The following is a 60,948-nucleotide window of genomic DNA, read 5'->3' as shown; positions in this document are numbered from 1 at the left end:
ATCCCAGGACTCCAGGATCATGACCTGAGCCGAAGGCAGTTGCTTAACTAACTGAGCCACCCAGGCGCCCTCACTCATTCATTTCAATTGAAACTTCTTATTGCCCCTTAAAGATAATTCATATGTAAAAGTTAATATTAACACAAGCCCCACTCAAGCATTCTTGAAAGGACATTCTTAGAGTAATTTAGAGTGTATCTAAGAGTTTATGTGAAATCAAGCTCAAAACCACTCATTCATTTCAAACAAATCTTATAAGCTTCGTAAGTTCTTTGTAAATTTACCCCTGCAAACAAACTCAGAAGCACGTTCATCTCAGAATTTCCTGCTGCTCTCACTCGCTAGGGGGAGCTCTTCAGGTCTGGCATAAAGGCCCCTCGTTTCCCCAGACAGAAGCAGTTTTGATTGAGACCACCAGCACCTAGGTCCCTGCTTCCCCCCTCCAGAGACTGAGTCCAGATTTCAGCTTCAGAAGCTAAGTCCCCATCTCCCGTTTGAGGAGCGAAGATCCCACTCCCCACACCAGAGGCTAAGACCCTACTTTTCCATACAGAGGCAAAGACTGCACCACATGCCCTGCTGGCTAGGTCCACATTTCCCCTTTCAGAGTCTGAGTCTCAATTTGGACTGTAAGAAGTGTAACTGGGCCAAACAATTTCCGAATGGGGGCAGCCCCAGCGTGCATTCTCACGGTTTATTTGAGCGTGGGGATGAGTTCAGCCAGGGTCAGATAGCAAACATCCCCCGTGGTGGGGTGGAGGTGAGGCTTGGGCCCTAAAGGCCCAGGTGTGTTTGGGAGAGGGAGCATTTCCTTGGGTCTTCAGCTCGGTGAGTTGTGGAAACCCAGGACTGATCGTGAATGTCAACTTTTGGGTTGGTTGCTTTTGGTGGGGCTTACTATTCCGGGCCCGTAATCGGGGTGTGTGCGGAGCATCTCAGGCTCCCCTGTGCCTTGGTTTGTTGGGGGTTGGGTGGAGGTGAGCTTGGTGTGGGTGATATACACTTAGGAGGTTATGGGGGAGCGTCTGGAGTCCCTGGGGGCTTTTAGGGGGTGGGGGAGGTTTTGGCCTGGGACGAACATCCTCCAGTGATGGTGCACTGCACTGCCGGGACTTGGCATCTAAGCAGTTTTTGGAGTGGGGGCAGGTCTGCTTCTCTGGGACCCGTTGTCCCAAGGTTTGTCTTGGCATGCTGCCTCGTGGCAAAGATCTCGGGTTTGGTTGTAATGTGAGTGGCCATTTTGGCCGATTTCCCCTTTTCTGCTTTCCCCTTGTGTGTCGGGGGTCAAACCACTGGTGTGGGACTTAGTGGGATTAGGTAGGGCAGGGACCTTTGAGGGCTGTTGGCCGACCATCCGAATCACTTCTGGCATCTGATTGGGTTCAGGTGTCAGGACTTTAATTTTATTTTAGTTTTTTTGGTAAGGACAAATTGTAAACCTACCGGTAGAACAATGAACCCCTGTGGACCTATCATTATATTCAACATCTATTAATTGGCAGCCAGTCTTGTTTCATAGACATCCCCTCAACCCTGTGTGTGGATAACACTTGTTACAGCCCACAGGGCTGGACCGCTGCTGACATTACCCCTGACCCAAATGGCTTGGCACTCTACAGCTAGAGTTCAGATCTAGGAACTTTCTAGCTTTGTCAACTTGAGCAAGATTTATAACTGCCTCAATGTATCACAAGACCTAGCTTATGGGGTCTTCAAGAGGTGAAATTTGTATGGTGCCTGGAATTGTCTCTGGTATATAGTAAGAGTTTAGTGAATAGTAACTATACCTGATAATGTTACAACTTGAGGCCAAGAGGCGTTAAAAAAGATTAATTCCCTATTTAATTGGAGCATATCAGGGCAGGTTGTAGTCTGATGCCCACAGCTGACTATGTCCCTTAGAAGCTATTTACGTTCTTCTCTGAGAGATCTGAGCCTTTCTTTTTGCTTTAAAGGAAGAGAAGCATCCCTCATTTAAACTTGGGGATTTCTAGCCTGGTATCTGGGGGCCAGGAGACGGTCCTGAAGCTCACGCTGCCTCTTTCATCCTCACCACCTGCTTATATATCCCTGTTTGCACAGAGAGGACTGGGTGGAGAAAGAGAAGACTTCTGGGCTCCTGACAGCTCACCTTCAGGTGCAGACCACCCACCTTTTGCATTCCTACAGTGCTTTCTGAGCTCCAAACCACGGGCGGATTTCCTTTGCTTATTCTGACATCTTGTGTCCTGCAATGTCCCATTTGAGACTCAGAGGCCTTGCTTGGTTCCCTAGGATCCCAGGACTGATATAAGGGCAGGGCCTTTACGGAGAATACTACCCCAGACCAGGTTGCCACCATCCTTGCCCCAGCAACATTTCTCTGTAAGTTTATTCCTATGCATCTGTGTTCTTGATGCTTTGGGAAATGCTTTTTAAATGTAAGTTTCCAGGGGCATCTGGGTGCCTCAGTTGGTTAAGTTTATCTGACTCTTGATTTTGGCATAGGTCATGATCTCTGGGGATGTGAGATCGAGCCCCGAATCAGTCTCCATGCTTAGCACGGAGTCTGCTTGGGATTCTCTCCCTTTTCCTCCGCCCTTCCCCCAACTCGTGTGTGCACGTGCGCTTTCTCAAATAAATAAAATCTTTAAAAAAATAAATGTAAGTTTCCGATTGTTTCTACCAGTATTTGTAAGCATAATTGATGTTTGTAGGTTGACCCTTTATATCCTTCCACCCTGCTAAATTTAAATTCATTTTTTCAAGTTTTGTTTTGGTTTTTTGGATTCTAGGACACATTCATGCCAATGTAAATAAAGACAGGTTTATTTCCCATAGATAATCAGTTTTATTAATTTTCTATGTATCCTTCCTGTATTTTTTTTTTTTTAAAGATTTTATTTATTTATTTGACAGAGAGAGACACAGCGAGAGAGGGAACACAAGCAGGGGGAGTGGGAGAGGGAGAAGCAGGCTTCCCGCCGAGCAGGGAGCCCGATGTGGGACTCGATCCCAGGACCCTGGGATCATGACCTGAGCCGAAGGCAGACGCTTAACGACTGAGCCACCCAGGCGCCCCCTGTATTTTGTTTTTATGAAAAGACTCAAAGATTAAACACATACATACATGTTTATGCCACCCCACCTCTCCTAAAGGTGTCTTTGGTTAAACTGAAGTATTTAATCGATATGTAGTAAGATTTATCCACTTCTTCCTTAATGGCTTCTGGATTTTATATATATATGTTTTTTCTTTCTGAAGATCTTCTGTCTTTCCCCAAGGTCCTCCGTATATTCTCTTATATGTTTCTAAATGTTCATATTTTTTTGTTTCTAATCTTTAGCTTTTACACTGCTTGGAATTTATTTTTATGTAAGGCATGAGCTAGGAATCTAACTTCCAATCAGATAGCAGCTTGTCTCCACTCTTTGGGACGAGGCTGTCCTTTCCTGGCTCTGTTGAGATGCTGCGTTCACCATACATTAACCCCCAAAGACACATGGACTCTCTGTTCTGTTCCATTTACTGTCTGTTGCTGCTCTGACACCACAGTTTTATTTTTTGTGCCATTATATGTTTTCTTTTTGATTATAAAACGCAACACAGGAAACAAAGCCACACAAAAGAGTATAGAATGAGAAGAAAGTGAACACCCAGGTCAAAAAGGAGAACTTTGTTGGTCTCCCCAGATGTTCCTCCCATTTGTTGCATTCCAATCACAACTTTGTCCCTTCCTTCCAAAAGTAACCTCTTCCTGAGTTTCACTAAGGTCAGTCACCTAAGTATGCATCTCTAAACCTTATGGTTCAGCTTTTTTATCTTAAAAAAAAAATGACCTAATTATGATTTTTTTAAAGTGTCTTTTATTTATTTATTTGAGAGAGAGTGCGAGAGAGCACCAGCCGGGGGAGGGGCAGAGGGAGAGGGAGAAGCAGGCTCCCCGCTGAGCAGGGAGCCCCACAACTCGGCTGGATCCTAGGACCCTGAGATCGTGACCTGAGTGGAAACCGAGAGTTAGACGCTGAACTGACTGAGCTACTCAGGTGCCCCCAAATGTTTGTATTTTTATAAGGAAATAGATTTGTCACAGTGGGCTTGGCAAACAGAAAAGGAGAGTGAAATGAATCTGGATGTATCATATATAAATTGTATCATTTGCCATCTCTGAGACACCTATTAACAATCAAATGGCACTGCCCGAGGATCCTGTCCGTGTGGTGGTGTTGAGATGTAGGATTTTGTGACACAAGTTGTGCCTACAAATGTTTGTTTTCTGCAGATTTCATGTTATATTGTCTTTATAGCCATAGATAGATTCTCATTCCTGAGGTCTCTTACAATGGAGTAAGAGATTTATTTACTGTTGGGAAAATAAGACAGTGAAAATAATTAAATTGATTTCTCTGGGAAATAGCAATAGGCAGATTGAAGTTGGTTTTTTACACTCATTTATATATATTGTAAATATTTAAGTCTTTTTGGATCCTATCTTTTCCCCAACATTTTCTTATGACATTTTACATGCATGTGGAGAAGTTGAAAGGTTTGCTACACCGAGTATCCGTGTACCCTCCTATGTGGATGGATGGATGTGATGAAGCCAGTCCGGCAAAATGTTAACAGTTGGGTCACATGTGAATAAGGAGATTCTCAGGTAGAAATATTTTACTATAGGTTTATACATATATTTCGGCACAAATACACACACACACACACACACACACAATCAGTTTACTAAAAGAAGACTAAAGTTATCTTCACACAGTAGATTTTCTGATGTTAAACCATCTTGTCCATTCCTGGGATAAAGTCTACTTGGTAATGATGTATTATTATTTCTTTAAGGTACAGCTGGATTCAGTTTGCTCATGTTTATTTAGGATTTTTGCACCTAGTTTTTTTTTTTTTAAAGATTTTATTTATTTATTTGACAGAGAGAGACACAGCAAGAGAGAGAACACAAGCAGGGGGAGTGGGAGAGGGAGAAGCAGGCTCCCTGTGGAGCAGGGAGCCCGATGCAGGGCTCGATCCTAGAACCCTGGGATCATGACCTGAGCCGAAGGCAGACGCTTAACGACTGTGCCACCCAGGCGCCCCTGCACCTAGTTTTATTTATTTTTATTTTTTATTTTTTTAAAGATTTTATTTATTTATTTGACAGAGAGAGACACAGCGAGAGAGGGAACACAAGCAGGGGGAGGGGGAGAGGGAGAAGCAGGCCTCCCGCCCAGCAGGGAGCCCGATGTGGGGCTCGATCCCAGGACCCTGGGATCATGACCTCAGCCTAAGGCAGACGCCCAACGACTAAGCCACCCAGGTGCCCCCCTGCACCTAGGTTTATAAGTAGAATTGATCCCTGGTTTTTTTTTTCTGTAGTGCCCTTGCTTACTTTTGGCGTCCTTGATGAATGACTTAGGAAGCATGTTTTAATGCTTTGGGGCTCTTAATCTTTATTACAGAGTGACCTGTTCCTCAAAGTTTTGCTAGAGTTGCCCAGTTTAATTGTCTGAGGCCAATGCCTTTGGGAGAGGTCTTTGTCTTTTCGTTTTCTTTTTTGGTTAACAATTTTTCCTTTTTTTTTTTTTTTACTTGATTTTAGGCTATTTCTATTCATCTAGGAAATCACCCATTTCTTCTGGTCTTTTCTGTCTCTCCTTCTCCCCCCTCCCTCCCTCTCTCACTTGATCGCACTGTCCCCTCTGCCTACAGTGTTGCTTCTTGGCTGGATGGTCAGACTTCACCTTAGGCTCTGAAGAGCGGCATTGTCTTCATTGCTTTAGATCTCCCATGATAGAGTCTTGGTCTTTCTATGCTGAGTTAGGTTTTTCTTGGTCAGTATCGCTGCTTGTTCTTAATGGTGTGGCAGGTGTAGGGACCGGCACATGCCCTTTAGTTTTATGTCCTGGGCACAGCCCCAGATCCTAGCGCACTGAAGTCCCAATCGACAGCAGGGACTGGGGCTGGGGGAGAGTCAGTTTATGGCCTTTTGACCTTGTAGTAGTGTCATTTGGTCATTGGCTATCCTAGCATCCCTCCTGTGTGGCCTCTCCCTATAAGTATGTGCCCCTACCCTATTGAACTCAGAAGTGACCATGTAACTTGATTTGTTAATGAGCTGTGGTCTAAGGTATCATTTTGGGTCAAATTTGTAAGTATGATTCTCCATCTTTCATTTTCCTCTATCACTCCTCCTGACCATGTTCCAAACAGAGGCTGCAGGAGCAGCCTTGGTCCCGGAGTGAAGACGGCTTTGAGCACAGTTACAGATGACACATGATGGACAGGGAGCTGGAGTGAGAAAGAAACTTTCGTTACTTTAAGCTACGGAGATTGTGGGGGGAGTATTCATCATTACAGAAGAACTTGACCCATCCTGACTGATACAGACCTCCCCTCCCCTTCACTGTGAGGGTCCTGTCTTCTTCAGGGTGAACTCTGAACCCTGTGGACATCTGCTTACTCTTGGCATTTTCATTTAGTCCTTTGTTTGCTGGGCATTATTGTAGACCATGGTGAAGGGGATGGGCTTTGGAACGAGAATTCTGGATTCAGGCTTGGCTCCAACACTTCATAGCTACAATCTTAAGGACACGTCAACCAACCTCTTAGTGTCTTAGTTTCCCTCTCTGTGAGATGGAAAGAATAGCAGTGTCTACCCCTTGGCTGTGTTGTGAAGATTCATGAACTCTGGACAATACTCGTTTTATAGATGTTAGTATTACTAGGAGCAGAGATTTATAGAGATTTATTAGCTTAGGCCAAGTTGTCCTGCCGTAACACATGACCCCCCCCCCCCCAACTCCCAGACCCCCCCCCACCAAGCCAACTTTAACCCCCGGCTTTTTTTTTTTTTTTAATAGATTTTATTTATTTATTTGACAGAGAGAGACACAGCAAGAGAGGGAACACAAGCAGGGGGAGTGGGAGAGGGAGAAGCAGACTTCCCGCGGAGCAGGGAGCCCGATGTGGGGCTCGATCCCAGGACCCTGGGATCATGACCTGAGCTGAAGGCAGACGCTTAACGACTGAGCCAACCAGGCGCCCCTTAACCCCAGTCTTATTCCTCCTCCTTTGTAAGTTGCTTTGTAGCTCTGCACTGTGACCTTTTACAGTAGACCAACGCCCCTCTTGGGGACATGCTTCTCTCAGAACAAGATAGCTGGTGGAATCATGTAGTGCTTAGAAGTGGCACTGTCCCTTTCAGTCACATACCACCACCCAAGGCAAGTCACAAGACCAAGCCTGATATCAGGGGCAGGGAAGTATAGTCCTTTTATAGAGAAATAAATAATTGGGAACAATGGTAAAATCTACCACAAAGGCCTACTCATTAGGATTAGCAAAATGACTGAGATGTATTTCTTCTTACCAGAAGCTCTTAATCTAGTAAAGATAGACAAATAAAGAGAAAAATTGCAACATAGCATGAGTAAGGTGAGATGCCCGGGTTGGATCTGTCTGAGGGAGTGACCATCTCTGCCTGCAGAACTAAGGGATGAACCTAGTGAGCCTCCAAAGGGTACCTGGCAACAGTATGACTGCAGTCCTTGGGGCTGAGATCTTGGACAGGGTGTTTGAGGTGCTTCTCAGGGTGGTTCAGCTCCAACACCACCTGCCTCCTTTGGGGCCACATGGGTGGAAGACTCTCACTTGGGTTCATCTGGAGACACCAATGCACAGTTCTGATAAGGCCATGTGGGTAGGAAGGTCGGGGTTACCTTCACAGAATCCTCGTGAGGCCTGGAGCCTGACCTAAAGGAAGAAGGACTCTGTTGAGACCCCAGGTCCTCAGAGTACAGGGACACGGGGTGGAACACAGCTGGAACCTAGGGCCAGGGGAGTCAGGAGCTGGGTTCTGCATGCCCAGATTGGTCTGGAAGGAGACATTCTGAGCCTCTTTCTCCACAGTCGTTACGCCATGTCTTCACTCTGACTCAGGCTCCACCATAAGACATGTGGCGTTTGAATCTGAGGGTGAGGGTGGGAAGTAATTGTACATTTCGACAGATAAGGAAGAGTGGCAGGGGACAGATTTGAGGGTATACAGGCTGGAAAGGGATGACGGAAAGAAATCCAAGGAGGCCCTGGAGCTCGAGGCGCCATGTTGAATGAGGAGGTGTGAGAGGACAGGGCCCCTTCGGAGGAGGCATGGGCTCAGGGGCCACAGTAAAGCTCCTGGCAATGAATAGCTTCTCAATTGCACACGTCCTGGCTTCACGGAAGCAAGATGGGCTTTCACAAGTAAGGCTCCAAAAAGTCCCCCCAGGCGGCAGAAGTTGATCTTGAGGTGAAGTAACTTACACCTGGCCCTCTAGCAGAAAGTCACTGCAGACACCGGGCTGACTCTGGGGCCATAACATTGCCTGATCCTTCTGCCCGCTGAGAGCAGGGCTGGGGGCAGGTTTTGCCTCTGGAGGGAAGATGGGCAAGACGCAGAGACCAGAAGGACCGGACTTAAAATCACCCAGCAGAAGGTGAGAGTTGGTCTGGGTCTGGAGAGGCACCGGGGCTGGGGGCAGGGGCTTGGGTTCAGTGAACACGGCTGTGCCCAGGCGCCCCTTCCTCCCCACCAGGCCTAGAGGAGCTGCTCGGGGAGCAGCCTGGGTGGCCCGGCCCCTCAGAGCTGCTGCTTCTTCCCCCAGGTTTGCCTTCTCGCCCTACTGACTGGCTCCAAGGAATGGAGGACCAGTCCCAAATGCTGGTGAGCTGGGTTACTTTTACTTTCTTTTCCCCCCTGAAACACTGGCTTGTGTCCCAGAGAATAAGCGGATATTCTCTTTCTTGAAAAGGGGAAAGGCAGTCGTTCATGTCTGTGTCAGGACTGTCTTGGTCATCTGTGTGTTGGGTTTTCTTTGCTCAAAAATATACCCGAGATTAATATGAAGAGTCCAGGAAACTCTTTTTTTTTTTTTTTTTTTTTTTTTTTTTATTTATTTTTTTTTTTAAATATTTTATTTATTTATTTGAGACAGAGAGAATGAGAGAGACAGAGCACATGAGAGGGGGGAGGGTCAGAGGGAGAAGCAGGCTCCCTGCCGAGCAGGGAGCCCGATGCGGGACTCGATCCAGGGACTCCAGGATCATGACCTGAGCCGAAGGCAGTCGCTTAACCAACTGAGCCACCCAGCGCCCGAGTCCAGGAAACTCTTGAACATAAGTGGTATTTTTGAAAAACAGATTATTAAAAATTTTAAGTGTACTATTAAGTTTTACTCCGTATCTGCCCTAGCTAAGGATACTGTGCACTGGACATCTTGTTACCTTTTTATCACTGAATTTTTTTTTTAAGTTTTATTTCAGTTCTAGTTAGTTAACATACAGTACGATATTGGTTTCAGAAGTAGGATTCAGTGACTCATCAGTCGCATATAACACCCAGGGCTCATCACAAGTGCCCTCCTTAATGCCCATTTACCCAATTACCTCACCTCCCCCATCCACCTCCCCTCCAGCAGCCCTTAGTTTGTTCTCTATAGTTAAGCATCTCTCTTTTTTTTCTTTTAAAGATTTTATTTATTTATTTATTTGAAAGAGAGCATGAGGGGCACCTGGGGTGGCTCAGTCACTAAGCGTCTGCCTTCGGCTCAGGTCATGATCCCGGGGTTCTGGGATCGAGCCCCACGTTGGGCTCTCTGCTCAGTGGGAAGCCTGCTTTTCCCTCTCCCACTCCCCCTACTTGTGTTCCCTCTCTTGCTGTGTCTCTCTCTGTCAAATAAATAAATAAATAATCTTAAAAAAAAACTGGTTGTTTAAAAAAAAAATGAAAGAGAGCATGAGTGAGAGAGTGCAGGTGGGGGGAGGCACGGAGGGAGAAGGAGAAGTGGACTCTCCGCGGAGCAGGGAGCCTGCCACGAGGCTTGATCCCAGGACCCCGAGATCATGACCTGAGCCAAAGGCAGACGTCTGCTTAACGGACTGAGCCACCCAGGCACCCCATATAGTTAAGAGTCCATTATGGTTTGTTTCCCTCTCTCCTTTTCCCCCTCTCCCCTATGTTCTTCTGTTTTGTTTCTTAAATTCCACATATGAGTGAGATCATATGATACTTGTCTTTCTCTGACTGACTTATTTCGCTCAGCATAATACTCTCTAGCTCCATCCATGTCGTTGCAAATGGTAAGATTTCATTGTTTTTGATGGCTGGGTAATACTCCATTGTGTATATATACACCACGTCTTCTTTTTTTTTTTTTTTTTTAAAGATTTTGTTTATTTATTTGACAGAGAGAGAGGTAGCGAGAGCAGGAACACAAGCAGGGGGAGCGGGAGAGGGAGAAGCAGGCCTCCCGCCGAGCAGGGAGCCCGTTGTGGGACTCGATCCCAGGACCCTGGGATCATGACCTGAGCCGAAGGCAGACGCTTAACAACTGAGCCACCCAGGCGCCCAATACACCACATCTTCTTTATCCATTCACCTATCACTGGAAATTTGGAACATATAGAGAAGTAGCGAGCAGAGTAATAACAGGCCCTTAGGTCCCATCATCCAGCTTCAATAATCCCCGACAATGGCCAGTCTTATGTCATTTCTACCCCTCACTTCCCTCACTGGATTATTTTAGACAAGTCTCAGACACGATAGCATTTCCTCCATAATTCTCGACAACAGCTGTAAGAGGGTGCTGCTGGTGGTGGTGAGACCATTTGTTTCAGAGGGAGGAAGTCCGGCCCAGAGGGGTGTGTGATTTGTGCATGGCCACACTGGTCTTCCACATGGTGGAGCCAGGAGTTCGACGGCTCTGCCTCTCCAGCTCCTGCACCTTCTAATGTATTGAATTGCCTTCTTCTTTAAAAAAAAAAAAAAAGATTTTATTTATTTATTTGAAAGAGAGAGAGAGAGCTCCTGAGCAGAGGGAGAGGGAGAAGCAGGCTCCCCACTGAGTTGGGAGCCCAACATGGGGCTCGATCTCAGGACCTGAGGATCATGACCCAAGCCGAAGGCAGCTGCTTAACCTACTGAGCCACCCAGGTGCCCCTTGAATAGCCTTCTTGCTCTTACATAAATCCCCATCTAAAAATGTGGGAGCATATTTTCCAGCCCTCCGAGCCCTCCGGTCTCGATCCCATTATCATTCATCATTATTTGATGGATGACTCCTATAGAATGCTGTCTCTAGATACAGTGTTTCACCCCTGATCCAAACCCCCAGTCGTCTCTTCTCCACCAGAAATGTAATGCATTCTTTCACACGGATGGGGATGAGATTCTGCAAGCCTAACCAACAGGTTGATAAATATACCATCCTTGTTCTCGAGCCTCCGAGTTCTTTGGAAAAATGTGTAAAGACAAGAAATGATGGCAGTAACAGTGATTTTTATTGTCGTGGTTGAAATGGTTCCATCATGGTAATAGTAAGAGTGGAGGCAAAGTGCTAGCCTCCAGCTTTCTAACCAGTGGCCAGCCCCTGGCAGTGGACTGACAGTCAGACTCCTAGGACACAGGAGAAGCACTTCTTTTTTTTTTAAGATTTATTTATTTATTTATTTGAGAGAAAGAGCACAAGCAGGGGTAGCATCAGGCAGAGGGAGAGTGAGAAGCAGGCTCCCCGCTGAACGAGGAGCCCGATGCGGGGCTCGATCCCAGGACCCTGGGATCACGACCTGAGCTGAAGGCAGACGCTTAACGACTGAGCCACCCAGGCGCCCCAAAGGAAAAGCACGTCTGGAATGGTGGTGTGAGGTTCTTAGTGGACCCTCTCCCCAGCAAAACATCCAAAATGACAAGAAGCATAACCATGTAAAGTCTGGAAATTGTCCTAAGGACATAGAGCAAGCGGAGAAACATTTATTCAAGGAAATCTCCTAAGTCTCAGTAAGAAAAGCAAGTGTCTATGGTATTTGTCCCCCTGCCTGCTCCCTCCTGTTCCACCTCCAGCTCGGTATCGTGGAGGCTCTCTACTCCAGTGGGTGCAGCCAAAAAGATGGGCTCTCTCCCCCCCAGTTCTCAGTCTGGGACCTCATGTGTCGTCCCCACCCCCCCACCCCCACCCCCACCCCCGGCAGGGACAGGCCACCAGCAATTCTCAATGTTGCAGGCAAGTGTGGCCAAGCCGTCTGGGGTCTTCTTCCTCCACCGGCCCCTCATTGTAGGATAGAAGCTCCGTCCTGGGCATAGGAGGTCAAGAATCTGGAGGGGCCTGTTGCCTTTTCTGCAGTTTGCTCCTAGGGCAGGGATCCCAGGCCGGGAGGGGCAAGCTGAGGAAAAAAAAAAAAAACGGGCTGTTTGGTACCCCTCTCTTGGAGCAGGAGTGTTACTGAGAGCAGGGGCCGCTGATCTTGCCCCCAGCTCCGGAGTGCCTGGGACGTCCTGCCCTGGGGGAGCGGCAGACCTAAGAACTGAGCTGGCCTGGTGCTCCCTCAGGGGCCTGGCTTTGTTTGCAACACAGCGTAGGGAAGTTGAAGCCTCAGTGTGCTATGGAAAACAATGGAAATTTCGGTGGTGAGCAGTTAAGAGGAGGCTGGCAGGTCCATTAGACCAACTGGGCTTTTTCAGGAAATTAGATACCCAAAAGAAAGGCCAGTTGCCCTAGTATGACAGTTAAAATACACTTGCAGTTGAGGGAGCCCAGGCCAATGTGTGATCACAGAGCACCACTGCTTAGGTTATAAGAAATAACTTTAGGGGGGCGCCTGGGTGGCTCAGTCGTTGAGCATCTGCCTTCGGCTCAGGTCATGATCCCAGGGTCCTGGGATCGAGCCCCGCATCGGGCTCCCTGCTCCACGGGAAGCCTGCTTCTTCCTCTCCCACTCCCCCTGCTTGTGTTCCCTCTCTCGCTGTGTCTCTCTCTGTCAAATGAATAAATAAAATCTTAAAAAAAAAAAAAAGAAGTAACTTTATGGAGAATTAAAATTGTGGAGTCTTTGTACTGCTCTGAGTTTCAGGAGGGGTACACATTGCAAACCCCTCATTCCTCTTACGCCTGCCTCCGTCTGTAATATCTGTGGTAAGTGGTAACGTGCTGTGTGTGGCCCTCAAACGTCACTGTCGCTGTCAGGCCCTGTGTCAGGAACATTCGGTACGAAAAACATTCTTGTCGAATGTGTCTCCAGTATTTTAAAGTGAAATACCTACTGAATTTCTTGTTACAAAAATCTAAATTGTGGATACTTAGTTTATGGAGTATTTAAGTATGTGGATCACATCATTTCCCCCTTTTGCACATTGACCTGCTGCCACTATTCTCGAGATTGGGCATAAGCTAAAAGTGCCCTCGTTGTGCACCACTGCTTATGGGCAGACATTGCAAAGCCTAAGTAGTTTTCTGGGTAAGAAGCACTTTTTTTTTTTTTTAAGATTTTATTTATTTATTTGACAGAGAGAGAGAGGGAACACAAGCAGGGGGAGTGGGAGAGGGAGAAGCAGGCTTCCCGCGGAGCAGGGAGCCCGATGCGGGGCTCGATCCCAGGACCCTGAGATCATGACCTGAGCTGCAGGCAGACGCTTAACGACTGAGCCACCCAGGCGCCCCCTGTTTGGCTTCTTTTGATCAACATTATGTCTGGGATTCATTTATGGTACTATTTGTACTTCATTTTTCATCATGGTTTGTTTTTATATGCAAAGGCCCCCAAGTCGCCAAGGTCTTCTTGAAGAAGAACAAAGCTGGGGAAATTGTATTATCAGATATCAAGATCTCTTGGGGTGCCGCGGTCATTAAGACAGTGGGGTATTGGTGTTAAGGACAGACAGGTGGACCAGTGGAGCAGAAGAGAATCCAGAAATAGGCCCACACGTAGACAGTGGCCTTACTTATAGCAAAGGGGACTGCTTGAGGTTTGCAGATGGATTCGCAGATCATTTCTCCAGTGAAATCCCTAGTGTCCGAGGGCCAGGAATGGGTTTTATGTGTCAGCTGTGCGCTCCTCAGATTTTAACACAAAGCCTAGGGGAGCCCAGAAGAACTTGATACAGAGAATGGTGTATTCTGAAAAGAACGAGTTCAACTTCTCACATATCCAGGCTCTTCAGGGCTACTTACATCGGTTGTTTAAAACTGGATTGGTAAACACTTTCAATTGGGACATTACTCTGGATCAGGAGTTGGCCAGCTTTTTCTATGAAGGGCCACATGGCAAGTGTTTTAGGTTTTGTGGGGCTGTATGGTCTCTCTGTAACTGCTCTGGGGTTGGCCCTTCACGTGCTAAATTGCCAGAGACAACATGTAAACGAATGAGCGAGGCTATGTTCCAATAAGACTTGATTTGTGGACCCTGGATTTTGAATTCCACATAATATTTTTTTAAAGATTTATTTATTTATTTATTTGTCAGAGAGAGAGAGCACAAGCAGGCGGAGCAGCAAGCAGAGGGAGAAGCAGGTTCCCCACCTGCTTCCTGGAGCAAGGAGCCTGATGTGGGGCTCGATCCCAGGACCCCGGGATCATGACCTGAACCGAAGGCAAACGCTTAACTGACTGAGCCACCCAGGTGTCCCTGATTCCACATAATTTTTATGTATCACAAAATATCCTTATTCTTTTGACTTTTTTTCCAACTATTTAAAAATTCAAAAATCATTCTGAAGTTGTGGACTGTACAAAAACAGAGGGCCCCGTTGTTCTAGATCAGTGCTGTCCAGTAAGAATAGCCTATGATCCAGGTGGGGAATTTTAAATTTCCTAGTAACCGCATTCTACAAAGTAAAAATAAATGGATGCAATTAATTTTAATAACATTTTCTTTAACCCAGTATGTAAAAAATCTTATCGTTTCAACATGTAATCAATATAGAAAAGTTAATTAGATTTTTTTGGTACTGAGTCTTGAAAATCTGGTGTGTATTTTACACTGAGTATGTGAAGAATGAGAGGAAAAAAGGCTGATTTTTGGAAGAAAAACACTATGATCTCAATGTGCTATGAGAGCACATCTTTTTTTTTTTTCTTTTAAAGATTTCATTTATTTATTTGACAGAGAGAGACATATCAAGAGAGGAAACACAAGCAGGGGGAGTGGGAGAGGGAGAAGCAGGCCTCCCACTGAGCAGGGAGCCCGATGCGGGGCTCAATCCCAGGACCCTGAGATCATGACCTGAGCCGAAGGCAGACACTTAATGACTGAGCCACCCAGGCACCCCGAGAGCACATCTTCGTTCAGACTAGCCACCTTTCAGGTAAACCCGTGTGACTAGTGGCTACGGTATTAGAGAGTGCCGTTCTACATATTCCTAAATTTCTAGATAAAGTATGTAGAGAAGGGTCACATTTTTGGAGACACAAACTAGTTTCAGGCAGAAGTTTCTTCAGCAGTTTCCTTCAAATGGCATAGCTATTTCCCTTATATGAATTAATCACATTTTCTTTGTTTCATTTCCATCTTGTCCCATGTGTTTTGATCTGATTCCATCTATTTTGAGTTCCATCTAACTAAGGACGGGTTCGTCCATTTCAGTCTGGTTCTGTGTGTTTTGATTTGGCCTTAGCTAGTCAGCCTCACTAGATTGTGTTTTTATTTTTAGTTTCCTCTTGTCCTATTATTCTCTTCCTCTATGTTAATGCATTTAATGGGTTCAGAGGAAAATGTTAAAATGACCTGGTTTAGATTATTCTCAATACTGAAAGCCTTGATTATTTTGCTCAACACATAATATTCTACAGTTCTCCAGCCTCTTATGGGCTCTTTTGGGCTTTTCTCTTATTTCTTTCTCCTTTCTTGGGCTGATCTAGAGGACTGGTGTCACATACTTTTTTTTTCTGTGTCTCTATTCACACCCTTAAACAATTTGTGAACTTTAATGATTTTGCACATCACATACAACAAACCCATTTTCTCTGTCACCTCTGCTTTATCTTTATATTTCTATTAGGTTACACAGCACAAATTAAGTTATATTTCTGTTAGGTTAAGATGGCACAAGTTTATTCTCAGACTTGTCAAAAATTGAGATCATAGTGTTTTTGTCCCAAAATCAGCTTTTTTTCCCTCTCATTCTTCACATACTCATGATGTCTCCTCTTCCTGGGTATTGTTAGACATAAGTGGGCCAATTTCCACTGAAATAATCTTTAAAGCTTTCCTAGGGGGAGTTTTTGAGTTAGCTTAGACTAGGTAATTCTGTGATAACAAATCACCTCAGACTTTGGTGGTTTGTCATAGCAAATGTTCCTTTCTCACTTATACTGCTTGTTGTCTAAGTTCAGCTGTGGCTCAGCTTTTTTTGCTTCTGGAATTCAGACAAAAGGAACAGGCTCATCTGAGTCATGGGGTTCTTAAAGAAGAGGGGAAAAAAGCAATGATAGGACCATGTGGTGCCTCTTTTTTTTTTTTTTAAGATTTTATTTATTTGTTTGAGAGAGAGCACAAGAGGGGCAAAGGGCAGAGGGAGAAGGAGAAGCAGACTCCCTGCTGAGTGCAGAGCCTGATGCAGGGCTCAATCCCAGGACTCTGAGATCATGACCTGAGCTGAAGTCAGATGCTTAACTGACTGAGCCACCCAGGTACCCACATGGTGCCTCTTAAATCTTGTTTGAAAGTAGCACTAGCTTTTCAGTAATCATTGGCCGAAGCAAATCCTATAGCCAATCTGATGTCCTTGTGATGGGATTGGTTTGGACATAAGGTGCTGGAATCCTGAAATCATGGACCGTATTTTTCTTGTCTACTGCTGAGTCCACAGTGCTTGACAGAGAACCTAGCACTTAGACATTTCTAACAAGTATTTGTATGTAGATGGGAAACCTGACATTCAGTTTTATTTCATATACGATCTCTTTAACCACTGATTCATATACCGTTTCCTACATTTGGAAGCCCTCCAGACCAAGTGGCTTTTTATGTCTATCAGTCTCGTTTTGTAATAAGAAAAGACACGCAGGTGATTTCCACATAGATCACAGAGACTGTTACGTCCAAGTAGAACTGAGTTGTGGACAGTATGTATCGCTGGGACTGTCGATGACTTAGGTCATTTAGTAGAAGGGGAAGGCTAAGGTGATTGAAGCGGTTTATAGCACACAGCGCTTACTTGAAAGGCTCCTGTCTCCCATGTAGAAGATAGTTTTGTTATGGATTTTGTGGATCGCAGTAGAAGATGGAATGTGCAGAAATGAATGTAAAGGAATTATTGGTGAAAACAAATTGTGTTGTACATGTATAGTTAGTTATAGATGTCCTAGGACAAGGTGGAGCTGCCCAGCGGCCCCACGTAGGACTTCTCTAACTGAAAACTCTCTCTCTCCAGCAGAACCAAAGCCAGAAATCTAGCCCTGTGCCTCCTGCCTTCTGGCCTTCTCCTGTCAGCAAGTCCTCAGCCAACATGTGCTTCAGATCTTCCTGGGCTTATGTGTAGAGAATCACTTCCATCCAGGGGATTCCGGGCCGGGGCATCAGGAGCAGCAGTATTCTGCTCAGAGCTGCTGGAGTGGAAACACAGAAGGTCACCGGAGGGAAGGTGGCTCCCAACCCTTGTGTGTGAGGACGGGGGAGACAGAGACCTCAGGCACATTCCCCAGCCTCCCCCGAGGACAGTCAGCAAGAACTAGAGAAGGCACCATGGTGGTAGAAACAGAGCCCATCTCAGCCCAAAGGCTAAAAAAACCCTGGGCAAACAGAGAGGGGAGTGAGAGAAGCCTCAAGATCGGGAGTGGTCAACCGTACGGAACACGAACTAGATTGTAGCCTGAAATCAGACTTTGTTACAAAGCAGACGACCCACTTACAGGAGAAACCCTATGTTTGCAGGGAGTGCAGGAGAGGCTTTAAAGTGAAGTCAGCTCTCATCAGACACCATCGGACACACTCAGAGGGGAAGCCTTATGTGTGTGGTGAGTGTGGCCGAGGCTCCAGCCAGATGTTGATCCTTATTAATCATCGGAGGGCACACTCGGGGGACAAGCCATATGTGTGCAAGGGGTGTGGCCGAGGCTTTAGCCAGAAGTCCAACCTCAACAGACACCTGAGAACACATTCAGAAGAGAAGCTTTATTTGTGCAGGGAGTGTGGACAGAGCTTGAGAAATAAGTCGATCCTCATTAGACATCAGTGGACTCACTCTGTGGGGAAGCCTCATGTCTGCAGTGAGTGTGGGCGAGGCTTCAGTGAGAAGTCACACTTCATCAGACACCAGAGGGCACACTCGGGGGAGAAATCCTATGTGTGCCTGGAGTGTGGATGAGCCTTTAGTGATAAGTCAGCCCTCAGAAAACACCAGAGGACACACTCAGACGAGAAGCCTTATATTTGTGGGGAGTGTGGCCAAGGCTTTTGCGATAAGTCAGCCCTCAGCATAGACGACAGGACACACTCGGGGGAGAAGCCTTACTTGTGCGGTGAGTGTGGCCATGCCTTGAGCCAGAAATCACTCCTCATTGTTCACCAGAGGACACACTCCGGGGAGAAGTATTATGCTTTCAGGGAGTGTGGGTGAAGCTTTAGCTGTAAGGCAAATCTTATCGGACACCAGAGGATACAGTAAGAAGGGGCAAGACTTGAGCAGTCAGTCAAACCTCATCCTGCACCAGAGAGCCAGATGGGGAGGAGTCCCTCTCCGTGCATGGAGTGTGAGTAGTGCTTCAGAGACGTGTTGGGCCTCGTCAGGCTTCGAGGCACGTTCAGGAGAGGAGCATCATCTGTGCGGAACGTGGGCGACTCGGTAGCCATAAGTCAGCCCTCACTGCACAAAAAGGATGCACTTAGGTGGGAAGCGCTGTGTGTGAGGCAGGGACTGTGGGTGGGGCTTTAGCAATCAATCCACATTTCCCGAACAACCGGTGGCCGACTTGGGAGAGGTGTCGTGGGTTCAGAGGGTACTGGTGGACCTCAGTGAGCAGAAGAACAGGCAGGCAGGCAGGCACGACGTGGCGCCCTCAGGGAGGGCTGGCTGCTTGCTGGGAGTGTGGGCGAGACTCTTGTGCTCAGTCAGCCTTCTTCACACACCATAAGGACAATCCGTATGCGGACACCCCGGGGAGCTCTGCCCCCATAACCTCTTCAGGGCCGGCACCCCTGCCGCTCCAGATGACTCTTACTGGTGGCTTCACAGAGGCCTTCCTCACTAGGACTTGTTGTAGCCATGGGCAACTGCCCCTTCCCAACCGGTGGCTCCTGGTCAATGACCGATTGATCTGGGGAGAACAAAATCGCAACGCTTGACTCAGCCGGGACAACTCCAAAGGGTCATTCCAGATCCAGAGGTCCCCACCGGACTGAATGACATCTTGGTTGCGGACATGTTGCAGGTGGGCTTCTTCCTCAGCCCGGTCCTGCCCTCATTCCCCGATAGACCACTCAACTCTCCATTTCATTGTCTCCGGGGAATCCGTTCTGAGATAGCTTAGGTGTGCAAGGGGATGTGGACAGGGTTTTGGCCATAAGTCACCCCTCAAGAAACCCCAGAGTATACAGAACAGAAGCTCTGCGTGTACGGGGAGGATGGGCCAGGGCTTAGGAAAAACGTGTCTCAGTATCCATCGGGAAACAGCTTTTTTGGGAGAAGCTTTCCAAGGGCAGGGAGGGAGGCTTTAGCAGGATGTGAAGCCTCATCTTGCACCAGAGGACACACTCAGGGAGGGCTCATGGGTGCAGCTTTCTCCTGCTGTCTTCTTGACAGCCTCCAGGGGGCAGACTTGCTGCCACGGACCGCTACCTCATTCACCCCTGAGGGGCCTTCAGAAGTCGTGACGAGTGGGAAGATGGCACTCTCAGCTACAGAGACCCGGTTTTCCCCTTTTTTGTAATCAGATGGAGTAAAAATGTAGAAGGCTTTACTTAAGTAATCCAGGAATGGTCTAGTTGTTTCATTTTCATACACCGATTCTTTCCCAGTTTCTCTTGTCCTTTTGTGCTAGTAAAATCTTTTTTGATAAGCGCAGGCTCTGTACCTTAGTCTCTCACCTGTCTGGAAAGGAATTCAAATCCACAACCTGGATTTCCTACATGCATTCAACCCTCGAGAAACAAGAAGTCCCAAATCAATCTAATAGATTTACAGGGGAATCGGAGCCTCTTCGGGGGGAGGACGATCTAGGTTCTGGAGACATGCCAGCTGAAGAGAGGGCCTTCCCACATCCCCGGGCACCATAGGGCTGTCGCCTCTCCTAACTGATCTCCCTTTGGCTTCTGGGAAAGCTTTCCCAGGGTTTCCTTCTTTCCAGTCTCTCTTCAGGTCTCTGCTGAATCCCTCTCTACCCTCTGGAAGCACTGCTGTTCCTTGGCGGTCTGTTCACGTCCTCTGGTTCCAGGGACCCTTTAGCCGCACTCCCTGTGCGGCCTTCCAGATTCCAGGATTGGGTCCTTTAACCACGCCCAAACTGTTCTCCAGCCAGAAATCACTGTTTTGGGCTTCTTAGCTATTCCCCGTGTCAGTTCATAGGTCTAAAGGCCCCTAAACGTGGCTCCGATACCATGTCCCCTCAGCCCTCCATTCCTCGGGTCCAGTCCTGCTAAGTAACCCCCTCTATCATCCCTCTACTCAGTGGTCCAAGACAACCTAGCCGTACACCTGCCCTTGTTCGTCAGCAATGAGATTCCTAGCATAATCTTTTTCCTAATGGAAATGTAACAGAATACCGTGCTATGCTATTTTTATTTTCTCCTAATATACATGATATGTATAAAGGATAAAAGTCCATGTTCTCCTTATATAAAATGATTTTTGTCTAGCCCTGTACCCTATTCATTAATTTTAGTCTAGAAATTGTTTTGGAGAATAGCCAAACATGCACTTACTCTTAAATTAAAGAGAAGTTTGGCACAGGTTGCAATATGACATTCTAGAATCCTAAAAAGAAAAAAACAAACCAGATTCCTAGAGTTCCATCCACCAATGTTCTAAAGGATAAAAGCATTCCCTCTCTGTCTGAATGTTGGGGCAACAGCTGAGGATCGGAAGATCTCGCAAAGTCAGGTTATACACAGGGACAGGCTTTGCTCTGCTGATGTAGATCACCAGGGCAGTCCCAGCTTACCCTGCTGACCAGGCTCCGAGGCAGAGCTGACTTCATAAAACCCTTGCTGCTGCTACTCATCAGTTCTTTTTCCAACTTCCCGCTTCCTCTGGGAACTAGAAAGCTCCTCGGCCAGTGTACTTTCCTCCCATGCTAAGGGAGGAAGCTGCAGGACACAGCTTTCTCCAATCGATTGGCCACCATGTTTTCTCTGGCTCTCCACTCAGGCAGTGGTGACTTAATCGGGAGCCCAAATAGCACAGGTCTGTGGCCCAGCCCAGGTCGCTTCCCCTGTACCCTCCATTCAGCCCTATGGACACGCACCCTAGGGCCCCACTGGGCTGGCTGGCTGGCAGGCAGATCACTTGACCTTCATCCTGTGCAGCTGGTTGCTGGTTGCTGCTCTCCAGACCCTCTCCTTAGTTCTGCATATATGGGCCACTGGGGCCCCAAGAGCCACCCCTAGCTGCCCTAGCTCAAGTTGTGCACAGAGCACTAGGTGCTTGCCGTGCTCCACCCTCCATTTCCAACGGCACCTACGGCAGTACCTTGGCCTCTGCTCACCAGCTCATCAGTCTCCACTCACTTGTGCCCCGGAGTCTGTTTGCTGCAGCCCTTCAGATGCAGACACTATGTGTCCACATCACCCTGGCTCCCTGGGCACATCCAGCTCCCTCTGTGACCCTGCCTCCCAGCTTTGGCCTGCCTGATGACCATAGACCGGCTCTGGCCCGTGCAAAAGCCTCCCCCTGCAACTTCTCCACCATCCCGTGGACTGGAACCACATCTTCTCCCGTGAGGGTTGAACCCCAGCCTTGGGGAGGCGGCCCTCCTTCCACGTTTATCCTTCTGAGTACTCTCCCCCAGCTGTGGGTTTTCTCTCAATATTTACAGTTACTCTCCTACCACTGCATACTAATTGTTCATGTTAAGTTTCCCATTGAAATTACTGTCTGGTTTCTGCCTCCTCTTTGGACCCAGATTGATACAGATGGGAATGTGTGTGTGTATAGCTTTTGTACAAAGGCAAAGACATGAACTTCGTACTTGCATTTATTCAGTGAATCCAGTGATAAGCCAAAGGAACAGTGTAAGTCAAAGTTATTATTAATACTAGCTGGGGCTATGGCCCTGAACCCAGACACAGAAATACAATGGTTTGGACCCTGGGATGGCAAACTACAGGCCTGAAGGCCAAATTTGGCCTGCCCCCTGTTTTGGTAAGGCTTGTGAAGTAAGAATGATTTTTATATTTTAAATGGTTGAAAAAGAACCAAAAGAAGAATAGTATTTGTAAAGTTTTATTGTGACAGCCATATATTTGTGACGTTGTCTCTAGCTGCTTTCATCCTATCATGGTTGAATTGAGTCATTGCAACAGAGACCATGTGGCCCACAAACCCTAAAGTACTATCTGATCTGACCCTTAACAGGAAAAGTTTGCCAGGCCCTGATCTAGACCAAACCTTAGGAACACTTTACCAAACAAAGGCCAGATGAATTCATGACCTTCCTTTTCTTTTTTCTTTTCTTTTTTTTTTTTTTAAGATTTTATATATTTATTTGACAGAGAGACACAGCAAGAGAGGGAACACAAGCAGAGGGGAGGGGTAGAGGCAGAAGCAAGCTTCCCGCTGAGCAGGGAGCCCGATGCGGGGCTCGATCCCAGGACCCTGGGATCACGACCCTAGCCAAAGGGAGACGCTTAAGGACTGAGCCACCCAGGTGCCCCACCTCCTTTTTCTTGTTTGTGGAAACTGACAAGCTGATGGTGGCTAGGAGGATGGTAGCAATGGAGCAGGTGACAACAGTCAGATTCAAGACACTTTGTAGGTGAGGTGCTCACGATTTGCTGATGGATGAATTATGAGATGGGAGAGGAAGAGAGGACTCAAGGATGCTTCCAAGTTTGTCATTTTGCTTTTTTGTTTTTTAACTAGAGAAACTCCTGAGATGGGGAACACTGGTAAGAAGTGGGTTTAGGAAGAACAGTGACTACAATCAAGAATCCAATTTTCGGGGCACCTGGGTGGCTCAGCGGCTCAGTGGTTAAGCGTCTGCCTTCGGCTCAGGTCACGATCCCAGGGTCCTGGGATCGAGCCCCGCATCGGGCCCCCTGCTCAGCCAGGAGCCTGCTTCTCCCTCTCCTGCTCCCCTTGCTTGTATTCCCTCTCTAGCTGTCTCTCTCTCTGTGTCAAATAAATAAAATCTTAAAAAAAAAAAAAAAGAATCCAATTTTCATCATGTTAAATTTATTATATCTATTAGACTTCCAGGTCAAGCAGGCAGCTGGAGATAAAAGGCCATGAGTTAAATGAAGAGCCCAGGGTTAGAGGAATAAATTTGAAATTCCTGAGCATTTAGGTAGTATTCACAAGTCCGAGGACTAGATGGGATTGGTTGATTGACTCATTCATTCATTCAAATATGTTTTGAACCCTTGTTTTGTGTTCAGCAGTATTCTAGGCATTGCAGTAACGAAAAATACACAAAGGAAAATTTATATCCTCAGAATTTCCATTCTAATGGGGAGGAATAAGAAAATAACAGAAATACATAGTATATTAGGGATCGATGTTAAGGAGAAAGATTAAAGCAGGGATGGGTGGGAAGGTTGCAGTTTTAATCGGGATGGCCAGCGTAGTCCTCGGTGGGGAAATGAGCTTAAGTCTTGAAGGAAGTGAGGGCATGAGTCGTGCACACGGCCGGACGATTAGCATCCCAGGCGGAGGAAACAGCAAATGCAAAGGTGCTAAAGCAGGGGCACGGCAAGCTAGTTCGCGGAAAAGCTAGGGCAGTGGCTGCAAGAGAGCCGGCGGAGAGTGGTGGGAGATGATGACCTAGACGTAATGGGCCGGGGCGGGAGGGAAGGCGTGGAGGAGCAGCTCAGGAACGCGCTGCAACTAGGCAGGTGACCAAACATCTCCGGCAAGTTCAGTTGGACGTTAGCCCCGCCCCAAGCCCCCGCGGTCTTTACGCTCCCAGCTCCGCGTTTTGGCCGGAACTCAAGAGCTGAGGCCGGGCCGGAAGTAGCTTTTACCCGACCCCATTTTATTCCCGGCCGCACTTCCGGTAGCGGCGGCGGGAAGCGGACTAGTGGCGGGCGTCTAGGCCTCTGCCGAAGGGAATCCTGCGGGAATCGGAGCCATCAGAATCGCCACCATGGTGAGGAGGCACAGGCTGGCGGCGCGGGAACTTCCGAGTCTGTCGTGGAGTGCGGACCGCGACTGATTGGGGGAGGTCGTGGGTTGGCCGCTCATGGCGGTGAAGGCCCGGGCCGCGGCCGCCCCGTCTGGGCAGCGGAGAGCCGGACCTTGGCCGTTCGGCGGGGGGGGGGAGGGGAAGGCTGGAACCAGGGGACGGGGGCAGGGCTCGCTCGGTGGTGGCGAGGTTAGAACCGCGGCTCTCCACGCCGCCGTAGCCACAGTGCTTGGGATCCTACAGGCGCTAAGTAAACTTTTGCAGAATAAATGCGTGTCTGGGGGTTCGGAGCAGGCATTAGAGGGCTTGTGAAACGGGGTGAGGGTCTGAGAAGGAGTTGCGGAAAGAGGTGGGAGGACTCGTGGCCGAAACCAGGCAGCGTGCTTGGGTCCAGTAGGTGGGTGGAGGAGAATGTTTGGAGGAAGAGTTCAACTCATTTGTTGAGCATGGCTGTGTGTTTGAGTATGTCTGACTTTTCAGGCACTGGGGCTACGTAATGAAATGCTTCCTTCCTTCACCCAGTTCACTTTCTGGTGGGGGACACGGATACCATAATCCAGAGTGGTAATTAAGCATTACGTAAAAGTAACGGCGAGGGAGGGGCGGGGCGAGAACGCTTTGTGGAGTAGATGATTACTGAGCAGAGTCCTAAAAGATTGTTAGAGGTGTCTTCCCAGCGAAGATGGAAGGGAGTATTATAGATGGGAAGGACTGCAACAGCAAAGCATGAAGGGTGGCACTGTTGAAAGTTCCCGGAGGGGGAAGGGAGGAAGGGGTGGAAAGGAGACAGGGGAGGAATTGGCAGGAACCTGGTTTTTAAAGGCTTTACATGCTACCTAGCCCTGTTGGTGATGAGGCGTGCTACTGAAGGATTTAGCCAGCAAAATGACATGAACTTAGTTGTGTTTAGAAAGAGCACTCTGTTCTGTAGCTGGTACGTGTTGGGTGAACTGAAAGCAGGGAATTGTTTGTGGGATTGGTTGGAAGAGTAGGCACTGGATTCAGTCTGTCCAGGTTCCAACCCAGCTTCCTGGCTGTGAGACAGGGCAAGCTATTAACCTCTCCTGGCCTCAGTGGCTACATCGGTAAAATAGGAATAATAATTAGCCTGATTTCTAGAATTAAATGAGCTCTGTAGTGCTCGTCATGGTGCCTGTTACACAGGGAGCACCCTGGAAGACTTAGCTATTACAAGGCGGATGGACCGGTAACTGTTGCCATAAAGGGTCACACATCTGTGTGGCTAGAAGCTGTGTGATTACAAGCCGGTTAACATGGTCATTTGAGGGAGAGTGGACCACATAACCTGCGTCTCCAGGGTGTCAGTCAAGGTTCTGATCCACACATTAGTAGGTTCAAAAACCCGTTCTTGTCCAAGCTCACAGAGATAACGGCAAGCACAGTGCCCGGCGCAGAGAAGGCGCTTGGATGAGTTATGCCTGGCCCACACCAGTCACACCGACGGGAGGCTGATAGACAAATCAAATGCCAGGTGATTTATTTCTAGAGAGATATAATGCCAAAGGCACCTGACAAATTGCGTTGTGAGATGTATTTAGTCTCCCTTTTAGCAAAGCTACATTGGAAGCCAGGCTACAAAGCAGAAAAGGTTGTTGGATTGATAAATAAGTATAGCAAGTTATGTATGTTCTTAAAGACCATTGTGTGTTCAAACTGATGAGCACCCTGATCGCCAGAAAGTTTCCCTCCCAAAGGTAGTCTTGGAGGCACACTAACATTTATGATTTAGGGATTCCATTCTCCTTGGCTCCAAGCCGATCACCTCCTTTCTGTTGACAAATTTTCATTGATTGGCTCTTCAGTGCCAATCATTCCAGCTCCTCTTTCACTCGGTCTTTTAAATGGGCTGTGGGTGTCACCTATAATCTGCACAGTGGCAGGTGGCTCATCTGGTATGGGGGGGATTGGATTAGTTTGGAGACACTTCACACCCTCACCCCTGAAACTGACACAGCACAGACACAGGCAATTGTAATGTGAAAAAGACAACTTTAAGGGAAGGGGAATCACAGTTGTAGGCAGAGGTCAGGGCTGAACGCAGGGCGGTGGGGGAGAATTCCTGGGGAAGGGCTGTGGCGGGAAGACAGAGCTGAGAACCTACTGAGAAAGATAGATAGCCTTGTGGAGAAGGAGGCCACAGCTGGTCTTTAGGAAGGACCAGGGATACAGAGGTCCAGAAGAGCTGCACTCATCCTGCTGATTTCTCCTTGCAGACTGTGGGCAAGAGCAGCAAGATGCTGCAGCACATCGACTACAGGATGAGGTGCATCCTGCAAGACGGCCGCATCTTCATTGGCACCTTCAAGGCTTTTGACAAGCATATGAATTTGATCCTCTGTGACTGTGATGAGTTCAGGAAGATCAAGTGAGAAGTGGGCTGCGTGGGGGTGGGATGTGAGTTGCGAGGGCAGTGGATTGGGTGGGTGGGCCCAGCGACAGGTGGTGATGTAGCTAGCTGGTTCCTTGGTTTGCTCTCCTGTGTTAGAGGGCAGATTTAAAGGGGGACACCGGACTCTAAGAAATCTCCTTCCTTACTAGCCCTTACTAGCCTTGCTCTCTAGTCCTAGCTGAGTACAAGTTGTAAGGAGGGCTGGTAGGCTTTTTGTTTCTCTGACTTTTGTGTGCCCCTGGGTACTGGGGTAAAGGGCTCTCATGTTCTCCCCACAGGTATGTAAGGGGGGAGAGCTTGATTTTCTGGCCTCATTGCCTATTTGTTTTTTTTTTGTTGTTTTTTTTTTTAAAGATTTTATTTATTCATTTGACAGAGAGATACACAGCGAGAGAGGGAACACAAGCAGGGGGAGTAGGAGAGGGAGAAGCAGGCCTCCCGCTGAGCAGGGAGCCCGATGCGGGGCTCGATCCCAGGACCCTGGGGTCACGACCCGAGCCGAAGGCAGACGCCCAACCATCTGAGCCACCCAGGCGCCCCTCATTGCCTATTTGTAAAGCTGTAGCCTAAAGGGCTCTCCCAATGCAGCCTGGTCTGAAACTGCTTTAAGAAGCCTCTGACCCTCTTCAGGGTAAGTGCTCAGCTTCCCGTGTGGGTTTGGGGCTAGTGATTTTTGTTAGCATTTATAGACACAATTGGAGATATTTTCTACTTTTCTACAATTCCATATGTAATTGGATAACTCCCTTGTCTTAAGACTCACAGATCTTAAGCTTCTGGCCTATTAAAAAATGTGGGCTATAGCTTTTTGTGCATATTACATTCAAGGCATCCTGAGGCCCAAAGAGGTTATGTGACTTCAGCGATCATTCAGCTCTCTTTTGCCACATGCACTGGTCCATGTTGTGTTGTTGGCGGCTGTGAATTCCTTCTGATTCCCTTTAGGACTGTTGTTTTGTTTTTGTGGCAAGAGGTCAAGAAGTACAGGACACAATGTGGTAGGGATGGCTGAGTGCCAGGGACACATTAAAGAGGGGCCAGCAGATCAGCGTAGAACTATTCCAAATGGTTCTCCCCTGTTGTTTTTTTAAATGAAACTATTCTGATAACTTAAGAATGTTTATTGGGAAATATATTTTAAAAATACATAAAAGTATATGAAGAAAGATTTCAGTACCCAGAAGGGTTTTTGAGTGTGTGTGTGTGGGTTTTTTGGTTTGTGTTTTTTTGCTTTGTTTTGTTTGTTTGCTTTGTTTTTTATGAAAGAGCAATACATGCTTTTATTTAAAAAAATATAGATAAGGAAAAAGGAAGAAATGTCCACCCATAGAAACCTTCTTGTTAATTTATTATAAAAAATACCATTAAAAGGAAACCTTTAAGTTTTTAAAAATCAGCATTTTGTCTTTCCTTTATTTTTAGGATATTGGTTTTGACTTTTTCTTCCCTTCCCCTATCTTGCTGCAGTTATTTATTTCCCAGTTTACATTTACAGTTGACCCTCAAGCAACCCAGGGGTTGGGGCACTGACCCCACGCAGTCGAAAATCCACGTATAACTTTCGACTCCCTCCAGACTGAATTGCTAATGGCTTACTGTTGTCCGGAGGCCTTACCAATGACCTAAACAGATGAACATGTATTTTGTATGTTACCTGTATTATATACCGTATTCTTACAATAAAGTAAGGTAGAGAAAAGTTATTAAAATCACAAGGAAGAGAAAATACATTTGCAGTACCATATCAAGAAATTCCCACACAAGTGGCCCTGCACAGTTCAAACCCATGTTGTTCAAGGGTCAACTACATATTTCGTTCCTCCTTTTCTGGTAGTTGCATTGGGAATGTCTGTTTTTGTGCTTTGAGGACAGAGGTGTAATTACTATGTAGTTAATTCTCTTCTTTTATTGCTTCTATTTCCGAGGTGAGGTGAGGGCTGTGGTGAATCATTCTGCGGGGCTGACTTGGTAGTGGAAGGGTGCTGCGTGCAAGAGGGCTGAGTGGGGTTCGGTGGACCTGAGTTGTTCAGGCTGCCTCCTCAGACTGACAAGGCCTTAAGCTGAAGGGAGGGAGTAGGGTAATGTCAAAGAAGACTGGACTGAGGAAAGGCCTTCCCGATGGTTAAGGAATTACATTTGAGCCAGGACTGGGCTTTCTTAATTCTCATCCTGTCTCTTGGTCGGCACATCCCCTTGGCGTGGGAGACAACCACTAAGGGGTGAGGAGTTCAGGCTGTGAAGACTATCCAGAGGAGCTGTCTTAAAGTTTTTGTACCGTTAGTTGGGAGATAACAGTGTAGAACAAATCTTGGAGGCCCCTAGACAGGTGAATGGGAGCTTTACCCTTTTTCTAATGCTTGCTTTTTTATTTCTTTTCCTAAACCCGTCCTCAGGCCAAAGAACTCAAAACAAGCAGAAAGAGAAGAGAAGCGAGTCCTTGGTCTGGTGCTGCTTCGGGGGGAGAACCTGGTCTCAATGACAGTAGAGGGACCTCCTCCCAAAGATGTAAGTCAGTGCAGAGGGCCAGTATAAGGCGGGGGAGCCCTACTGTGATGTGAGCCAGGCTCTGTGTTAGGTTCTCTGCATTTCACTGCATTACTCACAGGCATCCTCTGATTTTTGTCCCCCTTTCACTGATAATAGAAGCTCAAAGAGGTTACCCCACAAGTAGGAAGTAGAGATGGGGAACCAGGATGGGAGGGTTTCCAACTTTAAAGCCCTCCCTTCTTCCTCCACTGATGTACACAGTGAGTCAGGAGAAAAGGCACTTAAGGCCATCTGGTCACTTCTTAATGTGATGGCGTTCTAGCTGGACTTTAAAAAGTCTTAAGTCCAAGGAGCGCCTGGGCGGCTCAGTTGGTCAAGTGTCCGACTCTTGATTTCAGCTCAGGTCATGAACTCATGGTTGTTAGATTGAGCCCCGCATCAGGCTCCACGTACAGCGGGGAGTCTGAGATTCCTGCCACCCCTGCGTGCCCACCCCTGCATTGCCCTCCCCCCCCCTTGTGCTCATTTGCGCACTCTCTCTCTCAAATAAAATCAATCTTTATAAAAGGAGTGGGGGAGCTCTGTTAAGAGGGGATAAAGAAACCAAAGGGCTCATGAACATTAATTTAAAATGCTGGATTGCGGGGTGGTGCCTGGGTGGCTCAGTCGATTGAGCTGCCGACTCTTGATTTTGGCTCAGGTCATGATCTCTGGGTCCTGGGATCCCACCCTGTGTTGGGCTCCACGCTTGTTGGGGAATCTGCTTGAGGATTCTCTCTCTTCCCCTCTCACTCATGAGTGCTCTGTCTCTCAAATTAAAAAAAAAAAAAAAAAAAGTCCTAAATCCAAGCAACAGAATGTATATATTTTACACCGTTAGAGAATAATAGTTAACATTTATTAAGCATCTGCTGTGTGCCAAGCACTTTAATCTTTTAGTTACTCCTTATAAACAGTTTTTTGAGATAAATTATTCGCACTTAACAGATTAAAAAAACTGGCGTTTAGTAACATCCCTGAGTGTCCAGCTATTACGTGGTGGGGCTGGCATTTGACTGGGCAGTCTTGGTTCTATAAACACCAGCCTACACTTAGAACAGACTTTAGAGCGTCTAAGCAGGTTTTTCCATTTTCATCTTAAGACATTGTCATCAAAGCGCTAATCTTCCTTATTTTTGCTTTTTTTCACATATATGTCTGTTTTTTGGTGTTTAACGCATGATATGTATGTAATGCTTTATTCGGCTTTTTCACTTAACATTGTAAACATTTTTCCCGTTTTCGTATACTTTTTAAAAGTCATGTTAAAAATATTCTTTTAAGTGAGGATGGAGTAATTATCCTAGTCATTTCCTTCTTTTTGGACTTGTACATTGAAGCCTTTCCAATGATAAATGTTTGCAAGGGATTTACCACATTTTTTGGTTAAAGCATATATATGTCTATATTCATAACTCTTGGATCTACTTCTAGTAGAAGTCGCTACTCTTACATAGATCATCGTAAGGCTTCATGACCACACCTGGTTTTGTCATAACCCCATCATTTACAGATGAGGAAACAGTCCCAGAACTGTGGGATTACTTGCCCACTGTCACCCACCGGTGAGAATCAGAGCTGGGACTGGACCTCATTTCTCTTTGATGCCAGGTCAAGTGCTCTTGTCCTCTATACACTTCTGAACAGAGCCCTGGCCCTTCATTGGTTTAATTTTCATAGGAATGCATATAGGTTGAGATGTGGTTTGTTATCTCTAGACTTCCTCTTAGCCTGCTGTAGGGGTGACAGCTAGACGCATAATCTTGGGTGGAAGAGGAATGGTATTAACACAGATGGGTGGCTGGGTAGTGTTTTTAAGCTGTTTTGATGCCCCATAAATCTTAGAGGCTCTCTTGGCAATGGTATTCCAAAGGGTACTTCTGCCTCTCTAGGCCCCCAGCATTTTAGCGTATTTCTTTATTTTTTAGACTGGCATTGCCCGAGTGCCGCTTGCTGGAGCTGCCGGGGGCCCAGGGATTGGCAGGGCTGCTGGCAGGGGAATCCCAGCTGGTGTTCCGATGCCCCAGGCTCCCGCAGGACTGGCGGGGCCAGTCCGAGGGGTTGGTGGGCCATCCCAACAGGTAAGGAGCTGGGGAAGGGCACCAACTTCTGGTTAAAATGAAGGATAGAGAGAGGGCCCACAGTTGGGGAAGAGTCCAGAAGGAGTGACCTCTGACTGTCAGGCTGTCAGTATTTCGTTGTGCTCTCTATGTAGTCCCAGAATCAAGTGAGAAGGAAAACTTAGCATTGTAAATTATCTTGTTGCTGTTGAAGTAAAGAGATGCATAGGAGGTGTTTCGGCCGAGCATGTTGGGGCAGAATGTTTCTGTGACAGCGTAGGAGCTGTGCTCTCTCAGAGCCTGTTAGCAGTTACAGTGACAGTTGCAGGGGCTGTCTCATTTGGACTGGGCCTCCCTAATGCGGGCCTGGAAGATGGGAATGAGCATTCAGGCTTGGTCTTCTCTGGCAGGTGGTTTCACATAGCCTGATGCTGCGAGTTGTAGCTTAGGGGGTGGGGTGTCTGCTCGGTCTTAACCGAGTTGGGAGAGTGGGATACTGCGTCACCCCACGCTGTCCTGCCTGACTCGGCTCCTGTGTCCTCGTAGGTGATGACCCCGCAAGGAAGAGGGACTGTGGCCGCTGCTGCAGCTGCTGCCACGGCCAGCATCGCGGGGGCCCCGACCCAGTACCCGCCCGGCCGTGGGGGTCCTCCCCCACCTATGGGCCGGGGGGCACCACCTCCAGGTGAGGAGCCCGTAAGGAGACCACGGCCACCTAATGGGAGATGCCTGAGCTGGATTCATGATGAGACATAACGTTGACGGAAACCGATGATGAGTTTGTGTAATTAAGCAGGATTACTCTGAGATCCAGCCTGGCTGACTGACCGTGGAACTAGCTGGACAAGAGCCATAGGGAGCCCCACCTCTTTGGCTCAAGGCCCAGTTTCTTAGGAGAGACTGGGAGGGTGGAATGGTCCATCTGTCTCAGAACTTGGTGGACAGCTTTGTTATGTTTCCTGCTGCCTTTTCAAGACAGACACTTGAGCTGTATTCTTGGGGATTTTCTCTTGTAGGCATGATGGGCCCACCACCTGGCATGAGGCCTCCCATGGGTCCCCCAATGGGGATCCCCCCTGGACGAGGAACTCCGATGGGCATGCCCCCACCAGGGATGCGGCCCCCTCCCCCGGGCATGCGAGGTAAGTGCCAACAGCAGTGACTTGACTTCCTTAGAGCATGTTGGGATGGGAAATGGAGGGAAGGTTGGATTTTGACTATACCCTCTGGGCTTCTAGGCCTTAAGCCTAGGGAAGTGAACTCAGAGGCAACTTTGTCCACAAAGGAAAGAGGGAAAAAGCATTTCTTAAGATCAGCCTTCCCCCCCCCTTAGAGCAGTTAGAGTGGTCCTATACCCAGAGAACTTCTCAGTGTCCAAGGCAGTGTTCTCAGGGCACTGCGAAATAATACATTCTGAGAGTCCCCAGCAAAGTCCCTAGGATTGTCTTATGCCCTAGGGTTTGATAATGTCTAGTAATTAAGAGGGCTCTGGGCTTTGCTGTACTATTTATTTATATATATCTGTTTAACTCTAGTTTGAGAAATGCTGATGTAGATTAGCCCTCATTTGTAGATAAGGAAACGGGCCCCGAGAGCTTAGTGTTCTGCCTCCCAGATTGGTGTTCTTTGAACCAAGCCATAGTGGGTGACCCCTGCGTCTCTAGTTAGTTTGGGTTTTTTGTTTATGGGTTTTATAAGCATAGGAACCCATATGTACCAGAGAAGTTCCTAGTTAGCATATATGTTAAGTACGTCCCTCTGATCACTTGGTGACTGCGGGCTGTGGGAGGCTGGGGCTGGGGCGGGGGCTGGGGCTGGGGTGGGGGTGGGGGCTGGGGCTGGGGCTGGGGATTTGAGTTGCATTATCAGGCACTGACTAAACTTACTCTTACTTCAGGCCTTCTTTGACCCTTGGCCACAGAGTTATGGAAGTAGCTCCACAGAGGCGTGGGCCCGATTACCACAGACCTGTTCGTTTGTTATGCCGTTGTTCTCGGAGTCTCACGGGATTGTCTGGTTTCCCTTTCAGGGCCCCCTCCCCCGGGAATGCGCCCACCAAGGCCCTAGACTCATCTTGGCCCTCCTCAGATCCCTGCCTGTTTCCCGTAAGGCTGTACATAGTCCTTTTACTTCCTTGTGGCCTGTGAAACTAGTTTATAATAAACTCTTAAGAATATTTAAGTGTATCTGGTATGTCTGTTTAATTTTAGAAAATGGGGTGCTTAATAGAGTCAAGAAAGGTTCCTTGGAAAAGCTAGTGCTAATCTCAGCTGCTTCCCTTATAAAATATTTTACTACACATTTGCAGAGATGCACAGCATACTGAGAATTCACACAATTGAACTATGAGACATTTTCACATATCAAACTGGCAAAGATTAGTTTGTTGAAGTAAATACTCATGCAGTGTTGGTAATAGTTGTGAATTGGCAGATCTTCTTTGGAAGGCACTCATCTTGATAGCCTCTTGTGCAGTACTTGAGATTATATTCATTTTCATATGATAAAGTAGGAGGCAGATAACTAAAAATGAAAACCAATTCCACTGGGAGAGGAACAATTTGGTATAACATTCTCCCAGCATCTCACACATGCATATGACCTAACTTTTGAGTTGTGGATCTCCATGATTTCTTCCACCTAAAGTCTACATTCCGTTGATCACTGAGCAGTACTTGAGTACTTAGTACATCAATATTCAAGGGTACAGAAATATGAAGTGGACAGTATTCTGAAGTTACTGTCTGGGGGAAGACATTTCTAAATGCAAAGGAGACCTTGAAAAAGTGATGTACTACTGGGGTGTTAGGAGTTTCTCCAGGAGTGTAAGGGTGGTTCAACATTATGGAATACACATTAATGGAAGGAAAAAGCCACACGATCGTTTCAATAGATGCAGAGAAAACATTTGATGAAATTGTGACACCCTTTCATGATAAAAACATGAGTAGAAAGGAACTTTGTAAACATGACCAACAGGTTAATTTGAAAAACCTACAGCAAACGTAATAGAGGTGTCCCCTTTAACCACTGCTATTAACCCTCGTACTGGAAGTTGTAGCCACAGCAATTAGGTAAGTATACAAAATTAAAGATACACAAGTTAGAAAAGAAGTAAAACTTGACCAATACCCCATGTAGAGAAAATCCCGAAGAACCCATTAGAAAACTAGAGCTGATAAATTCAGCAGAGTTGCAGGGTCCAAGATCACACAGAAATCAATTGTGTATCTATACCAGCAACAATGTGGAATGGAGATTTAAATAATTCCATTTATAGTAGCATTCCAAAGAATAAAATACCTAGAAATCCGTTTAACCAAGGAGGTGAAAGATTTGTATACTGAAACTAAAACATCTTGAAAGAAAACCTAAATAAATGGAAAGACCACTCATGTTCATGGGTTGGAAGACAATATTGTTAAAATGGCAATACTCTCCAAAATGAACTATAGATTGAGTGTAATCTCTGTCAAAATTCCAATGGCTTTTTTTTTTTTTTCCAGAAACAGGTGGATCCTCCAAATCCCTATGAAGCTGTTAGACGCCCAAATTAGCAAAACCGATCTTGAAAAATGTTCAAAGTTGGATGTTTCACACTTCTGCTTTCAAAACCTAGTACAAAGCTTCAGTAATCAAAGCAGTGTGGTGTAGACATACAGACCAGTGGAATAGAATTAAGAATCCAGAAATAAACTCTTGCTTATATGGCTGATTTTTGATAAGGGCTAAAACTTTTTATTGGAATAAGTCTCTTCAACAAACAGTGCTGGGACAATTGATTAATGTGGAAGAATGGAGTTGGACCTCTGCCTTGCGCTGTACGTCACTCGTTAAAATGGATCGACATTCTAAATATAAGAGCTAAAACTATAAACCTACTGGAGGAAAACAGGTAAATCTTGACCTGGGGTCCAGTGATGAATTCTTATATTTGACACCAAAAGCACAAGCAAAACAACTTTTGTGCATCAAAGGATGTTATCAAGAATCTGAAAAGGCAGCCTACAGAATGGGAGAAAATATTTGCAAATCCTGTATCTGATTTGGGTTTAATATCCAGACTATATAAGGAACTTTTACAACTCAACAGTAAAAAGATAAATAGCCCAATTTAAAAGCCAAGGAATGGAATAGACATTTCTTCAAACAAGATCTACAAATAGATAACAAGCATATGAAAAAGATGATCAGCATCACTGGTTTAAAGAGATGCAAATTAAAACCACAATGAGATACCACTTTATACCCACTAGGATGGCTTTCATGGAAAAAAGGGGCGGGGTGGGGGGGCTAACTGCTGGCGAGGATATACGGAAATAGGACCCCTTGTGTGCTGCTGGCAAGAATATAAAATGGTGCAGCCAGAAGGGAAGACTGTTTGGCAGTTCATCAAAAAGTTAAGCAGAAATAGCATATGATCCAACAATTCCACTCCTAAGTATATACCCAAAGAGAAATGAAAATCTATGTCTACACAGAAACTTGTATGTGAATGTTTCTAGTACATTAATCATAAAAGCCACACAGTGGAAACAACTCAGCTGTCCATCAGTGGATGAATGCATACACAAAACTGTGGGATATTACATTCAATAAAATATTATTCAGCCATAAAAGAAATGAAATATTGATACATGCTGCCATTTAGATGAACCTCGAAAACATTGCGCTAAGGGAAAGAAGCCAGACACAGAAGGCCACATCATAGGATTCCTTTTATTTGAAATGTCCAGAATAGGTAAGATCATAGAGACAGCAGATTAGAAGTTACCGGGGCATGGGGATGGGGCCAAGGGGAATGGAGATGGATTACTTAGTGGATTTTTATGTAGTGATGAAAAACTTCTGCAACTAGAGATGGCTGGCTGGCTATTGTGTAACATAGTGAATACAACTAAATACAGTTGAGTTCTAATGGTCAAATTAAAGTGGTTAATTATATGTTAAGTGAATTTCACCTGAATTAAAAAAGGAAGAAGGGAAAAAGAGAGTTTCTTCATGGAAAGAGTTTACCAAGGCTTTTTATTGTGGGAAGGATATTTCAGCAGAGGAAAAGGCCGAGGAGTAAGGACATCAGGGAGGTGAGCTTGGCGGCAGCTTTTGGCAGAAGATTCAATGGCTAGCTCAGACAATGTCATAGGAACATTATGCCCCGAGTGAGCAGCAACAAACGGCAAAGCAGGGCTGAGACATCCCCCTGGGGAGCCTCCCATTTGCCTGTCAGGCGTGACCCAAAAGGGTTTGGTACTCTTAGCGTGAGCTGAAAGGCACCGACTCTTCTTTGATCACACAAATAATAAATATTTTCCTCAACGGAGGAAAAATGTAGAGTCACGCATTGCCTAGTGATGAGCAAAGTAAAAATACTGTCTGCTCAAAACTATTCTTGAAAATCCATTAAAACCTTCTTGAAGTATGGTCTACATGGTTCTGTGTATACAACCCTATGCAGAAAAATCCTAGGCACACTTGCTTTTGGGAACCATTGACTAAACAGGGAGAAAGAACAAAAGGAAAAGTCTGTGGTCAGACATCTGGGCATTCCAACTATTTTATCTTGAAGATAATTCCTACGTCCCCGGTGGTGCAAGAGGTTTGGGTAGAGGATTGAACGTGCATTTTGACCTGCCTGTAGGCTTTTCTCTACTCTGGTTTTCATATTAAGCCTCTAGAATGTTAGTTCAGTAGGTCAATTGGTCTGTGGCTGTGAACACTGAACAAGATAAGAGTTCAAGCGTCAGGTTTGCTATGGGTTTAAATCCAAATTCTGCTTGGTCAGACCCACATGCAAACTCTTCTGTAGTTTATGTATTCTGCTTGTTTCTTTCAAAAATACTTTATTATATAATGCTCATTAAAGAATGACTTTAGAAAAAATGCTCAGAGTCCCAACACCCTGAACATTCAATGTTGAACATTTGCCTACTTGTTGGGTTTTGTGATCTTGCTATATCCTCAACTTCCTCTTTCTTTCTTTCTTTCTTTTTTTTTTTTTTTTAAGATTTTATTTATTTATTTGACAGAGAGAGACACACACAGTGAGAGAGGGAACACAAGCAGGGGGAGTGGAGAGGGAGAAGCAGGCTCTCCGCTGAGCAGAGAGCCCGATGTGGGGCTGGATCCCAGGACCCCAGGATCATGACCTGAGCCGAAGGCAGATGCTTAATGACTGAGCCACCCAGGCGCCCCCCTATTTCTTTTAACATCAAAAACATCCCCCAAATCTTTGCAAACATAATGACTTTAGTGTTTCATTAAGTGAACATTGTACCTACCACTATTAACCAGATCTCTGTAGTTGGACATTCAGCTTTTTCACTTACAAATAATGTGATGATCCTATTTTTGCATAAAGATCATTCTATATTTAGGTAATTCAAAATGAATTTCTGAGTTAAAGGTTGCAAATGTTTTCATTAACTTCATTAAAACTTGCATTGATTTGCCCTGTTCCAAAACACACGGCTACACTTTTTACAACATGCTCCTCAAAATTGATAATTGTCATCAAGAAGAAATACACTTGGGGTGTCTGGGTGGCTCAGTCAGCTAAGTGTCTGCTTTCGGCTCAGGTCATGATCCTGGGGTCCTGGAATCGAGCCCCGCATCGGGCTCCTTGCTCAGCGGAGAGCCTGCTTCTCCCTCTCCCTCTGCCTGCCACTCTGCCTACTTGTGCTCTCTATCTCTCTGTCAAATAAATAAATAAAATCTTAAAAAAAAAAGAAAAAGAAGAAATACACTTTCCTAGTTTGGCTGCTGCAAATGATATGTCATTGTTATATCATTGTGTTCTTTTTATTTCCAAGGAGGGGATTTGTTTTTATTCTTAAGTTATCACTTTCCTCTTTTGCTGTTGTCTTTAAAGAAACTTTTGTGACAGACATTTCCCCGTATTATTATTTAAGTCTTGATAATGATTACAGGTGGATATATATATAACCTGCTCATTCTTCTCATTTTGGGAATTCATATCTGATTTTTCATGACTACAACCAGGCAGTAATGAATATTTCGTGTAGAAATATTTTTTCTTTGAATTTTGTAAGTTTTTAGGAGAGCGATTCATGATTCAAAAGCAGGCACCAGACAGAAGCTCCCATTTCCTCAATGCAGGTGTATGCGTACACGATTTGTGGAGGTCTGTGTACAGGGATTGGCCAGTTTGCTGGCCTGTGGGGAAAGGAATCTAGTTTGAAGGGAACAGGAAAGGAAGGAAGTTCCCACTGTATACCATTTAGAACTTTTAAACTATGAACCATGTGAGTGCATTCCCTAGTTAAGAAAATTCAGTACATTTTAAAAAATTTTCATCAATCTGTAATTTTTTAAAAAATTTTTTATTAACATATAATGCATTATTTGTTTCAGGGGTACAGGTCTGTGATTCATGAGTCTTACACGATTCACAGCACTCACCATAGCACATACCCTCCCCAATGTCCATCACCCAGCCACCCCATCCCTCCCACGCCCCTCCTGAATGTACTTAAAAAAAAAAAAAACCACCAGGAGGCAGCATTGCTCCGTGGTATATGAGCTCAGTCTGGCCCGGGTGCTGGGATTGTCGGTTGGATTTTTGATGCCTCATTTTCTGTATTGTTCTAACTTTCTACGAAGACCCATACAGAAATAAAATACACTTTATTTAAGGAAAGAAGGAAGTGTCAAGCCCTGCCCCTCTTTGGCTGTGGGACCATACCTCTGTATGATGTGTATAAATTCCTAAAAGAACAAACTGAGGGTTCTGGGGGGTGGGAGGATGGGTTAGCCCTGCGATGGGTACTAAAGAGGCGCAAACAATGAATCATGGAACACTACATCAAAAACTAATGATGTAATGTATGGTGATTAACATAACAATGAAATAAAATTAAAAAGAAAAGAAAAGAATTACTGAGGAAGAGGAGGGATATTTAAAATGTTGCTAAATACGCCAAGTAAATAGTCCTCCAACTGTATTATCTTGCAGCATCTGTAACAGGGTAGGCAGGCGTCTGTTTCTCACGTCCTTGCTAACTCGGTGTATGTTCCATTGTTAGGTCTTATTCGATATGATAAGTTAAAACAAATATCTCTTGTTTTAATTAGTAAATACTTAGTTATAAGAGAGGCTGGTGATGTTTTCATATATTTAAAAGCAGCTTATGTTTATTTTTCTGTGAGCCACTTCCCCCACTTTGATGAGGGCAGGAAATTCCCCTCTAGTTTCCCCATGGCTCTGTGCGCTCAGCACATATTGTTGAATGAATGGATGGGAAATAACTTTTCTAGGCTCCGGTTTCCTCATCTATAAAATGCAAGTGTTGTCCTGTTGGGATGTTGACCCCCCCCCCACAAATTTGGTTGGATAGCGGGGGCTGATGACCCTACACATGCATCAAGGGGCAACACAAAAGATTTATTATTGACATAAAGTGGCTTTGGGGACAGAGCAGGCAGGCTCCTAAGCAGGTCTGAAAATGGCTTGAGAGAGCAGGGAGAGGTGACTGGCCCATTTGATTGTGCTTAGGGGGTGGGGCTGTGGTGAGGGGCCCTTGAGAGGGACCACAGATGCCAAGGGAGGGAGCCCACAGGCTTTCTCATGGGCTTGAAACTGTCCAGCAGTCGAACATAAATAAATGAAGTTGGGGGTGCCTGGGTGGCTCAGTTGGTTAAGCAACTGCCTTCGGCTCAGGTCATGATCCTGGAGCCCCTGGATCAAGTCCCGCATTGGGCTCCCTGCTTGGCAGGGAGTCTGCATCTCCCTCTGATCCTCCCCCCTCTCATGTGCTTGCTCTCTCTCATTCTCTCTCTCTCAAATAAATAAAATCTTTAAAAAATTAAAAAAAAATAAACGAAGCTGGCGGGCGCCTGGGTGGCTCAGTCTTTAAGCGTCTGCCTTCGGCTCAGGTCATGATCCCAGGGTCCTGGGATCGATCCCTGCATCGGGCTCCCTGCTCAGCGGGGAGCCTGCTTCTCCCTCTCCCACTCCCCCTGCTTCTGTTCCTGCTCTCCCTATCTCTCTTTCTGTCAAATAAATAAATAAAATCTTAAAAAAAAATAAATGAAGTTGGGCTTTGTATTACAGGGTGATAGAACAGTGCCTCATTGAAGATTAGATGATGTTATATACCTAATAAGGTTAGCACAAAGGAAGTAGACAGTGAATATTTGCCATTATTATGGTTCTTGAGTCTTTCAATCCTAACTTTGTAAAGAGAGAGTTTTTTCTTTTAAATATAACCTTAGAATATTTTTTTTCAGGAGTGAGATCTATATAATTACAGGGTTTGGCCACTCTTACTTATGATATGGCTTGTTTGTCTGTCTCATCCCAGTGGACCAGCTACAGTGCTTTGCATGGAATCAAAGAAAGAATGTGCTCATTTCCAGAATGCCTTATATTGAGGACCTTGCATGGTGCTGGGCACTTCACATGTGGTACGTCAGGGAAGGCTAGTTGACATGAATGAAAGAGAATATCCCTGGGGCGTGGGGCGGGGAGGTTGGCTGGTGAAGCTGAGCATACGCATGTTCTGTGATCCAGCATTTCCACTCCTAGATGTATCCCCAACAGAAATGCTGACATCTGTTCACAAAAAGACATATACGAGAGTGTATATAGCCACTCTATCTGTAATAGCCCAAACTGGAAACTACCTACATATCCATCAACAGGAAAATGGATAAACTGTAGTATACAGTTTGAAAGATATGAAAGATAAATTGTAGTATACTCACACAGTAGAATATAGCAGATCAAAGAATATGAAAGATCTACAATAACTCCCAGCAATATAGACGAATCTTCTGTATAAAATGTCAAGTGGCAGCTCTGTGGAATTCCATTCACATGAAGCACAAACACTAATCTTTGCTTCTATAATTTAGGATTATGGTTACCCTGAAAGGGGGCCCAAAGGGAGCTTCTAGGGTGTTGGTAATGTTCTATTTCTTGATCTGGGTGCTGGTTACCTGAGTGAGTTCAGTTTGAGAATTCAGCAAGCTGCACACTTTTTAAAAAAATTGTATTTTATTTAAATTCAATTAATTAACATGTAGTGTATTATTAGTTTCAGAGGTGGAGTTCAGTGATTCCTCAGTTGCATAAAACACCCAGTGCTCATTACATGGCTGCACACTTTTGATATGAATATATTTCTGTATGCATGTTCAGCCCCTATAAAAATGGAAATGAAATTTTCATTGGAGAAAATCTCAAAGGAAACTTACCATTATGCTGACTGTGGTGGTATCTAGGTGAGAAGACTTTGGCTGGTGTTTCCCCTTCAATTTCTGTATGTTTCTAACTTACTATCATTCCTTCATTCCATAAATATTTATTACATGCCTACTGTGTATTAGGCACTGTTCTATTCAACTCTGCTGGGTATAAGAATGAACAAAATAGAATTCTCTGTACTTGATGAACTTCATTCTAGAAGGAGGAGATGGACAGTAAATAATACTCATGTAAATACATTATGTCAAATGGTGACAAATGCTATGGAGGAAAGTAAATCAGGAAGGGAAATGTGAAGTGCTGTGAGCTTGGCGCTATTTAATTAGGGCGGTCAGAGACGGTCCTACTGATAAAGAACAGTCTGAGCAGAAACCTGTTGGAGTAAGAGAGCAAGCCTGGCAGGTGTGGTTGGGGATGGACAAAAAGGATTCCAGGTAGGGGGTACAGCAACCGCAAAGGCACTGAGATGGGAGCGCTCTTTATTTTTCACAAAATATCAACAAGGTCTCCATGCCAGTTACCAATTTATTGCATCTCCGCTCCAAACCCACCCCTTTGGTCAGGGGCGCGATGTTACGGGTTGTCAGTAGAGGGCGCCGGAGAGACACGGCGGGATGAGAGGGCTTGCTTTCCGCTTCTGGTGTGTTCTCAGCCGGCTCCTGCAGCTTGCACTGCTTCCCCGGGGCCCGGCTCCCACATCCCGGGTGGTGTCGGCAGCACGAGCTTCTGCACAGAAGACGGCTTTGTCAGCACCGGCTCCTGTGATGCACCGGCCAGCAGCACCCCATGGCCAGCAGCGTCCTGGGCACCTGTCTCAGGTTTTGTAAGCGCGCCCCCAGGGAGATAACCTCACCATGAATGGCTTTCCCTTGCATCTGAGAGGGCAGATTTCCAGCAACTTCCAGTAGTGAGGCACACAGCTCACTTTTCCACCAATGTGCTCAACATAGCATGTCCTCTACAGCAAACGTGATCTCAACCTTGGTGGGGGGCGGGAGTGGGCTCTTCCTGGGGGCTCTCTCCGCCGCAGGGCTAGTAGCAGCTCGTTAAATATGAAATCTCTAAATTCTTTGGCGTGCTCCTTATTTCTTATTAGCTAATCCCTTATTACTCCAACCCCCATTATAGTCAATAATTCTTTTTTTTTTTTTTTTTTTTTTGAGAGAGAGAAAGGGGTGGGGGAGAGGAGGGGCAGAGGGAGAGAGAGAATCTTAAGCAGGCTCTATGCCCAGTGCAGAGGCCGTGGCAGGGCTTGATCTCACCACCCTGAGATCGTGACCCTAGCAGAAATCAAGAGTTGGACGCTTAACCGACTGCGCCACCATCCCCCCCCCGCCCCCGCGCCTCTCAATAATTCTTTATATTAAACTTTCCCCATACAGATTACTGCATGGAAGATCCTGACTGATACAGTCCCTCTGGCTCTTGAGGAGTGGGTAAGTAAGAGAGTGATAGAGGAGAGGCCAGAGAGCAGCCAGGGGGCCCCCGGAGGACCCTTGCTTTCACTCTGAGTGAGATGGGGCGCCCATGGAGGGGATTTGAGCAAAGGAATGACATGATGTGACTTACATTTGGAAGGCTCCCCTGGTTGCCTCAAGGAGAAAGGAGAGAAGGGGAGCAGGAGCAGGGGGAGGGAGACCAGCAGGGAGGCTACTGCAGTATTCTAGGCAAAAGATGGTGGTGCCTGGTATCCAAGCGGGCTTGGTGGTGGTGCCAAGAGGCAGATGGATTCTGGGCATCTTCCGAAGGTGGAACTGACAGACTTGTAGTTGGATGTCATGAGATGAGAGAGGAAAATAGGGGTAAAGAATAATTCCAAGGTTTTTGACCCAAAAGGCTGTAAGGAGGGAGTTCCCATCTACAGTGGAAGGGACAGGAATCCGGGATTTGGATTTGGATTCGATTTTGGATGTGTTAAGACACAACAAATTGAGAGGCATTTACTTAAGAAAATCTACCAAACCTCAGTAAGACCCATGGGAGTCCATGGCATTTTAGCTTAGAGCTGCTGGTCCCCTACCCCCAGCTCTGTGGTCCTACCAGGGCAAGGCAGGCCGTGAGGATTGCGGCTTTGCAGATGAAGGGGCTGGACTTTATTGGAGAAAAGTGCAGATTAGTACATGCCCAGGGGTGACGTCAAACCCAACAGCAAGATCAGTGGCAAACTATCAGGGAAGGCCAACGTCACAGGTAGCCTAAGGCCTTGGAACTGGTTGGGGCAAGCACCAGACAGATAGGCCAGCCAGAAATTTAGCAGTGGATATGTGGGAAGGAGGCAGCCAGACGGGGTCTTGATAAGATCCTACTTGTCTCTGGTGGTCTGGAAAGCTGAGGTCATACCCAAGGCTGTGAGCCCCTAGAAAGAGAGCACAGAGAACACCAGCCAGCTACTCCTTCCTGGCTGAGGGTGAGGTGTTGTACACACAGAACTTAAAAGAGGGGCCCACTTGTAAATTGCCTCAACTTTGAATGCATTCCTGAAACCACCCACAGATGCATCAGCAAAGGATAGAAGCCTTGCTGGCTCAAGCTGCTTCAGCCCAACCTCTGACTAATCATCTGCTGACCCAGGGATGACCTCTAAGAAGTCAGACTTAAAAACAAGAGTAAAAAAACCCCAAACTCTAAGCCGAGAGGTCAGCCACCACACAATGCAAGGGAAAGAGACACCAACAGAATTAATCCAGGCCAACAAAAGAGGACACAAAGAAACAAACAGCAGTAGCAACTGCCCCTCCTGGGAGGGATCGGAATTCAGAGTTGGAGGAATATCTGATGTAAAATGTCTAGTCTTCAGTCAACAATGATAAGACATGCAGCACACACACGTGTACACACACAGTCACACACACTCACACAAGCTAGGAAACCGTGACCTCCCTCTCTCCCCAAAGGAAAACAAACAAACAAACAAACAAAACAGTCAATACACATGATTTCTGAGCAAAGACTTCAAAGCAGCTCTTACCAATATGCTGGCCTAACAGATCTATGGGACACCCCGCCCAACCCCTGCAGAATACACCTTCTTCCTAAGCACATGGTAACCTTCTTGAGGGTAGATGATACTACACAAGAAAACAAACCCCCATCAGTTATTTTCTTAAGTTAAACTTTTTATTTTGAGATAATAATAGTTCACATGCAGTGTAAGAAACAATACAGAAAGATCCCAGGTGCTCTTCAGCCCGTTTGCCCCAACGGGAACATCTTGCAAATTACAGTACAGTATCCCAACCAGGATACTGACCTTCATATAGTCAAGGGCAACAACATTCCATCACAAAGATGCTTGTGCTGCCCTGCGATACCCATTCTGACTCTCACCCTCAGTCCTCCTTAACCTCAGGCAACCATTAATCTGCCCTCCATTTCTAGCATTTTGTCATTTCAAGAATGTGGTAGAAATGGAATCACATAGTATGTCACCTGTTGGAATTGGCTTCTTTTTTTTTTACTTGGCATAATTCTATGGGGATTCCTCCAGGAGCATCCATAGTCCATTCCTTTTTATTGCTGAATAATACTCCATGCTATGGATGGACCACAGCTGAATTAGCAATTAAGGACATTTAGCTTGTTTCCAGTTCGGGGCTGTTACAAATAGAGCTGCTAAACATCCATACGAATTTGATTTCCTGGAGTAAATGCCCAGGAGAGCAATTCCTTGCTTGTATCTTAGTGGCTCCCTCCCTCCCCCCCTTCCTTCCCTCCCTCCCCTCCCTTTCTTCCCTCCCTCCCTCCCTCCCTCCTTCTCTCCCTCCCTCCCTCCCCCTCCCTCCCTCCTTCTCTCCCTCCCTCCCTCCCTCCCCCCTCCCTCCCTCCCCTCCCTTCCTCCCTCCCCTCCCTTCCTTCCCTCCCTCCCTCCCTCCCTCCTTCTCTCCCTCCTTCCCTCCTTCTCTCCCTCCCTCCCTCCTTCTCTCCCTCCCTCCCACCTGCTCTCCCTCCCTCCCTCCCTCCTTCTCTCCCTCCTTCCCTCCTTCCCTCCCTTTCTCTCTCCCTCCCCCCCTCTTTCTTTCTTCTTTCTGAAACCACCAAACTATTTTCCACAGTGGCTGTAGCATTTTACATGTACTCCAGCAAGATAAGAGTGATCAAGGTTCTCTGCATCTTTGTTAGCATTTGGCATTGCCACTGGATTTTAATGTTAGCCATTTCATTGGTATATAGTGATATCTTGTGGTTTTAATTTGCATTTCCCTAATGGCTAGTAATACTGAATAGCCTTTCATGTGTTTTGTTTTTTTTTTTTTTGCCATATGTATATCCTCTTCGGTGAAAAGGTTGTATCTTTTGCCCATTTTCTTAGATTGTTTTTTACTGTTGGATTTTGAGAGTTCTTTATATATTCTGGATTCTAGTTCTTTGTCAGATACATGGTTTGCAGACATTTTCCCCCCCCCAGTATGAAGCTTGTCTTTCATTATTTTAACAGGATCTTTCATGGATGCAAAAGTTTTGAATTGTGATGAAGTCCAGTTTATCAAATTTTCTTGCTGGGATTTTGATGGGAATTGCACTAAACCTGCATAACAATTTGGGGGATAATTGGCTTCTTATCTTTGTTGAGTGTTCTAATCCATGACCAAGAGACATCTCTCCATTTATTTAGATCTTCTTTGATTTCTCTCATCAGCGTTTTTTAGTTTTCAGCATGTAAATCCATATGTTTTGTTAGATTGACACCTAAGTATTTTGTATTTTTTTTAATAGATTTTAAGTGTAAATTAAAAATAAATTTTGGTTTGGATTGTTCGTTGATAGTCCATAGAAATACAGCTGACTGCAGAATCGGCTCATGTGATTTTGGAGGCTGATGAGGCCAATACGTACATCCTGTCGGTTCCGTTTCTCTGGGGGACCCTGGCTAACAAACACCACCAGTACTGCAACCACCTTTCTGTCTTGCCTGCTTCAATTTAAGAAATAGTCCCCGAACCCACTGAGTCTCACCATGGAAGAGGAGGCTAAAGGATCTTTCACGGGGACAGCCTTTTAGGGCTGCAACATGGGCACAGATAACATGAACGGAAAGCTATTGGAGGGGTCAGGGACAAGGTACTGGCCTGTAAATCCCCCTTGTTGGTTACCGTCTAGGGACTGAAGCTTAGGACTGCTGACCAATATCAAGAAGAGGGTAGGACATTTTGGAGACATTGGCCTTCATTTTGTTCCTGGGACAGACCAAGCTCATTTCCACCTCGGTGTCTGCATGAGTCAGACTTCTTGGTTGCAAGCAGAAGAAATGGATTCTTGTCGGCTTAAGCAAAGGGGGTGGTGTAGAATTTAAGTGCATTTAGTATCCTGGAGAGGATACTAAGAGACGAGACACAGGGCAATATGGGACTCCACAAGTCTTCAGAGGGTCCAGAAGCAGGCAGCAGGAAACCGCATGGCAGATTGTATATTTCCAAAAGTATCTACGGCAATATTTCCAGTCCTATAAGCCCTTCTGGGATCTTTCCACCTTTTATCACGAATTGGGTCTATCTCCTCTTGAAACTTGGAGGAACTTTGTCACTGCCTTGATGAATAGAATGTGGCAGAAGTGGGACTGGACGACTTCCAGCCCCAACACATAAAGGCCATATGGCTTCCATCTGACTTTCTCTCTCTCAAGATGCTTGTCCTTGCCCCACGGCCACCGTGTTGTGAGGAAGCCCAGGCCACACGGAGAGGCTGTGGGTAGGTGTTGCGGCTGATGGCCCAGCCTGGTGCTCGGCCAAGAGCCAAGAGCCAGCATCCACCAGCAGGCTTGTGAGTGGATAAGCCTTCTGACGATCCTGGCCCAGCCTTGGCGCTCTCCCCGCTCCACGGAGTCAAGCAGAGACGAGCGATCCCGACCAAGCCCTGGACCCAACTGCAGATTCATCCGCGAAATGATTGTTGTCATTATTTTAAGTCTTAAGTCATGGGGTGGTTGTTACACAGCGATTGGTAACCGGAACGTGTCATGTCAGAAATTACCTGGCTCGGGCACTGCCCGGGGGGAGGGGGGTGCTTCGCCATCCGTGATGCCTTCTGAACACACCCTCCATCCAGAGCTCTGTGTGAGTCAAGGAGCCCAACCCTGGCTGCGCCATGAGGCAGGTTAAAGATGGAGACAATAGTTTGTACTTCACTGACTTGTTAGGAGATTAAATAAATATATGTAAGAAGGCACCTGCTGACAGTTCCTGGCATGTGGTAAGCACACTCATGTAGTTTTCAATCATTTTTGGGGTTACTATTAAAATCTGAGCTCGAATATCACTTCCTCAGAGACTCTTTCTCTGAGGCCACCACGGGAGGTGGTGTTATCCTGTCCCCCACAACTCCGGGAGAGGCGACAGTGCGTTTTATTTTCTCTTTGGCGCACGTCACTACATGTAATTAGCTAACCCATGGATTTGTTTACTTGTTTACTCTTATTTCTCATTTTAACTTTTTGCACCTTTTAAAATGTGGTGATTGAGTACCTGTTGCCACCCACTGGAAGGTAAGCGCAGGGAACCGGGTAATGTCACTGCTCTGGCCTTGGGTTGAACAGAAGGTAGGTGGAGACACACCGTCCGGCCCTTCCTTCAGTGGAGGGCTTGTTGTCCCCAGCCGCCGGGAGGGCTGACTGCAGATGACCCCAGGGCTGGCCTCCGCCGTAGAGAGCTAGCTTGCCCAAAGGCACACCTCTTCTGGGGCAAATCGGTGACGGATGTGAGCATAGAAAGGCCCAGCCAACTTGGCCCAACCTGGGACAACTCTCATGGGCCACACTAGCCCCAGAGCCGCCCGTGGGGTAGGCCCAGGCTCTCACTGGACCTGAGTCATGGCTCGATTCCTCCCTCCACCCATCCTGCTTCCTCCCCCTCCCTTCCACTGTGTGGACCCCCAGGTCATTCCTTACTAAATGTCCTGCACCCTAAACTCTGTCTCAGAGTCCACCTCCTGGGAGGGGCAGCCCGGTACAGCCAAGCCTGAGGAGGGCGGGCAATTGGCATTTGCTGGAAGGATGAGGTGTCTGGGGCAACTGGAAGGGGCCAAGAAGGTCTCCTTGCTAAAAGAAGCGTCCCTTTGGGGTGCCTGGGTGGCTCCGTCATTAAGCGTCTGCCTTCGGCTCAGGTCATGATCCCAGGGTCCTGGGATTAAGCCCCGCATCAGGCTCCCTGCTCAGCGGGAAGCCTCCTTCTCCCTCTCCCACTCCCCCTGCTTGTGTTCCCTCTCTCGCTGTGTCTCTCGCAGTCAAATAAATAAATAAATAAAATCTTTAAAAAAAAAAGCGTCCTTTTTATTAAGCGTGGGAGATCCCCTCTGTTGGAGTCAGCCCCCCCGTACCCCTTCCTGCTGCTCAGTCCCGAGGAAGTGGCTGCCCACTCTGGATCTCCAGCTGTGCCCCTATTAGATGGACAGGATCAGCATCCCAAACCAAGGTTTGGAAAGGGGGTCCTCCACACATCTGGATTCTCCAAGCTGTCATGCTGCGTAGAATCGTCGGACAAATGCCTTCCCTGAGGCCTGGGTCCCAAGGACCACCCATCACACACTGCCCATGTGTTTCCCTGACCTCCTTTTAGCAAAGACTTTCTACGTAAATTGTTCCCACTTAAGTTCGCCGGCAGGAGGTGTCTCACTGCAGATGAGGCTGTTTTGTTGTGCGGGTGACTTAAATTCTATGATTAGTTGTCATTCTTTTGGCTATCTAGAACATTCTGAGCTGTGCGGTTATCCTCAGGTCCTGGTGGTCTCCACTCCAGTCCTTGTCCCAGAGGCCTCTGTCCTGTTTTGAGGCTAAGAACTTGATTGTGTGTAGCTGCTGGGGGTGTTTTGCAAAGTTAACGCTGCTCTCATTCTCAAAAGGTCAGTAACCCCTGGGCTGGTGGTAGGAGACCCCTGATGACCATGCCGAGATCAGATTTGGGGCTTCATCCTCAGATGCAATCAGGCTCTTCCATCTTCAGCTTCTTCCAGGCACCAGGGGCCCCTCGGGTCTTCATGGAGGGAAGATCTCCCATTGCTTCAAATCTAATGGTTTTCAGCACATGACTTTGGGGTAAAGCTTAGATGGTGTAAGTGGCATTCACACGGGCCCCAATTCTGCCTCTAGCTCACCCTATGGCCATGGGCAAGACTCTTCTGTGTAAAATGGGAATGTTGAGGGATGTTTAGGAGCCAGCTCGAACACTTTTGGGGTCTTTTTCAGCACCGGGAGGACGTTCTTGGGTCTGGAGGTGGCCAGAGCATGGAGGCGCTGAGTGAGAAGCAAGGAGAGCCCAGGGGTTGGCCAGGGTGACGGTGAGCAGACCAGGCAGGCGGTGGCAGAGCCGGGTGGGCCTCGGTTACTGTGAGGCTTGGTCTGTTAGCCTCCCAGCCGTGAGGGTGGTTGATGAAGGTGGAAGAGGCTCCCTACATCATCCATCGTTGTCCAAAAGTTTAAGTCTCATACTTCATTTTACAGATGGGGAAACTGAGGCCCAGGAGAGGAAGGGACTCGCCCAAATTCACCAAGTGGGGCAGAAACTGAAGCAGAACTGGAAACCGGGCCTCCTGGCTCCCATGCGGGAGAGACAAAGAGGTGGACCAGAAAGGAACGGGGGCCGTCTCCCCCGCTCTCAGCCCCTTGTGGCGGACAGTCACTTGGCTGTGGCCACGTGGATGATCACAAAGCCCTTGATGTCCGGGAAGTGGGGGCTGACGAGGTCCACCTGCAGCTGCCTCAGGCCGCTCTTGGATGGGGTGATGTTGAACTGGACCGAGGCCCTCTGCTGGGGCTCTAGGCTGGGCACACTGGGGAAAGGGAATGGGAGAAAGGCAGACCATCAGTCCCCTCTCCTCCCGAGTCTGGCCTGCCATCTCCAGAGCCCTTGGGATCAAGGTCACACCTTGAGACTGACATTCAAGCCTTGTCAGTATGCTTCCAGCTTAATGCCAGGCTTGTCCCCTCCCTGTGCCCTGAACATCCCATACACTTCCTCTCTCTGGGCTTTTGTCTGCACTGTTCCTCCCACCTAGGATGGCCTTCCCATTCCAATTGCACCCAAGGACCAGATCAAGTCCCTCTTCTTCCAGGAGGCCTTCCCTGACGACCCCAGCCACTGAGACCTCTGACTGGGAAGCCCTCTATCCTTCTTGATGCCTAAAAAACTTCTCAATTCATCATTTAAGGCCAGCTCCACTGTAGCTTTTCCCTGGTTTCACCCCATCCCCAATTAAGGGCTGCCTCTGATTCCCTGGGTCCTGGGGATCCATCTCTCTGCACAAATCACTGTGCTCATTTGAAGGACCACCTGTCTGTGAGAACAACTCTCCAGGCAGAACCCCATCTGGTCATCTTGGCGTTCCCAATGGTCGCCACGTGGCTCAGAGAATAGGTCATTCTGATTAAGGGTCATGTGAACCAGTGGGTGGGTGAGTGGATGAGTTATACGACTGAGCTCAGGACCAAATGAATGAAGGAAGGAAAAAATAAATGAAGGCTGGTGTGTCTAGGCTGTGAGCTGGTTCCTGGGGGTCCAGAGTCTCTCCCGCAGCCCCCTCCATTGGCTGCTTCTCCGTGGCCCATCATAGAAGGAAAGTAGAGCTCCCACTCCCAGGCTGACACTTACTCGATGCTGAGCTGTCCGTGGAGAAGGCCACTGCCCTCCACCATCAGCACACAGTCCTCCACTTTCTCCAGAAGGGGGTTGACCACCATCACTTTCACCACAACCGCCATCCCCACCACGGCGGGGCCCAGCACCTGGAGGGGTGATCCCCATAAGTCATCGTCCTCCTCCACACTCCCCCAGGAAACCCACAGGTCCCGGCTAGGATGCTGGCTGGAGCCTGGCCTGGGCATGAATCATGGCCACCCCTTGCATCCACCTACCCCCTTACTGAGCTCCATCATTATATCCATCCATGCCACTTGTCTCTGGCCCTTGAGAGCTGAAGCCGGAGCCAAAAGCACAAATCCCCCAGCTTCTGATGCCTTCCCCCAGCTGTGAAGGGGGCCTGCCAGGAACATGGAGGTGGATGCAGATGGGACTCACCTTGATGGTGATGAAGTCCTCCAGAGTGATGTCCTTCTCCACCAGGAGCTTCTCTCCTTTGGTGACAAAGCACATGGCAGCCAACAGGATCTTCTTGTCCTCTGTCAGATCTTCCTTATATTGAGAGTAAGATATTGTGATTGGGATCTCTTTTGCTGGAAGGGAAAGCAGAGGCGGGAGTTAGGGGTCCAACAATCTCTTTCAACAGAACCCAAGAGGAGGGAGGGAAGGCTCCATTCCTAATAACACTCTCTCTGGTCCTTGCCACCAACCTGAGATAGGCATTATTATCGTCAGTTCACAGATGAAGAAACCTAAGGCTCAGAGAGGTTAGTTTCTTGTCCAGTGTCACACAGCAAGTAAATCAAGGAGCCAAGATGAGGTGGGATTCAAATTCAGGCACTTGGCTACCAACGAAACCAGATTGTTTCTCCAAGAACTCCCGGAGGTGTGTTTGAACTTTCCCTAATCATTCCAGATGGAAGTCTCTCAGTCCATGATCAGGAATCCACTCACTGCTTCTTGAGCACCTACTATGTGCTAGGTGCAGAGAAGAGGGGGGTCAAAGGTCTGCCTCAAGCTTCCAATCCAGCGAGGAGGTCAACTTCTTCACCGCTTCTCCAAATCCTCCCTCCCCATTAAGGCCCATCCTAGTCAGCCCCCCCAGGTGGAAAGCCTTCACAGGTACCCCACTCAGTGATCTCACGCCCTCTGCCTTCTGAGCTCCCGTGGTCCAGGCCATCTGGGTTTCTCACCAGCCGCAGACACCCTGCCTGTGCATTTCCTTCTCTTGAGCATGGGTCGCCACAGGCCCCAGGGGACTCCCAGTCATATCTGGGTGTTTTTGGACCACGTATGTTTTTTTCCTTTAGCTACAGTATGTTCTTTCTGATTTGCTCCCGGCCCTACCACCCCCTACTGCTCTTCCCGTGTGTCTCTTTCCTTCCTGCCCCTGAGGGCGTCGGGTTACAACCTGTGGAAAAGGTCCTTAAAGGATTTGAACTTGGTTCACTTTATGGTCTCCCAGAGCTTTGCATATAGCAGGTGCTTCTTGAATGCCCAAATGCCGATCCATCGGTCAAAACTCTACCTTGCTTTATGGGTTTCCTTAGTCCAGTAGATCATGACTGGGAGAATCCTTAACACAATAACAGCAATAATTAATAATTATAAAAGCTAATTTTTACTAACTTTTACTGCTGGGCACTTAGAAGCACATTCGTTGATGAACTCATTCAATCCTCCCAACAATTCCATGAGCCAGTAATATTATCTCCAATTTATAATCTCAATAATCCTGTCAATCCCTACAATAAATTATGTTCCTTAGGTGGTAGGCATGACACCAAATACTTTACATGTGTTACATCATTTACTCCTTGCATGGCAGGAGATCAGTGGTTCTCAAAGCGTGGTCCTGGAATCAGGGACATCAGCATTATCTGGGAACTTGTTAGAAATGCAAATTCCAAGACTCCTCAATAAAATATTAGCAAACTGACTCCCACCACATATAAAAAGAACTATCTGTATATTTATTTAAAGATTATACATCTGTTAAAATGATGTGGACGGAGAGCTTATAAAAATATGTAAATAACAATGTAATGTGAACAGAGAGAGGCACTAATAAACACTGAGTGCCCACAGTGTAATCAGACCTGTTTGGCAAAAAGCAACAGGTGTTAAAAATATGGAAGGAAAACATGTTAACAATTTATGGGGGGGTGGCAGGATCACAGGTGATCTTTCTCTGTGCCCTCAAAACCTTTAATGAAGACATACTACTTTTAATATGAAAAAAAAACAGGAGAAAGTGCATGTTAGTTAATATTTCCTTATGAAGTGTTATTTTGCCATTTGGATTTCGTGAAAGGTAAAAAGCAAAAAAATGAAAAGGTGTGTGATGTCTCTTTCACATGTTTTCCCTCTGTCAAAACACACAAGCTTCTGAAACTGGGCCCAGAAGAACAATTTCTTTGTTTAAGTGAATCCTTAGAGTGCAGAATATTATGTGAGGGGGGAGAGGGAGAGAGAGACAGGCAGACAGACAGAAACCGGAGGGGAGGAAAGGAGGGCTGGGGACAGAGAATGTTGTGGGGACAGCAGCTGATGTGTACAGAGTTCTCAGGACAGGGCCTGGCACATGTAAGCGCTTAGTAACCATTGCTTACTGGTCCATGCCCCTCACATAGGACACCTGCAGACAGCTGGGCTCCAGAATTTGCTGGATTTTAGGAAGGTGACGAGGCATACTCCATAGACTGTGAAATGTTCCCGGCAGGTATTTGTTCCGGGTGTAAATATTCAGAGGGATTGCGATCACCTCACCTCCATACGAGTTTGCCACCAGATGATTGTGGACTTCTATTACTAGTCTCATTAGTGAGCCCCTCTGAGCTCAGTTTTCTCACCTGTCAATTGGGGACAAGAGGCAAGGCACTGAACACATGCCTAGCAACATCCCTGTCTTTCCTGGAAATGAGTGCAGGATGCTGGGAAGGTGTGCTCCGCCCTCCCCCCCCCATTAAGGGGTTGGGCTGGCGAGGTCCCCCCAAGCGGGGGCCTTCCTACCTTCTGCCGGCCCCAGCCGCACTGAGTGGGACTCGTGCAGGATCTCAGCCACCGGCCTGCGGGTGTATAGGATGGTGGCGCCGCTCAGGTTGACTCGGACCCTCTGGGGCCGGGAGGTGAGGTTGGTCAAGCACAGAGCCAGGCTCAGGTCATGGCCCAGCACGGGCGGTTCCAGCATCTTGAACTTGCCGGTGATGTTGGGCTTGGTGGCGGGCTCCAGGAGGTCCTCGCGCCAAAGACCACAGCCGCCCACCCTGCGGACCCGGGTCCTCCTCCCAGAGGCTTCCACACTGAACAGCTTCCTCACGGCCTTGCGGTACACCTGCCTCTCCTTCCGGGACCCTGCGGGCAACACGCACGGTGAGGCGGGCACCCCTTTCCTCCTCCACCCGTCCCAGGGCCTCTCTGCTCAGTTCCCCTCCTCTCTAGGCAAAACCATCCCTCCTTCACCCCTTCAATTTGCCACGGCCATGGGGGGGTCTCAGACTGACAGCCCAGGAACCAGATGCACACCTCAGCCATATGCACTGTGTTTGGTTCTGGGACTATTTAAATACATTTTAAATTAGTCGCCAACAACTCCAGATTGGCAAATTTCGCGCAAAAATACAGGTTGGCAGCTTCTCGGACAACTGGGTCTGAAGGCTCATCCGATAGGGAGAGCCGACACTCGTGTAGACGTGCTAGGTGCCGCGCACAACAGTTCTAGCCGCTGTGTTTCCTCCCCGGGGAGGTCGGTGCTACCATCACCCCATTTTATAGATAAGGAACCCAAGGCACAGAGAAATAAAGCAACTCCTAAGGGACTCAAGATTTGACCCCAGGCGGTCTGGCTCCAAATTCCATGTTGTTAGTCATGCTCCCTTCCAACTGTCTACACGGCGGTGATGGGCTAGAGCTGGGTAATGGCTGCTTCCCTCGCCATCATAGCCCGCGGGGAGGGCCTGGCCCCGGTCGGCCTGTGGTGGTCCGTAGAGCAGACAGGTTGTCTTGGGAGACCGACGGAGGCCGCCGTATCGCCCTTACCTTCTGGATACTTGTAGAGGCCGGTGATGTCCACACGGGAGTCGCTGCCCACGGCCTTGGTGCTGATGCACCTCCCGACCTTCTTTGTGTCCGAGTATACCCGCTCCCAGCTCTCATCCTCGTGCCACAGCCAGGTGACGTAGTCTGCGTTGACCTCCGCGAACACAAAGGGGCCATCGTGGGCCAGGTGCACGTCGCCCTCGCGGATGGCGGTGACGGAGGCCGGGCCGCACCGGAACACGCCTGGGCAGGAGGGATGGCCGTGAGCAGCACGGGTGAGGGAAAGCGGGGGTCTGCGACCCGCCCGGCTGAGCCCATACCTTCGCTCTCCTCCTGGGGGGTGGCGTCCAGAACCTGCCAGCCGTTGTAGGAGGGGCCCAGGTCCTGGCGGGCAAACCAACTCTCATTCCAGACATGGAAATTCCTGCCACAGAGAGAGGAGGGGGCAGGGGGGCCTTCAGTGAGCACAGAGGCCCAGAGGATGGCCAGTTCTTGCTGTGAGCCGGGCCCCGGCCCCAGACTGCAGTACTGGGGCTGAATCTTAGGAACCAGTCATCGAACCATACTGGTGAACAGTTCTATATACAATCTGAGAGTTAAATATATGTATATAGGTATATGTATATAGGTGTGTGTATATATATATATATTCCATATATATGTAGGGTATGTATGTATGTGTATGTATGTATATACATGTATATATATGCGTGTGTGTGTATATATATATACATATATTGATATATATATATATATCAAGAAACTGTTGTTCAAGGTACCAGAAATACAATCGCAAATAAGACACAAGATCTTGCCCTCATGAAGCTTACATTCTACGAAAGGAGAAGTGGGGTGAGGAGATGGGTAAAAATAAGTAAGCAGATAAGTAAAACAAATGCAAGTAACAATAAATGCTGTGAAGAAAGAGAGAGACCTGAGTGGTGAGTAACGGCTGGAGACGAACTCTAAGAAAATGACATTTAAGATGAGGCTTAAATAAGAAAGGATTAGCCATCGGAAGAGCGATGGGAACAGTGTTCCAGGCAGAAGGAACAGCATGTGCAAAGACTCTGAGATAAGAAAAATCTTTGTGTCTTCAAGGAACAGAAAGTACGTATCTGCTGGGCTTTGGCCAGCATGGGGGGGTAGGTAGGAGTCAGATTATGCAGGGCTCTGTAGGTCTCGGTAAGGAGTTCAGACTTGACGTTTCCTGTGTTAAAGATGAGAACATGAGACCAGCAAAGTGACATCATTTGCACAAGGCTCACCCAGTAAGGAAGCAGGAGAGACAAACCCTGGTTTGCCGGATTTGGCATCTTTATAGCTGATCTCAGGCTCCTCTTAAGGAGGTAGTTGTCTTTGTGTGGGAGAGTATCTGGATAAGGACTTGGGTGTAATCTGATACCCTCTGTGGTGACAAGGGTCCCGGCATCAAAAGAGAAGACTTTTTTTTTTGGTCCTCCTGCAGGGAGAGGGAATGAGGAGAACCAAAAGGACAGGAAAGGGGAGAAGAGAGGCAGAGGGAAGGAATGAGGCTATAGACCTGGTTTTTCCTGGTTTTGACTATGGTTTTCTATACAACTGAAAGGCAGACCAGGTTCATACCCAAGCTCTTCCACTCACTTTGCTGTGCAGCCTTAGAGAGGTTACCTAACCTCTCTGTGCCTGGATTTCCTCATTGACAAAATAGGGCTAATAATGCTAGCTTGCTCACAAGACTGTCTGGAGGAATTCATGAGTCCATATATGCACAGCACTTAGAACTGGGCCTGGCGTAGACTGGGTGCTCACTGAGCGTGGTGTTATTATTATTTCTAAAACCTTATTTTAAAATTCTGAAATGTAGAACAAGATGAGCAGGATGACATCATGCTGCAGATACTAAGTGGGTAAAAAGCTTGGGAACGAGGGACTGTGAGTATGTACATCCTGGTATCTGCAGAGCCTCCCTGTGAAGAGGTGTAAGAAGCTCGTCGCAGTGTTGCCTCCTGTGAGGAGGACGCCAGGCTCGAACCGGGCGGGAGGGAGACTTAGCCCTGTCGCCCATTTGGTACCTTTTGAATATTAATGCACATGCATGTATTTCCTATTTAAAAAAATTAAATTAGGGCGCCTGGGTGACTAAGTCAGTTAAGCGTCTGCCTTCAGCTCAGGTCGTGATGCCGGAGTTTTGAGATCGAGTAGGGCTCCCTGCTCAGTGGGGAGTCTGCTTCTCCCTCTCCCCCTACCCACCCTGCTTGTGCCCTCGCTCTCTCTCTCGCTCTCAAATAAATAAATAAAATCTTTAAAAAAGTAAAATAAAAAGTTAAATTAAAATGAACTGTTTAAAGCTTTGTGGGAAGAGTCTTTTTTTTTTTTAATTTTTTTTTAAAGATTTTATTTATTTATTTGACAGAGAGACAGCAAGAGAGGGAACACAAGTAAGGGGAGTGTGAGAGGCAGAAGCAGGCTTCCTGCGGAGCAGGGAGCCCGATGCGGGGCTCGATCCCAGGACCCTGGGATCATGACCTGAGCCGAAGGCAGATGCTTAATGACTGAGCCACCCAGGCGCCCCTGTGGGAAGAGTCTTGTCGGGACTGAGGAGGAGGCTGTCTCCCCCCCGGGACACATTCAGGGCGCACGGCTGCTGACGGAGAAGCAGGGGTAGAACATAGGGGTAACGACGCAGAGGGAATCTCGGGGAAGGCTCAGAGTCCCACAGAGGGGGAACTGGGGTTCAAGGCAGTCAAATCTTGAGTCCCCCTTTCTTGGCCTCTGGGTCATGTGTCCCGGGGCCACCCCTCCTGCAGACGGGCTCAGGGAGCCCTGGGGCTGGGCTGGCGACCCAGGGGACTAGGACCCACCACATGCTGTCTTCTGTCAGGTCCTCCAACGTCCGCCCGAAGGAGTCCACGTATTTGTCCACACTCAGGTTCCTGTCCGTATCATGGGCTGAGTTAAAGTTGGACACCACCCGGGTGGCGATCCCCAGGCACCTAAGGACTGAAGAGCAGGAGGCTGGTGCGGACCCCCAGCAGGTGGCAGGGACCCTCCAGCAGGTGGCAGGGACCCCCTGGGAGGTGGCAGGGACCCCCCGCATCAGGTGGCAGGGACCCACATCTGCCACACCCCCTCCCTGTCTCTGTCTGCTTTGCCTGCCTCACTCTCAGAAGCACCGCCTTCCCGGTACAACCTCTCCGGAGACATCCGAAGACACTATGCCACCCCCGTATGAACAGCCAGGCTCTGAGGCTGGTGGGACCTTGGAAGTCACATAATAGCCACATAATCGCCCATTCATTTTCCTGCGGCGCCAGAGGCCTAGGGGCCACAGGACTTGCTCAGGGACACTCAAAGAGCTCAAGACAGGAGGATCTGGGCCTCCTTCTGCAAAATAAAAGATCAAAAGTCATGTAAATGAACTATCTGGTTTCTCTCATCATTAACCAGACTTCTACTTCCCCATCGCCAAAAGAGGTAGACTTGGGGTGGGGTCTGTGCAAGTGTATGCAAATGAAGGCAAATGAGGGAGCCGGCTTGCGGTGGGGGGCAGGGGACCGTCTTTCCCTGGGTACCTGTGCACAGGACTCCAGCGAAGACCCAGCACTGGCCGTATTTGACTGGCTTGAACCTGCCCTTGAACCACTTGTGCAGAATGGTCACACTGCCGCTCCAGTGCAGGGGGCTGGTGCCGCCGCCGTACTTGCCCTGCCACTGGCCTTGAACCACGCCCCGGTCATTGTTGCTGTTCACCTGCGCAGAGGAGACGCCGACAGGTCCACCAACGGGCGGGGCTTCGCTCCCCGGGACCTCGCCACTGCAACATCATCTCACACTTTGGACCACCTACTCATTGGGGGCCACCCCTTCCTTTTAAATTATCCGAAAAACTGGGGGCATCTGCAGTCTTAAAATACCTACTTTTGGTACCATTTATCATTTTCAACGATCTTCCATTGGGATACTCTATTGTTGAAAATTACCTATGATTTTACAGTATTTCCTCTTTTAAATGATCTGTTTCGGGGACTGTTGGTGGTATAATTACAGAGGCAGCTAACATTCATTAGACGCTTACTGTGTGCAGGCAGTATTCTAAGGGCTCTGTGCACACTGTATTAACCCACTTTAAAGTAGGTTTTGTTATTTTCCTTTTTTTTTTTTTTTAAACAGATTCAGAGGGGTTAAGGGACCTGTCGAAGCCACACAGCAAGTTAGCAAAAGGTGCGGGTGACCCTCAAGTTCAGGACTCTGACTTGGAGCCTGTCCCGCTATCCCACAGGGCTGTATCACTCCACTGTCTGGAACTGGTCACTGCTTTTGAGTCTCTGGGCTCCCACACTTGTCTGAGGTCTCGAGGAATGAAGTGTATCTACTCTGAGAAAATCAGCTTCATACATTTTTGGAATCACAGATACCCACCCACTGGTCTTAGCACCTGCTTGCAGTAGGCCTTCTGGCTCTCTTGTGAGGAGGAGGAGGAATTGTTGTGTGTAACAGAATAAAGATGGCTCTCCTCCCACGGAGAGATGGGCCTAAGTACCCCCCTCCCTGAATCTGGGCTGGCCTGGGACTGCTCTGGCCGATGACTACGGCAGAAGGGATGCGGTGCCAATTTCCAGGCCCAGGCTTTCCAGGACTTGAAGCTTCCACTGTTTTGAAACCATTGTCTGGCCAGAAGCCAGCAGCTCTATCTGATTACCCGGAGATCGCCATGCTGTGAGGAAGCCCAAGCTAGTCACATGGAAAGGCTGCATGAAGAGAGGGCCACGACTGGGCCGGCCTCAGCTGTTCTGACTGGGCCGGCCTCAGCTATTCTAACCAGCCCGGCCCAGGGGCCACACACGACAGTGAGCAAGCCAGCTTGACATCCCAGCTCCAGCAGACACAGCATGGAAGAGAACCAAAGAAGCCCTGCCTGCTAGAACCCAGGCCCCAGATACGTGGTCTCATGAAACCAGTCCCACCATCGGTCGCCATTCAGACACCCCCAGCTGAAGCATCCTGGAGCAGAGACAGGCGTCCTCACAGTGCTCTGCCCAAGTCCCTGGTCTATAAAACTCTAAGCACAATAAGTGGTTGTTTTGTGCCACTTGAGTTTTGGCTGTGATTTGGGGCAGCGATAGAGAATTAGAACAAGAAGCAACTTGGGAAAATCACAGGGTGTGACCCTGGGCTTGGCTCAGGGACCCAGGAGGACATGTGTATGCAGGGATGGCGGGGCTCCTCACCATGGCGCTGATGGCCCTGCTGACGTAGATGGGGTCGTGGCGGCGGGACACATCGGTGGCAGGGTCGTTTTGGTGAAGAGGACTTCGGTCCAGGATGGAGAGGCAGATGTTCAGGATATCCTCCTCAAACTGTCCCCAGAGAGGCTCTGCTTAGAGGCCAGAGCCTCCCACAATGCGTACCCAGTGGGTCCCCTGTGTCGTGCAGGGGAATTTGCCTACCGCCACCCCGGGGACACCACAAAGCGTCCCCAAGTCTCAGGAACCCTCCCTCAAAGAGTCACTGGGAACCAGAAGCTGCACCTTAATCATGTCCCTCCCGGTTCAGTGACCACCCCCCGGACTCCCCGCCCCCCACAGTAAAGTCTGTGGTAAACGGGTGACTCGGGAGCCACATCGATCCTGCCGGCACACCCCTATTGCTTAAATGACTTTTTCCAAAGACCTTTGAATGAATTGACAGCATTTAAAAACTGGAGGATCTTTGACAGCATTTAAAAACAAATTATGATTTCTGGTCTCTGGCGGGTCTTTGGAAGGTCTGGGGAGCCACATGGCAAGAAGAGGCGGGTGCTGAGGAGTGGTTACCCCCTAAGTGGACCCCAGACTCTCTAGTCCTTGGTCCCTACCCAGCCCCTGAGCCCCAGAGTAACCTCTGGCTCCTCAGCCTGACAGTCAGGGTCTTTAACTTGCCCCGCCAACCTGAAGCCCAGGCCGACCGGACTCCTCTAGCAGAGCCTCCTCTGTTCCCTGCCTCCCGCCGCCATGCTGCTGTGGGCTCTGCCCTCCACCTGGCCACATCGCGCCCGGCTTGGGACACCCAGCCCCAATGCCACGAAGCCTCCGCAATCCC

At 47.6% G+C, this 60,948-nt stretch overlaps 2 protein-coding genes across 3 annotated transcripts in view; one reads left to right on the top strand and one right to left on the bottom strand.

Moving 5' to 3' along the window:
- The first annotated feature begins 23,917 nt into the window (after positions 1-23,917).
- On the top strand, positions 23,918-33,241 carry SNRPB (small nuclear ribonucleoprotein polypeptides B and B1). Of its 2 annotated transcripts, none has more exons than XM_032419994.1 (7): positions 23,918-24,030; positions 26,301-26,452; positions 28,870-28,981; positions 30,931-31,083; positions 31,609-31,747; positions 32,079-32,204; positions 33,092-33,241. In XM_032419994.1, the coding sequence occupies exons 1-7, from the start codon at positions 24,028-24,030 to the stop codon at positions 33,127-33,129; spliced, it is 723 nt and encodes a 240-aa protein (XP_032275885.1). In that variant the 5' UTR covers positions 23,918-24,027; the 3' UTR covers positions 33,130-33,241. The 2 variants fall into 2 exon arrangements, with proteins under 2 accessions (XP_032275885.1, XP_032275886.1); XM_032419995.1 differs by having other exon boundaries at positions 23,919-24,030; positions 32,960-33,241.
- Positions 33,242-49,890: 16,649 nt separating this feature from the next.
- TGM6 (transglutaminase 6) overlaps positions 49,891-60,948 on the bottom strand; it is a 20,872-nt gene continuing 9,814 nt past the window's right edge. The window contains exons 5-13 of the mRNA XM_032419958.1: positions 60,099-60,227; positions 58,443-58,620; positions 57,732-57,870; positions 55,209-55,312; positions 54,889-55,131; positions 53,863-54,204; positions 51,289-51,443; positions 50,863-50,996; positions 49,891-50,044 (exon numbers count right to left, since the gene is read on the bottom strand). Coding sequence (XP_032275849.1) covers positions 49,891-50,044; positions 50,863-50,996; positions 51,289-51,443; positions 53,863-54,204; positions 54,889-55,131; positions 55,209-55,312; positions 57,732-57,870; positions 58,443-58,620; positions 60,099-60,227 — 1,578 coding nt within the window. The remainder of the gene's footprint in view (positions 50,045-50,862; positions 50,997-51,288; positions 51,444-53,862; positions 54,205-54,888; positions 55,132-55,208; positions 55,313-57,731; positions 57,871-58,442; positions 58,621-60,098; positions 60,228-60,948) is intronic.

Source organism: Phoca vitulina, unplaced genomic scaffold (assembly GCF_004348235.1).
Source record: "Phoca vitulina isolate PV1807 unplaced genomic scaffold, GSC_HSeal_1.0 scaffold22, whole genome shotgun sequence".
NCBI lineage: Eukaryota > Metazoa > Chordata > Mammalia > Carnivora > Phocidae > Phoca > Phoca vitulina.
Note: the sequence above shows the minus strand (reverse complement) of the source record. Positions and strands in the feature narration are given on the sequence as shown.

What these genes read in the sequence shown, in the direction of transcription:
- SNRPB (XM_032419994.1), top strand. An exon ending in AGGGACCTCCTCCCAAAGAT is followed by an intron (nt 28,982 to 30,930) that starts GTAAGTCAGTGC and finishes TTTATTTTTTAG; the next exon opens with ACTGGCATTGCCCGAGTGCC. An exon ending in CCGGGGGGCACCACCTCCAG is followed by an intron (nt 31,748 to 32,078) that starts GTGAGGAGCCCG and finishes TTTCTCTTGTAG; the next exon opens with GCATGATGGGCCCACCACCT.